General features: G+C 36.6%; 1 protein-coding gene across 5 annotated transcripts; it reads right to left on the reverse strand.

Annotated features, from left to right (window-relative positions):
• Window positions 1–6,779: 6,779 nt before the first annotated feature.
• Window positions 6,780–36,184, reverse strand: LOC105042140 (DEK domain-containing chromatin-associated protein 1). 5 transcript variants are annotated; one of them, XM_073242963.1, is made up of 7 exons: window positions 35,789–36,184; window positions 35,618–35,651; window positions 22,206–22,285; window positions 21,620–21,730; window positions 21,460–21,534; window positions 21,270–21,347; window positions 6,780–7,053 (listed from the first exon to the last, which is right to left on the reverse strand). In XM_073242963.1, the coding sequence occupies exons 1-7, from the start codon at window positions 36,026–36,028 to the stop codon at window positions 7,003–7,005; spliced, it is 669 nt and encodes a 222-aa protein (XP_073099064.1). In that variant the 5' UTR covers window positions 36,029–36,184; the 3' UTR covers window positions 6,780–7,002. The 5 variants fall into 5 exon arrangements, with proteins under 5 accessions (XP_073099064.1, XP_073099063.1, XP_073099062.1 ...); XM_073242962.1 differs by having other exon boundaries at window positions 6,781–7,053; window positions 21,454–21,534; XM_073242961.1 differs by lacking the exon at window positions 6,780–7,053 and adding an exon at window positions 11,470–11,757.
• Between the last annotated feature and the right edge of the window lie 35,905 nt (window positions 36,185–72,089).

Raw genomic sequence — 72,089 nt, forward strand, 5'->3', positions numbered from 1 at the left:
TTTAAAAACATAATTAGGAAAAGCATGATTTTCAAATCCTGGGGGTTGTTCTACATAAACTTCTTCAGCAATAGTATCCATTCAAAAATGCACCTTTTGACATCCATTTGAAATAATTTGAATTTCATAAAGCAAGCATCATGCAAGTACAAGTCTAATGGCCTCTAATTCTAGCAACAGGTGCAAAGGTCTCATCAAAATTAATTCTTTCTTCTTGATTATAACCTTTAGCAACCAATCTTGCTTTATTTCTTATTACATTTTCATGTTCATAAACCTAATTTGTTCCTAAAGACCCATTTTGTGCCAATTATTAATAATTTTTAGGTCTTGATACTAAAGTCCATACATTATTTCTTTCAAATTGATTAAGTTCCTCTTGCATTGCATTAATCCAATTATAAATCATTTTCAGCTTCTTCAATAGTTTTTGGTTCAAGATGAGATACAAAAGCACAATGATTAAATATATCTCTAAGTGAAGAACGAGTTTTTACCCCATGCATAGGATCACCAATAATTAGCTCCTTAGGGTGATTGTGAACATACCTCCCATTCTTTGGGTAGGTCTATTTGTACCTTGAGGTTGTTCTTGATGTTCTTCACCTCCCTCATCCTGTTTGTCTTCATGTTCCTTGTCATCTTGAACTGTTGAATCTTTCAGAGTGATCTCCTTCATTCCTTCTATAAGAGAATCTGCATCATCAACACCTTCATTCTTCCTTGAAGGAAGATCGTTAGATTCATCAAAGACAACATGTATGGACTCCTCTACTACTAAAGTTCTTTTGTTAAAAACTCTAAAAGCTTTACTAGTGGAGGAGTAACCAAGAAAGATTGCTTCATCTGATTTTGCATCAAATTTTCCAAGTCTTTCTTTACCATTATTTAACACAAAACATCGGACAACCAAAAATATGAAAATAAGCAATATTAGGTTTTCTTTCTTTCCAAAGCTCATAGGGGTTTTCTTTAAAATTTGCTAATCAAAGCACGATTTAAAATGTAACATGCTGTGTTGATTGCTTCCGCCCAAAAATATCTTGGAAGGTTGCTTTCACAAAGCATGGTACGGGCCATTTCTTCTAAGGTTCTGTTTTTCCTTTCTACTACCCCATTTTGTTGGGGTGTCCTAGGAGCAGAGAAGTTATGGCCAATTCCCTTTTCATCATAAAAGTTTTCAAAGTCTTGATTTTCAAATTCAGTTCCATGATCGCTTCGAATATTTTAAATTGAAAATCCTTTCTCATTAGTGACTTTTCGATAAAATTTAGTGAAAACATGAAAAGTTTCATCTTTGTGTGCTAAAAAGAAAACCAAGTAAAACGAGAGTAATCATCTATAATTACAAAATCATATCGTTTTCCTCCTAGACTAGTGGTTCTAGTAGGTCCAAATAAGTCCATATGCAAAAGCTCTAAAGGTCTAGAGGTTGAAACAATATTTTTGGATTTAAATGAAACTCTTGTTTGTTTCCCTAGTTGGCATGCATCACAAATTCTATCCTTTTCAAAATTCAGTTTTGGCAAACCAAGAACTAATTCTTTCTTAATTAATTTTGAAAGAGAATGCATGCTAATGTGTGCAAGTCTACGATGCCAAAGCCAACTAGTCTCATTAATTTTAGCATTCAAGGATACTAGGCATTGCATGTTTATTTTGGCTAAATCATTTAAATCTACCATATAAACATTACCATGTCTATGTCCAATAAATTTAATGCCATCATTAATAGGACTAGTTACAATGCAAACAGACGATTCAAAAACAACTTTATATCCTTTATCACAAAATTACTAATGCTTAGTAAATTATGCTTTAAACCATCTACTAACAAAACATTTTCAATGTATTGGAGGGAGTGATACCAATGTTACCTATACCGATGATCTTTCCTTTGCCATTGTCTCCAAAGGTGACCATCCCTCCATCCTTAGCATCAAGAGTGATGAATTGAGATTCATCACCAGTCATGTGTCTCGAGCATCCACTGTCAAGATACCATTTTCTGTTTCCTCCTTGGGATGCTAGACACACCTGCAAGCAAAAGTCAAGTTTTTTTTTAGGTACCCAAGCTTTCTTGGGTCCTTTTTGGTTAGTCATAATGGTTCCTTTTGGAACCATATTTTCTTTATAGTTGAGTTTGCAGACTTGTTAGAGAAGCAAGTGTATGACTTATGTCCTACTCTACCACATTTGAAGCAAGTAATATTAGAAGACTTGTTACTTAAAGAGTTTACATAAATATTTTTCAGATATTTTTGTTTCTTCAAGGGGTTATAGCCAAGTCCAGCCTTATCATACACGGCTTTTTGATTATCAAGAATCATATTGAGTTTATTTGAACTCAAGGTGAACTTTTCTACTATTGGTTTTAGCTTGGCAATTTCATTCTTTAAGCTTTGATTTCTTGAAGCAGGGTGGATTTTTCAATTGAAATGTTTTCAGTTTGTTTCAATAAAGATTGATTTTTCAATTTTAGATCTTTGTTCTTCATCCCTAGTTTCTTTAATTCATCAACTAAATCATAGAATGCTTCATGTAATTCTTCAAATGTAAAGTCACTAGGAGTTTCAGAAATTACCTCTTTTTCGTGTGCCATAAGGCACAGGTTGGCTTGTTCGGTTGAGTTTTCCTCGTCGGAGCTTGAGTCATCACACGCACTCCAAGTGGCCATCATGGCCTTCTTCTTGTACTTCTTGGGACCTTTCTTCAGCTGAGGGCATTCGGATTTGAAGTGTCCCGGCTTCTTGCATTCGTAGCAGATAAGGGGTTGGTCTTTCTCTTTTTCTTTGCTCTGTTCTCCTTTTGTGAATGGCCTCTTCCTCATCCCCTGTTTCCTTTTTCTCAAAAATTTTTTGAATCTTCGGGTAATGAGTGCCATCTCTTCATCCTGTTCTTCGTCTTCAATGTCATCAGTTTCTTCATCTGGTGGAGCTGTAGATTTAAGGGCAATTGTTCTTTTCTTTTTGACTTCTTCCTCTTGATGTTGCTTCATGCTCAGCTCATGAGTCATCAATGATCCAAGAAGCTCTTCCAAGGGTAGAATGTTCAAGTCCTTAGCTTCTTGAATGGCAGTCACTTTGGCTTCCCAAGTTCTTGGTAAGGACCTGAGAATCTTTCTTACAAGCTCACTGTTAGTATAGGACTTGCCAAGACTCTTTAAACCATTAATAATATCAGTAAAGCGAGTAAACATTCCAGTTATGGACTCATCATGCTCCATTTTAAACAATTCATATTTATGCACAAGCATGTTGATTTTAGACTCCTTTACTTGATTGGTTCCCTCATGGGTTACTTCTAACCTATCCCATATTTTTTTAGCAGATGAGCAAGTAGAAATGCGATTAAATTCATTAGCATCAAGAGCACAATAAAGAACATTCATTGCTTTAGCATTTAATTGGGCCATCTTCTTATCAACCTCATCCCATTCTTTCTCGGTTTTGGTTGATTCCTCACCATCTATAATTTTAGTGGGTGTGTGAGGACCGTTCACTATGATACTCCATATATCATAGTCGAGTGTTTGAATGAATATTTTCATCTGAGCTTTCCAATAGGTGTAATTAGACCCATTGAAAAGTGGAGGTCGGTTGGTGGATTGCCCCTCGGCTAGAGAAGTGCCGACATGAGTTGTCATAGATCTTTGGCTCTTTGATTGTTTAGATCAAAGAAGGGCTAAAGCACCGGGCTCTGATACCACTTGTTGTCCAGCTATGCAACCCAAGAGGGGGGGTGAATTGGGTTTCTAAAAATTTTAAGCTTAACTTATGACTTATGAGAAATGTTTGACAAAGCTAAATAGATAGAATGAGTAGAATTAATTCAAGGCTAATAGCAAAAGCAAGAATGCAAGAGAATAATGAAGAGATAAAGAAAAGCAATTAGACACACACCAAACAAAAGGATTTATAGTGGTTCGGTGCCAACCTTGCACCTACATCCACTCCCCAAGCTCCTACTTGAGAATTTCAATCCACTAATCTTGTATTCAACCCGAATACAAACGTCGGAAACTCCGACTCTAGCTATTCCAAGCTAGTCCACTTATTTTTCGGATACAAGCCAACCCAATACACTCCGATTCTAGGTTCGGATCAACCTTCCTTGTTTTGGAACCCCTCCAAAATAAAACCAATCACTCAAACTGAGTATAACAATTTATAGCACAAATAAGTACAAAGAAAGCTCCTTCAATGAGCGAATATAAATTTAAATACACTTTACTCAAGAGAAGAAACCCTTTTTGGATTTCCTCAAGGTGGATGGAGATTTGAATGTGTACTTGAGGAGTTGGTGAGCTTGGATTAAAGGCTTCTTGAAAGCTTTGAATGAGCTCTTGCTTAGGACTGAAAAGTTGGCTTGAAATCTCTTTTTCAAAATCTCTCTTCTTGAATCCTCTTTGATTCTCACCTTTTTGTTCCTTTTATAGCTTTAAGAAATAGAGGAAATCATTCTAGACTGGAAAAAGAGCCGTTAGACTGCATTAAATGAGCATTAAAAGTATTTAAAACGGGTTAAAAACTAGCCGTTGCGAAAAAATCCCGTCACAGGGGTCGACTCATGAGTCGACTCATGCCTGGGGGTCGACTCATGGGTCGACCTCTGTGGAAAATCGTCACAGAAGTGAACGGGATCCATGGTTCTGTAAAACTGGCAAAAAGACCCGCAGAGGTCGACTCATGAGTCGACTCATGCCTTGGGGGTCGACTCATGGGTCGACTCACAGGGTGTGCCAAGTCTGTGCCGGCCAGAAAATTCAGCGTGCCAGTCATCTCATGTGCCATGAGTCGACTCATGGGTCGACTCATGATTTTCAATCATGCATATCTTTCAAAATACAAGTCCAAAATCAATAAAATTTTCACCATTGGATCACAAATCTTTTGTTCTATCATTTGATACTATCAAATCAGAATTTTGGTAAAATTACAATTTTGCCCATGAAGAGCAATAAATCTTTTTCAAGTGAAAATCATTGGTACCCCTTCAACTGCTTTGTAATCATCAAAATCAATCTAAGGAGCAACAATTTTTTTCTTATTTTTTTAAATATTTTACTTTTTTATGTACATTTTTATTAATTTTTTTATTTTTTTGACATATTTTTTTTAAAAATTTAATTTGAAATGGGTAAAGTAATTTGAAATGATGGTTTTTATTTGAATTAAAATTTTTATTTTTATTTTTTTAAAATTAAAATTATAATTTTTATTTTTTCTCATTTCTTTTTATTTTTTTCTTTTTTTATGATATTTTTTATTTTTTAAATTTTTTAAGATTTCTTTTTGAGATATTTTTTTAAAAAATTAATTTTAAATGGATAAAATAATTTAAAATTATCTTTTTTATTTGAATTAAAATTAGAATTATTATTCTTTAAAATTCATTCAAAATTATAATTTTTATTTTTTTCTCATTTTTTTCTTCTTTTATGATATTTTTTTAAAAAAATTAATTTGAAAAGGAGATTGTAATTTGAAATGATGATTTTTATTTGAATTAAAATTAAAATTTTTATTTTCTTAAAATTTAAAATTATAATTTCTATTTCTTTTCAATTCTTTTTTTATGATATTTTTATTTTTTTTTACATCAATTTTTTTCAAATATTTTTTTAAAAAGATAATTTGAAATAGAGATACTAATTTTAAATGATAATTTTTATTTTTATCAAAATTATAATTTTTATTTTTAAAAAATTTAAAATTTTTATTTTTATTTTTTTTTATTTTTTATCTTTTTTCTCTTTTTTTTGAGAAAAAAATTAAAATCGCCAAATAATATGGTATTTTTAAAAATGCCATATTATTTGGTGATTTTATTATTTTTTTTTTTTTGGCATCGTCTACGTGAAAAATGGAGGGTGACGTAGCGATGATAAAATACTATTCAAAATGATGTTTTATCATTCTTATATGAATCTGATAAATATGTTAAAAATTAAGTTATTTATGTAAATAATTTTTTGTACATTAATTAGGAAAAGCACTCTGCTTTGACCTCTAAAAACTTTTGCCACAATCACATCGTGATTTGCAAATTTTCTTCTCTAAAAAGAAGTTTTTTTTTTCCACTAAAAAAGAGGATTCTTCATTCTTGAAAATCATGCTATGTATGGTTCGAAGATCATCATTGTAGATTTCCTTCCCTTAGTTTCATATCATATTAACTCAACGAATGCCCCCTTTCACTTGCCATCTACTTTGTCCTTATGGGCAACTTTTATACAATTGTAATGCTCATTCCTTGCCTCCCACCAGGGATGGCAACGGGTCAGGTACGGATTAGATAGATCATTTATCTATATCCTCCCATATTTACCTTAAATGAGATAGGGTAGGGGGGTTGAACAAATTAATCAGATAAAGCGACAAAAATTATTTTTATATTACCTCAAAAAGAGATTTTTGAAGAGTATGTGTGTGTGTGTATATATATCGAGGTGAATTTTATCATTATCCATTCTCGCCCCGGATCTACTGCAGGTCAGGCAAAACCCACCCATTAAGATCAGGTCAAGTCAGATGCTTGTTAGGGTGGAGTAAATTGCCATCTCTAGCTCACATGCTAAGGATGCACATTGGGCTTGACCAGCCCATAGCCCACTTAGCTCCTTTTTTAGATGGCCTAGTTCAAGATATCCCTAACAAGAAAAATTTAGCCCAAGTTGAATGGAAAGACCTTGGAGCAGCAATCTTGAAGCCCAGACGCATGATGCAATCCAGCCTAAATATGAGATAGCCACACATGATGCACTTATGTAGGAAACTCTACGGGCATGATAAAACATAGAGGTAGTGGCAGCAGAAAAGATTCAAGACAAATTCAAGACAAAAAAACTCACCAAGAAATCATGAACAGGCAGCTGTATCATTGGAGCCTGTCCACTTTTTAGGGAGAAAAAATATCCAGCATTAAATCCTATAAGGCAAAACTATTGTGAGATATTTCAAGGTTCAGATTCCATTGCTTTTCCAAAATAAATGCTTGATCCTAACTCTCCTGCACACATCCCGTCACCCAGTTTGCGCTACCTCTTGGCATCTGAAAAGAAGCAAACACAGGGAAAAGTGAGCTGACAACCCAGTAAGATACGTTACATCCCTAGTTGATCAATCCTATATGTACATATGTACGTACGTACGTATATAGGTACGTACATATATATACATATCAACATACATATATATACATATATACGTACATACTTATATACATACATACATATATATATATATATATATATATATATATATAAATAAATTTTTAGAAAGTACCAAATATCATAATAAATTATGATTAATTTCTATCATAATTTATTATGATATTTGGTACTTTTTGAATATATATATATATATATATATATATATATATATATAAACAAAATAACATTCAGAAAGTATCAAATATCATAATAGATTATGACAGAAACTAATAAAGTAATCATTCAGAAAGCCAATCCATAACTAGCCATATATATATATATATATAATATATATATATATATATATATATATATATATATATATATATATATATATATATATATATATTATATGTTGCGGCCAATCACCTCGTCGTCTGATCACCGGGGAACGTGCATCCGCAAAAACGAGAAGTCCACACTGACCGGAGGCGGCTCCGGCGGGGACCCTCCGACGGTCAAGTCAGAGAGGTGACTGGGCAACAGTGAAATGAAGACAGAGAGCTCGATCGAGGGAGAGAGGAGCGAGCCTGTGATTTTGGAGTCGAGAAGTGGGGGGAGCGGATCCCTTGCACTGTCGCCTTCCCCGATTTATATAGTGGAGCATGGTATGGCGCCGTCATTAATGGCGCAGACAAGTGAGGAATTGTCAACTCACTGTAGATTGTCAGAGTCGCCGTGAAAGTATCACGTCGCCGTGGGGCTGTCAAATCACCAGGGTTGACAACGCCCTCAGTGGGACAATGCCTCCAGATGGCCGTGCCGCATGTTGCTGTCAGAACTGACAAGGTCTGGCGGCTGTACGGCGATCAGAGGAGTCGACCGGCCCTAGATCGGTGGCCAGCTGAGTGGCGTCGGGCTCCACCGTTGGTCGGCGAGTTTTACGTGAGTCGGCCATCAGACCTCCCGGTTCAGTCGGTCGGGAAAGGTGCGCCCGACATATCCTTAGTCGGTCGTGAGCCGATGATTGGCCGGTGATGGCGTCAGTCGGTCGGTCCGACCGTCAATCGGTCGGTCGGTCCGATCGTCAATCGGTCGGTCGGTCCGACCGTCAATCGATCGGTTGGTCCCTCCGGCCATCGGTCGGTCGGTTGGTGGGTATTCTCCAACAATATATAAACAAAATGACGTTCAGAAAGTATCAAATATCATAATAGATTGTGACAGAAACTAATATGGTAATCATTCAGAAAGGCAATTCATAACCAGCCAACAAAGCTTTTAACAATTTAGAAATTTCACCTTTCAAAATGCTAGAATAAAGACTAGTTTTACATACATCTCATGGAGAAAATAATTTCTGAGAAGAGAAAGTCTTGCACCATCCAACCTTATTAAGCCACATAGTCATCAATTTTCAATATGCATTTAATACTTGTAGTTCTATTTTTTCCTTTAAAATTTTGAATGACAAAAATACCTCTCATCTTTTAAAAATATTATAACATCCTATGACCATATTATGACATCCTATAGTCAAATTATGATTTCGTACACAATAGTAAGTCATAATTTAACTACAGAATATTATGAAGAAGGATATTTTCATCATTTAAAAATTTTATAAATTTTTAATAAAGAAAATATCCTTCTCTTTATGACTTTCTGTTGTACAGAATGTCATAATATGGTCGCAGGATGTTATAATTTTTCAAAAGAAAAAAAATTTTCATCATTCAAATTTCAAACGAAAAAACAAAATTACATACATTAAATATGCATTGAAAAGTGGCAGTTACATGGCCCAATAAAATGGGTTGGTGTATTTTTACTGCACTGCATGTGGTGCACAAAGATTACTCTTCTAAGAAACTCTTAGTAAAAGTAATAATGAGTTTATGTCATCTTTCGATATTTGCAACTACAGCCATAAATGCCTCGTGGCAAGGCCTAAAATCGATTTACTTCTAAACACTATAGCATCCCATCAATCCACATCTACCAGCATTTCATCATGAATTAGTTGGATCCAAAAGAAGACTAGTTTCTGGCTATAACATGCCAACAATCAACATGTACCAATAATTGCCCACTGAAAGTCTAGAAGAAGACTGGACCAATAAAGATAACTAGCTCTAAAAGCACATAAAAAATATATCCCCTATCAACATGTTCCAATGATTGCCTCAACTAGTTAGGCTCAAAAGAAAGCTAGCTCCTGACTATAACATACCATAAATCAACATATGCCGATGATCGCTCATTGATGGTCCAAAAAGATACTAGATCCTGAACCCGAATAATTATCCTCAAATAAGAGAGCAAACATCATATCCATCTCAACCAATTTCCTCCTTCACGTGAAAGTATATTAATTTTATAGACAAGGTTTGATAACTTGTTAACTTATGATTTAATCTTGTCCAATTAAATCAACATGTATTTCGATGGATCAAAATTCAGTTCATGTCCAAATGAATTTTTTCATGCTTGATATAATATTTTAAAATTCATTTGAATGCAGAGTATATACAATATTTAATTTAAATACAAACACAAATAATTTTCATAATTTTAATTTCAAATATTTAGATTATTTTCCTATGCAGGTACGAAATTAAGTAATGTATATTTTAAATCTCTTCATATGGAATGCATGATAAAACACGGGTGTAGAGATAACTTACAAATCAAGATTGGTGTGGTCCAGAAACTCTTCCCGTTAGGGCTACACACGACCTAATACAAAATAATCAATTATTAATGGAAGGCTTCACTTGGCAGCAAAACCAACTTAGGGCTATATCACCTAGGATCCTTCCGAATAAGGATGGCATAGCTAGATTTGGACCTGGTGGTTCTTCCCCTGACTGGTGGTGTCCAGAACTAGTTCTACCTCCCTGTGTCTAGCCATCCTCCAATGATCCTTCCTATCTCCCTTGACCAAGAAATTTATTTTATGTTACTTTACCAGGATTGATGCTTACCTCGGGCTGAGGATTCTCTCCTCAACAAGGGGGCATCCTGTGCAAATCCTAATCTCACATCCCATGATCTATGAGACAAGGCGAAGCTCAGGGCTCACCACATGCAAGGAGAGGGAGAGAGGTGAGAGAGAGTGGAAGAGAGAATGAGGGAGAGGGGAAGGCCGATGGGCTCCCCTTGGCCACCAATGGACAATGTGGGAGGGCCCTAGACCGTCCACTTAAACCACAGAGAAGAAAGGGGGGGAATTAGAGGAGGAAGGGAGGACCAGAGGGAGAAGAATAGAGGGTCGAGGCCCTCGGCTGCTAGGTTGTGGCCCAACCACAGCCACCGCGAAGGAGTGGGGAGGCATAAGCAAAGGACAGCCTTCATGCCCTTCCCCTCTTCAAGGTTGGTCGGACAGGTGCCATGCCACCCTCGCTATCCCTCATGTACAAGGAAATGGGAAGAGGGTCGCAAGAAGAGCCGATCATGAGTCAAGCCTCGGCTTCAAACTATATTTATTTTTAGTCGGGCTTTGGGCAAGATCTATCTAGATTTTCTATGCCTAAGCCAGGCCCATGATCAGCCCTAGTAGCGATGCGTGCCCCTCTCCATGGCGCTGATGGGGTCCTGAGTTTGGCCCACTTAATGGGTCCAAGTCTGTGTACCCAGGTGCTGCACTGCGTACCCACTTATTGAAGACCCTATTTTTAGATGGAGACTGTGCATTACAGGATCATCTTGTTTCTGAACATTCTATTGAAAGTAATCATCTCCAATAGAGAAATGGATCTACATTAGTTTATTCAATGCAGCTTCGTACAGTTTAAGCATAAGATTAGATAAACTAAGACAAGAAGCATCTGAATCTAAGATGCTATAATTTTATTCGATACTTGCATAGTGTACACGCAGTCAAGTCAGTTACATAGTCTACAAGGTGGTCAAGTCAATAACTTAATAGTCTACAAGGCAGTCAAGTCAATAACTTAATATCTATCATTTAATCGATGAAAAGCATCATAACAAGAATGGACTCATGTTACCAGAATACAAGATTGAAGACTTAGAGTCAAATGGCAGCTCTTTACTATAACATCATGTTTAAAGAAAAGAAAATAAGAAAGTAAGAAAAGAAAAGGAAAAAAAATCAATTTCCTCTAATTAAATTAGTTAATTAGCAGCCATATACTTTGATAACGTTCAGCCAAATTATTTTTCAAGATCAAAATGTTATCACAAATGGAAAAAATATAATAACATCTGCTTCTATTCAAGAAAGCAAAACAAATAAAAGTTTATTTTGTATAAAACGTACCTTTTCCCCTGGTGGAAACATTTGATGCAGACTTAGCAGCCTTTTCACACTTGTCTTCTTGACCAGACTGGCTAGCTTTTTTCATCATTTTAGCCATCTTTTTTACCCTTCTTTTTGGGTTTGGAGTTTGAAGGCTGGCCACAATTGCTGTTATTAACTGCAGCACTCTTTTTTGATTTGATTTTGGTAATTTTTACAGAATTTGTTTTGACTGAGACAGTTTTCTAAACCGTAGATCCCCTTCTCATTGGCTCCTTCCAAGAGGACATTTTGCCTTTTTCTGCAGTCTGTCCATCCCGCGTAGATAATGTAGTCTTTTCTGAAACAGATTTGGAAGTGTCTTGATCAGATTTTATTACGCCCCAAACTCGAGACATAACATGACCATGCTATCGAGGGATGGACTCACGATAACATGAAACCAAAATTCATCTTCTTAAATATAATAACAGGTGTATCACAAATAAATGTAATAATAAAATTCAATTCAAATATTTAATTAAACCAAAACTGGTTCAGAGCATCTAAATCCAAAGATGAAATAATCCAAGTCTTAAAATTCATAATAACTACAATCCATAAACATAAACTGAATTCCTAGTGTAAAATTTCCAAACTTGCTTTGCTGATCCCCAAGCCTAGATTCCCTTTCCATCAGTCCTAGCCTTATTTCTCTGTACATGAAAAAAAAAATAAAAAGAATATGAGCTACACCAGCTCAGTAAGTAGACTTCCGCTTCCTTACCGGATCAAGCATAAGTTTTCTATGATAATACATCATTTAACAAATAACAATTATTGTAAAAATAAACATTTCATAGACCATATAATAAAACAAGTTATAAGCTCATCATGCATGCATAAATCATGTATATTTCACAATTATGAATCGTAAATCATTTTCATCATGTATTCATGTCATGTTTCAAAACATTGCTCACAGACATTCGTGCTAAGGTCACTATTATACCCGTGACAGGGCCATATTTCTTAATCGACAGAGTTCTTAATTCATGTGCCAACTTTATACCCGCTGGCAGGGCCATGTTTCGTATGGATACTAGCTCCGGATGTCGACCTTCCTGAAGGGATTCATTCATAGCTATCTAAGAGCCTTTGAAATCATTATATCTTTAAAGCATACATATACATAGATAAAAAAATAATGAAATTCATGCTTCATAATCATGCTATTTTCATAAGACATATTCATGAAATCAATGCTCATAATAAAACATGCTTTTTCATGTCACATATGCCGATTCTTATTTTATGAAAAATTATGATTTCATCAATAGCAATTCTTTGCATAAAAACATGATCATTTAAAAATAAATAAGGAGCACAGGATCTACTTACCTCGATTATCCTGGACCTTTTAATCTTCCTTAAAAGAATCGGACAGTCCTATTTAAAATATTAATTCATCAATAAATTTTATTTCATATATTTAATAAAATTTCATAATATAAAGAAATGACCGATATGATGATCTATCCAATAAATCTCTCCCTTCGGCTCTAAACCGATTTAAGGTCATAGGTCCCTAGAAGTGGAGAAGGTGGCTTAATAGGGGATTCATAGGGCTTCTTAGAGAGAGAAAGAGTCCAATTTTAGAGAGAGAAAGACTTTAGAGAGGGATGAGAGAAACTTCCTTTCATGTGTATTATTATTATTATATTTTATTATTATTATTATTATTATTATTATTATTATATAAATATATATTTTTCTTTTCTTTTCTTTTTATTATTATTATTATTATTATTATTATTATTATATAAATATATATATATATTTCTTTTCTTTTCTTTTTTCTTTTCCCTTTTTCTTTTCTTCTTTTCTTTTTCCTTTCCTTTTCTTTTTCCTTTTCTTTTTTTTTTTCCTTTTCTTCTCATGGCCTTCTTTGGCCGAAACAGGGGACCTAGAGGTCCCGTACCCTTTGACCGACTGTTCGTAGCCACCCCCGATCATGATGGTGGCCGACAGCGAGGGGAGAGCTTTTCGAATTTGGAGGGGCCAAGCCCGACGGTCGGTGGTGACCGTCGGTGCCGAAAAATCAGGGAAAAGAAGAGGCCGAACAGAGATTTTCTTTTCCGACAAAATCTGACGACACCTGTCACCGGCAATCGTGCCCACAGGCACGAAAAAGAAGGGAGAGAAGAGAGGAAGAAGAAGGAGGCCTTACCACAACCTCCGATGACCCCCACCGACGTGAAATCGCGGCGAGCATGAGTCGAGGGGCCGCGGCTTCAATCGAGAAAATCGGAGAGGAACTCCAGCGATCGTCGGTGATTGATGGGTCTACTCTTAGAGGAGAAGAGGGGGGTTCTTATAGAGCTTGTCCTAGGGTCTTTTAATGGCCCTAGGACTTCGATTCCTGATCGGAACCGGAGAAGAGGAAGACTCCGATCGGGAGTCTTCCTCCCTGTTTTTTTTTTTGTTTAATGGGCTTAGTGGGCTTTTGGCCCATCGGACCGAGTTATCACATTCTACCCCCCTTAAAAAAAAATTTCATCCTCGAAATTTAACATACCTTCATTTTCAAATAAGTTTGGATATCTCGTCTTCATATCATCTTCAAGCTCTCAAGTGGCCTCTCTCTCTTCATTATTACTCCAATGAATCTTTACATACGGAATGATACGCCGTCTTAGAACTTGCTCTTTTCGATCAATAATTCGGAGGAGAAATTCTTCATAGGTTAGATCTTCATGAACTTGCAATGGCTCATACTTTATCACACTGTTTGGATCAGGTACAAACTTTCTTAGTAGTAAAACATGAAAGACATTGTGCACTTTGGATAAATCTGATGGTAAGACTAGTTTGTAAACAACATCTCCTACTCGATTTAAAATTTCAAAAGGTCCAATATATCACGGATTCAGCTTGCCATGTCTCCCAAACCTCGTGACACCCTTAGTAGGTGATACTTTTAGAAAAACATGATCACCGATCTGAAATTCTAATTCTCTTCTTTTTCTATCTGCCCAACTCTTCTGTCTATCCTGTGCTGCCTTGAGTCGTTTCTTGATTAGATAAATTTTGTCTCTAGCATCTTGAACTAACTCGGGACCTATTAATTTCTTTTCACCTACTTCATCCCAATACAGAGAGGATCTACACTTTCTTCCATATAGGACTTCATAGGGTGCCATCCGGATACTAGAATGAAAACTGTTGTTATATGCAAATTCAATCAATATCACATGATTATCCCAATGTCCTCCGAAGTCAAAAGCACAAGCTCTTAACATATCCTCAAGAGTTTGAATTGTCCTTTCAGATTGGCCATCGATCTGGAGATGGAATGCAGTACAAAGCCTCAATTCTGTCCCCAAAGCATCTTGAAAATTTTTTCAAAATCTAGATACGAATCGTGGATCTCGATCAGACACAATACTTATTGGAACACCGTGCAAGTGTACAATTCCATCAATATACATCTGGGCTAACTTATCAAGTGGAGTGCCAACTCGAAAAGGTAGAAAGTGGGCTGATTTAGTAAGCCGATCAACAATCATCCACACTGCATCATTTTTTCTTGTTGTCCTTGGAAGTCCAGTAACGAAATCCATCGTGATATGCTCCCATTTCCATTCTGGTATCTCTAATGGCCTTAGCAAACCAGCAGGTCTTTGATGTTCGGCTTTCACTTGCTGGCATACCAAGCATTGAGATACAAACTGAGCTATCTCCTGCTTCATTCCATTCCACCAGAAGAATTGTTTTAAATCTCTATACATCTTTGTACTACCGGGATGAAAGGAGAAATGGAATTTATGAGCTTCTTCCAAAATTTTCTTTTTTAGTTCAGGATCTCCTAGTATACATAATCTGTTCCCAAAATAAAGAGTTCCATCTGTATGTAGCCTAAACTCAGTTCGTAGCCCTTTCTCCATGTCCTTCTTAAACTAACATAAATGAATATCACTTTGTTGGGCCGTTTTTATCTGTTCGATCAATGCTGGTTGTACCATTAAATTTGCTAACACATTCTTAACATCAGTACAAGTCACTTCAATTTGTAAATCTTCAAGATCCCTCAGAATTTGTTGCTGAAAGGATAGCAGAGTCATCACATTTGCTGAAGACTTCCTACTAAGTGCATCTGCCACCGCATTGGCTTTTCCAGGGTGATATTTAATATTTAGATCATAATCTTTTAATAGTTCAAGCCACCTTCTTTGCCTCATGTTCAGCTCTTTTTGAGTAAATAAGTATTTTAAGCTTTTATGATCAGTAAAGATTTCACATGATTCACCATATAAATAGTGTCGCCAAATCTTCAAAGCAAAAATAATAGCTGCCAACTCCAAATCATGTGTCGGATAATTCTGCTCATAGGCTTTTAGTTGTCGAGAAGCATAAGCTATGACCTTATCGTTCTACATCAACATACAACCTAATCCCTTCTTGGAAGCATCACTATAAATGACAAATCCTCCCTTATTAGATGGTAAAGTAAGAACTGGGGCAGATATCAATCGTTGCTTCAGATCTTAAAAATTCTGCTCACATTCACTGCTCCATTCAAATTTTATTCGTTTCTGAGTTAAGTGAGTCAGAGCAATTGCAATTTGAGAAAATCCCTCGACGAATCTTCTATAATAACCAGCCAAGCCTAAGAAGCTTCTAACTTCCGTCACATTAGTCGGACGAGGCCAATTCACCATGGCTTCTATCTTCTTTGGACCGACTGAGATTCCTTCCTTAGATATTACATGGCCGAGGAAGACAACACTATCCAACCAGAATTCACACTTGCTAAGCTTGGCGAAGAGCTTCTCTTTTTTCAAGGTCTGAAACACGATCCTCAAATGTCTCTCATGTTCCTCTATATTTTTAGAATACACTAGGATATCATCAATAAAAACAACAACAAATTGATCCAGATACGGCTTAAAAATCCTGTTCATCATATCCATAAAAGCAGCCGGTGCATTGGTTAGTCCAAAAGGCATTACTAAAAATTCATAATGGCCATACCTGGTTCTAAATACAGTCTTAGGTACATCTTCATCTCTAATTCTTAGTTGATGATAGCCTGATCGTAAGTCAATTTTGGAGAAACCTTGTGCACCCTGAAGTTGATCAAATAAGTCATCTATTCGAGGAAGAGGATATTTATTCTTTATGGTTATCTTGTTCAACTCCCGATAGTCAATGCATAAACGCATGCTTCCATCTTTCTTTTTCACAAATAACACAGGAGCTCCCCAAGGTGATGTACTTGGTCGGATAAATTTTTTATTCAAAAGTTCTTGCAGTTGATCCTTTAATTCTCGTAATTCTATGGGAGCCATCCGATAAGGAGGTTTTGAAATAAGTCCGGTTCCTGGGGTGATATCAATTTTAAATTCAACCTCACGCTCTGGGGGCAGTTCGGGTAGTTCATCTGGAAAAATATCAGAAAATTCTTTGACAATTGGGATATCATCCAACTTTATCTTTTCCTTCTCAACGTCTATTACATGGGTCAAAAATGCTTTGCATTCTTTTCTTAAAGCTTTTCTTGCGTTCATGATTGAGATAATACCCAAAGATTGTTTGGGTTCCGTATTATGAACTTTGCCTTGAAAGAAGAATTACGGTTCATCCGAAATTTGAAATACCACTCTTTTTCCAAAACAATCAATATGTGCATGGTATGAAGATAACCAGTTCATCCCAAGAATAACGTCAAAATCATACATATTTAGCTGAATCAAATCTGCTGCTAATTCTTTTTCTTCTATTTGGATTATGTAATTCTTAAAAATAATGTTAGCAACAACAATATTTTTAAAAGGTGTGCTAACATATAATGGTTCATTTAGTTTTTCAGACACACAATTCAAAAAAGTAGCAAACTTGAGAGATATAAAAGAGTGTGAAGAGCCAAAATCGAATAACACTCGAGCATGAATAGAATTGACTGGGATAATACCTGTCACCACTTGATCATTTGCATTGGCCTCCTGCTGGTTTAAAGTAAACACTCATGCATTTTCTTTTTGTTTTTGATCAACTGGTTTGTTAGGTCTAGAGTCATCTCTTTTCTTATTTGGGCAATCACGAGCCATATGTCCTTTCTCACCACATAAGAAGCATGCTCCTATCCTCTTGAGACAAGGTCCATTATGATTTTTTCCACAGTAGGAGCAGGATGAAGATTCTTTCTTCTTAGCAGAGTTATTATTTTTGAAATTTTTCTGCTGATCCTTTAGATTTTCTGCTGATCTCGATCTCTTCTTATCTCCTCTTTCTAGATCTGCTCTTTTCAATTCAGACTCCACTTTCAAAGCTCGCTCCAGTACGTCCTTGTAGTTATTGAAAATATGAGAAGACAAACGGGATCAAATTCCATATCTTAGATCTTGTTCGAATCTGTTAGCTTTACTCCTTTCGAATTCCATAAGCTGAGGGCAGAAGCGGCCTAGCTCATTAAATTTGTTAGCATATTCTAACACCGTCATATCATCCTTTTGCTTTAAGGATAGAAACTCATTTTCTTTTACCAATCTCATTGTCTCCGAAAAGTACTGATCATAAAATATCTCTTTGAATTCTTCCCAAGTGAGCTGATCATCATTGTTCCCATAGGCAGCTTTTATTGCAGTCCACCAAAACTCGGCATTTTCTTTTAACATAGGAACGGCTAATCGGACCTTCACATTCTCAGGATATTGCAGAGCATCAAACATCTTTTCCATCTCTCGAATCCATGTCTCTACAGCCATAGGATCAGATCCACCCTCAAATAAAGATGGGTTGAGCCTTCTGAATCTCTCGTAGTATGACCCCATAGATAATGTCGGTCGAGGAGCAGTCTGTGCCTGCTATTGGATAAGCTGAGCCACCACTTGACATACACCAGCAATGTCCGTCTGTGTGGCCGGTGCGTCAGGAGCCCACTCAACTGGTTGATTGTCAGCTTCCCCCGACGTCAATCTTGCTCCTCTTGCTCCTCTTATCCTAACAGCCATATTTGCCAAGGTCTCGCACTCCCTATCGCTCATCGCTTCCTATTCAAATGCCAACATTATTACATTATTTTATAACAGAGTTGCAGTACAGTTAATAATTTAAGTCAGAGTCTAACTATGCATAACCTAACTATCCACTGTTAGGTTTTAAGTTCTACCCTTGATTAAACCTATCACTCTGATACCATAAAATATCACGTCCCAAACTCGGGACATAACACGGCCATGCTACCGAGGGATAGACCCACGATAACACGAAGCCAAAATTCATCTTCTTAAATATAATAACAGGTGTATCACAAATAAATATAATAATAAAGTTCAATTCAAATATTTAATTAAACCAAAACTGGTTCAGAGCATCTAAATCCAAAGATGAAATAATCCAAGTCTTAAAATTCATAATGACTACAATCCATAAATGTAAACTAAATTCCTAATGCAAAATTTTCAAGCTTGCTTTGCTGATCCCCAAGCCTGGATTCCCTTTCCATCAGTCCTAGCCTTATTTCTCTGTACATGAAAAAGAAAATAAAAAGAATATGAGCTACACCAGCTCAGTAAGTAGACTTCTGCTTCCTTACCGGATCAAGCATAAGTTTTCTATGATAATGCATCATTTAACAAATAACAATTATTGTAAAAATAAATATTTCATAGAGCATATAATAAAACAAGTTATAAGCTCATCATGCATGTATAAATCATGTATATTTCATAATTATGAATCGTAAATCATTTTCATCATGTATTCATATCATGTTTCAAAACATTGCTCACAGACATTCGTGCTAAGGTCACTATTATACCCGTGACAGGATCATGTTTCTTAATCGACAGAATTCTTAATTCATGTGCCAACTTTATACCCGCTGGTAGGGCCATGTTTCGTATGAATGCTAGCTCCGGATGTCGACCTTCCCGAAGAGATTCATTCATAGCTATCTGAGAGCCTTTGAAATCATTATATCTTTAAAGCATACATATACATAGATGGAAAAATAATGAAATTTATGCTTCATAATCATGCTATTTTCATAAGAAATATTCATGAAATCAATGCTCATAATAAAACATGCTTTTTCATATCACATATGCCAATCTTTATTTTATGAAAAATTATGATTTCATCAATAACAATTCTTTGCATAAAAACATGATCATTTAAAAAATAAATAAGGAGCACAGGATCTACTTACCTCGATCGTCCTGGACCTTTTAATCTTCCTTAAAAGAATCAGACAGTCCTATTTAAAATATTAAATCATCAATAAATTTTATTTTATATATTTAATAAAATTTCATAATATAAAGAAATGACCGATATGATGATCTATCCAATAAATCTCTCCCTTCGGCTCTAAACCGATTTAAGGTCATAGGTCCCTAGGAGTGGAGAAGGTGGCCTAATAGGGGATTCATAGGGCTTCTTAGAGAGAAAAAATTTTTAGAGAGAGAAAGTAGAGAGAGAAAGAGTCCAATTCTAGAGAGAGAAAGACTTTAGAGAAGGATGAGAGAAACTTCCTTTCATGTGTATTATTATTATTATTATTATTATTATATTATTATTATTATTATTATTATATTATTATTATTATTATTATTATTATTATATAAATATATATTTTTCTTTTCTTTTCTTTTTATTATTATTATTATTATTATTATTATATAAATATATATTTTTCTTTTCTTTTCTTTTCTTTTTCCTTTTCTTCCCGTGGCCTTCTTTGGCCGAAACAGGGGACCTAGAGGTCCCCGTACCCTTTGACCGGCTGTTCGTAGCCACCCCTGATCATGACGGTGGTCGGCAGCGAGGGGAGAGCTTTTCGAATTTGGAGGGGCCAAGGCCAACGGTCGGTGGTGACCATCGATGCCGGAAAATCAGGAAAAAGAAGAGGCCGAATAGGGGTTTTCTTTTCCGACAAAATCCGACGACACCTGTCGTCGGCAATCGTGCCCACAGGCACGGGAAAGGAGGGAGAGAAGAGAGGAAGAGGAAGGAGGCCTTACCACAGCCTCCGATGACCCCCACCGGCGTGAAATCGCGGCAAGCACGAGTCGAGAGGCCGCGGCTTCAATCGGAAAAATTGGAGAGAAACTCCGGCGATCGTCGGTGATTGATGGGTCTACTCTTAGAGGAGAGGAGGGGGGTTCTTATAGAGCTCGTCCTAGGATCTTTTAATAGCCCTAGGACTCCGATTCCTGATCGGAACCGGGGAAGAAGAAGACTCCGATCGGGAGTCTTCCTCCCTTTTTTTTTTTTTTTTGTTTAATGGGCTTAGTGGGCTTTTGGCCCATCGGGCCAGGTTATCACAGATTTTATGGAAGAACCTCTTTTGGTGGGTAAAACCTGTTGGTTGATTCTGATTCCAGAACCCACTTCGGGGTGAAAGTTCTTCACTTCCTCACCAGGACTCTTTTTCTGTTTCCGGATATAAAAACAGTTCCTCTTGGAAATCAAAAGGCAGCAGTGAGAAAACGTAAAGAAACTGCTCCAGACAAGAGGCATCATCAGACTTATAAGAAAGGACTTATTGAAAATTTTAGATGTCGATGCCATTCATTCATGGAAAGAATGAACTCACTAGATAATTTTTTTAAAAAGGAAAAGGACGTGTACATGAATAGATGTACGGATATCACTATATCCACTGGATTCATGCACGTGTCTGCATGTCTGCATCATGCATGGCAACAATTTTGAGCATTGCTAGACAGAGCGGAGTTCAAATTCTCTAATTTTAAAAATGTGAGCTTGCAGTCTAGTGGAGTATGACAGCTTATAAATGCTTCTAGATTACATATAATGTTAAAAACTCTAGCAGGTGGGAGAGTAACACTTCACAAGGATGCGAACCTTATTTTTTGTATTAGGAAGTGTTTCTCCAGATGCCTTCTGACTAGACTCTTTGATCCTCTTGCATTTTCTGCCTCTCTGAAAGAAAAATCATCAAAATATTTCGCACAAGCATCATTTACCTAACAGTCTCATGCAAGTTAACCTCAACAAAGGCATCTCAATGTCAGAAAAAGCACAAAACCTCTACATTCTCAGTAAGTACATCTCTTCCGGTAACATGCGGAGATTCCAAAAATTCCAGTAATTTGGCTGAGATTTCTCCCTGGAAACACCATGCAGCTGAACAAATTGAAACATACAATGTACTTTTACCAAGGGAATGAGAGTATCATCTACTATTAACCAACCTTTTTTGTAGTGGCTTTTGCATCAGGGACGTTAAGCAACTCACATAAAACCAGCAATCTTTCTTTATTACACTTAGCAAGCCATTCTTTAACTTTTGCCCTCTCTTTTGCCTGCAGAGGAATTATAAAATTGACTAGTAAAAAGTGTGGTAGAAAACGATCTTATAATAACAATATTTCTGCAAATATGCTAGTGATATTATTTTCAATAAATCTACTCTATGTCTATACCAACCAGAAATCAGTTTAAAATTTCTTGTAGTTACCCCACAACTGCTGTTCATATGAGAAGGTAAAAACAAAAATAAATAGAATAAGCAATAATGCAATATCATCATCAAATGTTGACATTATCAAAGGAAGAACCCTGCAGTAGGTTAATTATGGTACCTTATTTTTAGCCCAAACAAAACCAGAAAACTGTAGAATGTTCTTCTTCCAAGAGGATGCCTGGAAACCAGTACCTTAACTATTGAACAATATGCAAGTGAAACATGGTACAGATCTAGTTTGCATCTAGACTATAACATCGGTCTGATATTTAATTTTAGTTCCAAGTAAAATAAAGTCAAAAAGGTAGCCTTACATTTGATTTTCTTCCATAAAGAATTGTGTGAAGAACTTGAATATTCTCATCATCCTTTCTTCCTAACAGCTTGAAGACCACTGGAAGTTAACATGATCAGAAGAAACCACAAAGTAATTGATTGTTTGCACTTTGCAACATGACTGAATGAGGTCATACACACATAAGGAAATGCACTAAATTACTAATATTGCAAAAAATATTTGCGCCCAAATTTCTCTGAATGTAAAAACTAGCTAAAATAATATTTAAAAAGAATAAAAAATCACTTCCCTCCTACCGATAAGGTTCAGGTCTGATTTAGGATCAATCATTAGCTAAAGTAAGAAACATATAACTTGCAATATTCCCCAACATAACAAAGTTTTACATTGGAAGATGAGAAAGCAAGTCACATATATCAAACAAAAAAAGGGATCCGATTAAGATTTAAGACATGCAGTAAATCCACCATAATGGATCAGCTGGAATAGGTGAACACATTTTCAGCAAAGTACTGAAAAAAAAAAAAGAATGCATCCAACCTATTTCCTTTCCTAGTTTGACCAATTAAGCTCTTAAGTATCTTAAGCAATCAACAAAACGAGAGTGGTCAGGTTGACCAGAGACGGTAAAGGAGCTTCAAGGATGACTGTCAAATAGGGGTTAATCCTGCAATGCTACAGAAGCTTGGCAAGAAACAAATCCCATAAGTCATGTCTGCATGTGACCCTCTGAATACTTTGGATGAGTGCAAAGAAACATATATGTGGCATCAAACCAAGAAACATGCTTGCTCACTTTGACGTGGAAAGCCTGGAAAAAAGAATCGATGATAAGCTTTCCCAACTTTTCCCTCATACCTTTGTCACACAATAGTCCCTTGTAATAGTGTGCAATTTCAAAATATTAATGAATCAATAACTAAAACATCTTTCACTGAAAGGGGGAAGAAAGGAAGCATGTTTCTTGATATCATCTTTGTGAATAGGACCTGGTATCTCAGTTAGTTTTGAATACATAGGTCTTGGATTTAGGCATGGTCCACACTACATTATTCCCAGGCAGCATAACAACTTGCAGAAACCAAAATTAGGTTACATCAGGAAACAGGCAAAGGCATATACAATAGCAAATGTTTGTTTGTTTTTTTTTTTTTTTTTGCCAAAAATAACTCATGGTGTCAAGGAATGCAAAATTTGATGAGAGAGATGATCTCATTTGGATACTGTAGAGTCGCTGGAACACTCATAAGAACTAAAAAACTCAAGGCTAGGAAATGATCCATTCAAGAATATCACAGAAGATGAAGTCCAGTTTTCCGAAATCAGAATGCTGATGAGAGATTAAAGATCAAATCAACCTGGAGAATAATGTTAACAGATGTAGGAATTGGAATGCAAAGAAGCAAATATTGATTTGTAGGGTCTGTACTCTGTACTTTCATCTTCGATTGGACTGCACTTATTCTTAGATAGCCACCAACTTTCCTATAAATTTCATAAATGGTAATTACATTAGTCACTTTATTTGCTAGTATATTGGCCTTATGACTCACAGGAAAACTCACTATGCATGTACAAAAATATAATTGTAAAAACTATGTTCCACATCTAGTTTTCATTATAGGAAAACTTGTTTGGCAGTTCCACATTTAATGGAAGTGAGATTTGCCATAATGTCAATAAAACTTGTGAAAGTAATGATTGTATCTCTTTTCATATATTTGATTCATGTTACAAGAGGCCCTATATATAGAGCAATAAAGATGTAGATACAATGAAGCATATAAATTAAATATTCTGTTATCTAATTTATCTTCTTCTAATTTATCTCTCGTGATTGATACATATTGATATATTTTCTAAACAAGATTATTCTCAACACTCCCCCTCAAGTTGGAGCATATATATGATGTATGCCTAGCTTGTGACAAATGTAATGTACCCGAGGACCCCTAAGTGCTTTGGTGAACAAATCTACCAGCTGATCCCTTGACCCAACAAATGCAGTCGCAATATCTTGTGACAGTACTTTTTCTCGAATAAAGTGGTAGTCAACTTCAATATGTTTAGTCCTTTCATGAAAAATGAGATTTGAGGCAATATGCATTGCTGCCTAATTATCACAAAATGATTTCATAAGTTGTAATTGTGTCATGCCCAATTATCCCAGCAGCTGCTTCAACCATATCAGCTCACAAATAATTAAGGCCATAGCTCTATGTTTAGCCTCTGCATTTGAACGGACCACAATATTCTACTTTTTACTCTTCTGGGAGATCAAGTTTCCTTCAAACAATACACAATATCCTATCATAGACCTTCTATCAGATGGTGAACCAGCCCAATCAGCATCAGTATAGCCAATTAGCTAAGCATGACAGCTGTCTTAATACAATAAGCCTCTTCCAGGTGCAGCCTTGACATATTTGATATTCGAGTTACTGCATCCCAGTGTACCTTGGTTAGAGAATCTAGAAATTGACTTATAACACTGGCAGCAAAGGAGATGTCTAATCTAATAATTGTGAGATAATTCAACTTACCAACCAATCTTCGATATCGCGCAGAATCTGAGAAAAGCTCCCCTTCTCTTGGTGCTAGTCTGACATTCAGATCCATATGAGTATCAATGGGTTTGGATTCAAGTAATCCAGTTTCCTCTGAAATATCCAATGCATACTTCCTCTAACATATATAGATACTATATTTAGATCTTGAAATCTCAATTCCGAGAAAATACTTCAGAGATCCCAAATCTTTGGTCTAAAACTGTGAATACAAATGAGTCTTAAGTTGAATAATACCAACTTCATCATCTCCAGTGATGACTATATCATCAACATAGACAATAAAAATATTCTGTCCCTTACAATATCTATAGAAAATAGAGTGATCTGATTGAGATCTCACTAGTCCAAAGTCCAAAACAATTGAACTAAAGTGGCTAAATCAGGCCTGAAGTGACTACTTTAAGCCATATAATGACTTTTTGAGATTACATACTTTGCTAGAGTACTCTCCGTAAGCAACAAATCTAAGAAGTTACTCCATATAGACATCCTTGAGATCTCTATGCAAAAGATATTCTTGATGTCTAGCTGATGCATAGTCCAGTGATGAATAGTAGCTAGAGAAAAAAGCAAACGAACTGAAACAATCTTAGCTATCAGAAAGAAGGTCTCACCAAAGTCTATCCCAAAAATTTGAGCATAGCCTTTCGCAACAAGTCGAGCCTTCAAATGATCAACCTTTCTACTAGGAGATACCTTCACTGTGTACACCCAATGACATCCGACTATAGTCTGACCAGATGGCAAAGACATCAGTTTCCAAGTACCATTAGCATATAAGACAGACATCTCTTCCATCATTGCTGTCCGCCAGCCAAGATGTGCCAATGCCTCTATGGTAGAGCAAGGAATAGAAACAAAATCTGAGGAAGAGAGAAGGGCTGTATAGGGAATAGATAAGCGATGATAGCTCAAGAAATTATAAATGGGATAAGGATTAGCAGTAGCACATCTACCTTTTCTATGTGCAATGGGTAGATCAAGTTCAAAAGGTGATAGTGATGGTGATGATTGATCGGAGGTGGAGGAAGCTATAGGTACAGAAGAGATCTTGGTAAGTCTCACTAGAGTGTCATGCACTTCTTCTGCTATAGTGATTTTTGCCTGAGATGCCTTTTGCCTGCGTTGATATGTGATAAGGTCACTCTGTCCTGCTTTCCTAAAAGAAAAACTTGAAAAGGGCATAAAAGTAAATATTTTTAGAAGAGGAAGGGACGCAACAGTAGTGGATAACTCAGATAATGATGTAGTAGAATTGGAGAAGGAGTAGATTCAAAAAAGATAAAATCGACACAAATAAAATATCGATAAAGTTCAGAAGAGTAGCAGCTATACCCTTTTTACCCTCGTAAATGTTCAAAAAAATTAAATTTAATAGAACGAGCAGATAACTTAGATGCACTGAGAGATAACTGATGAGCAAAGCATATACATCCAAAAACACATGGGGGTAATGAATACAAGGCATTCTCGGTCGCGGTCGGCCCGAGTCAAAAGCCAGGACGAGCTTCCTTCCAGCTGGCCGATCTTCTCCTGTGCAACCGACAGCTCCGCTCCAAGAGAGCTGATCTTGGAAGCCTGAGCCCAAGATCGGTCGCTGGCGCGCTTCTTATGTTCCTCGAGCTCCTTCTTAAAGTTCGCTTTCCTCCGGCTGTACTCCACGATCCCTTTCACATGGAGATTCCAAAAGTAGGTGGCCTCCGCAGTGGCCTCTGAGTGGCTCTCCCTCAGCCTACGAAGCTCGTCCTCCATCTCCCTCGACTTTTTTGTTAAATGACGGACTTTCTTCCTCAGATGTCGGATCGTAGACCTCAGCGGAACTCCCTGTGGCAAGGAAAGCACTTCGGCAGGACACTATTATCGGGAGATAAAAGCGTCAAGGCGCAGCTCATTGCAGAAAAAAAAAAAAAGAGAAAAAGAGAAAGGAGAAGAAAAGTTCCCCATAAGGGGGAGCCCAATTTTATTGATTGAATGCCTCTTAACGACAAAAGGAAAAAGGAAAATCGCAGTGAAAGAAGAATACAAAGTCAGAGGTCTCAGACCTCCGAAGCAGGAGTTGGGGAGCCCGGTGTTCTTGGAAGGGGGGCTGTGGTGGCAGCGGCAGTAGTAGAGGGCCCGGCTTCATCTTCAGACGTCTCGTCCAAGAAGCTGAAGTCGAGCTCGAAAAATTTTTTGACCATCTTCTCTTGGCAGAGCTCGAATCCTTTGATGAATGCATCTTGGCCGAACTTGACGTTCAGGTCCCTCATTTCAGCAGAGGCCTTGAACTCCTCCACCGCTTGGACCCTGGCCTCCGAGATCAGAACCGGAATCTGCTCCGTCAGATTTGCGACCTCGGCCTCCGCCTTCCTCACCATCTCCTCCGAGGCCTGCTTTTCTTTCTCAAGGACCTCTTGGAGGTTGGCTACCTCGGCAGCCTTTTCCTTGAGATGGGCGGCCTCGGTCCGGCGGCCCTCCTCCGCCTGGATAGCATCCCTCCTCGTCTTGTTCGTCGCCTCGATGTTGGCGAGAAGCTGGTGCCCGATCTGCAAGGACGGCCAGGAGGTCAGAATGAAAGTTGAGAAGTTAATTGAATGAAGGAGCGAGGGGAAGGAGGAAAGTGAATCTGCTTACCTCGAGAAAGGATCCTAGAGAGTCTCAAACCCGCTGTTTGGGATCGACGCGAATGATCCTCTGGACGACTTCGGACAGGACGCACCCGTCGACCAGTCGCTTTATCAGGCCCCTGTCATTAAAGAGATTCTCCACCGGCTCTTCCTCGGAGCCGTGGGATTCTTCGATGGCGGCTCGACGGCCGCTGACCCTGCGGGCCACCGTCTTCTTTCTCCTCCCCCTCTCAACCCTGGCACCTCCTCGAAGCGGGCCCCCGAAGCGGGAACCTCGGCAGGAGAACTCCTTGAAGAGGCTCAGGGAACCGGGGGCTCGGCGTCTGAAGGAACATCGACCGTGAGGGCCGCCTGGGCAGGCGTGGCCGAGCTCGTCTCCTCCGTTCTGGCCTTCTTCGCAGACCCGGAGGCCGCAGCGCCTTTTCTTTTGTGAACCTTGAGGCTCCTGGCAAGCATCCGTGCTGCTTCGACGTCCATTCCTAAAAAAAAAATAATAATAAAATAATAAAAAAAAGAAGAAGAGAGAAAAAAGAGATCAGCAACGGAGTGAAAAAAGGAAGAGGTGACGCGCAGTAAAAAAAAAACAAAGAGAAAAAAAGGGGGGGAAGAGAAGAAGAAGAGAAGAAGAAGAGAAGAAGAAAAGAAGAAGAAAGGAAAGATGGAATACTCGCAGGATCCAGGGGACTCAAGCCGATGTTGAACAGAAATTGCTGCTTCAGAAGGTTGGGAAGGGAAGGAGTTGGATAACTAAGAAGCTTCCGGGCAGCCTGAAGGTCGTCCCCCCAGGCTGGGAGCCCGGCGGACAGAGTCCCTCAGGGAGCCCTAAGGGGGCAATCCCAGCTTTAAGATCGGACATTGGACGTAGAGGTACTTTTCCTTCCAGTTATGGATAGAAGAGGGAGCACCTTTCAGCAACCCCTTCTTGCCGAACTGGGGAGAGAAGTACCACCAGTCCTTTGCCGAGGGGTGGCGCTTGAAGGTGTAAAAATACCTAAACAAAGGAAGAGATGGCTGAACTTCGACTACGTGGCAAAGGAAGAGGAACCCTATCAAAAATCTAAAGGAGTTCAGCGCGACTAAAGCTAAAGAAATGTCTAGAAAACGAAAAAGAGGGACGACGAAGGATGGAAGCGGGAGCCGGAGTCCAGCACGAAAGGCCTCCTGGTACAGGCAGAAACGGCCAGGTGGGGGGTGCTAGTCCGATCGGCGGGATCAGAAAGCTCCAGCTCGTACTCCAGAGAAATTCCATACTGAACCTTTATCAGTAGAAGTTCATCCGGAGTCAGAGAACAGGGAATGGCGTCCAGCGCAAAAATCGGACGAGGTCCAGCCCTAGATATGGGTTCGTCTACGGTATGAGGGTTCTGAGGGACTGAGGCAGACGAATCTCGGAACCATTAGAGACGGAGGTGCCAGAAGACATTTCAAGTAAGAACCCTAAAAATCCCAGAGAGATCAGGCGAAATAAAAGGCGAAAGGTTCGTGGGGGACCAAACAAGTAGAATGCGGCAGAAGAAAAATGAAGAAGAAGGAGCACCTAGATGGCAAGAGAAGGAACGAAAGTTCTGGAACTAACCTAAGTCACTCCGAAGGATGCAGAAGTGCAGGGACAGGGATGACTCGAAGAACACTTAGGGCCAAAACGGACACCAAGGAAGGTCAGAGCTCTCGGAGAGAAGGCGAGCAACAACAGGACTTTCAGGCAGAACGAAACTCCTGGAGGCAGAAGGGCGGGTTTAAATAGACCCTGGGATCCGGCGCTATAATGATCGCGGATCTCCCCAGGCCGACCCATGTTCGTCACGTGTCCCACTCGCCACAGTAGGCGGCTAAAAGCGGCTGACAGCTGGCATGGCCATTATTGCACCGTACCTAGAGCAATGCTCCAGCGAAAATTCCGAAAAGTCTCTTCAGATCGCCCGAATTTGAAAAGACTCTGGCACGCGCACATTAAATGTCAGGATTTCTGAGGACGGTCGTGCGCAGAATTCAAGGGGGCAACTTCGGCTGTAAAAACTTCTCTATACTTCCTTCATTCGAAGCTCGAACTCGAAAGTGGGGGACTGGTGTTGGGTATAAAATATCCCCCCCAGCCGAAGTTCGGGTCGGGAGTGACTCTCCCGAGACTCTGCCGGCGTCCGACCTTGGGTGACATATTTCCGAACCTCTCTGGTGGTTGAGCTTCCGCAACATTCCCAAGTTCTGCTGACGGATAAACTCCCACAGCTTTTTCCGCAAGTGTCGATCAGGTTCCCCCGACGGACGAACCCCTGCCGCATCTCCCGGATTTCTCCAACGATGAGCTTCTTCAGTCGTCTAACAGGCTACTCCAAATGCTCTCGGGACTCTACTGTCGGCCGACCTCCTACAAGGGTCGACCATTCTCTGGACCTCTTCCAGATTTTTTTCCAACAGGATTCAATCGACTCCAATCCGAATTTCTTCCAGAACTTCGTCAGTTCGTAGTGGCCGAACTTTTCCAACAGCAGATCTCCACGACGGACGAACTCCATCCAAGTTTCTACGGCGGTCGACCGCCTTCTGGACTTCGTCCGAGCTCCTACGGGAGCCGGACTCCAGCCCTGAGCTCCTATTGCAGGTAGGCCCCATCCGAATTCTGACAAGGGTCGGACTCCGAGCCCCCACTACAAGCGGTTTACTTCGAACTTCTACTACAAGCGGTCTACTTCGAATCTTTACTACGAGCGGTCCACGTCAGATTTCTACTGTAAGCCTCAACCTGAGCTTCTATTATGAATGAATTCCCTCCGAACTTCTATTGCAGGCAGGCTTCGGTCGAGCTTCCTCTACAAATGATCCCCATCCGGACTTCTACGGGAATCGGACTCCGACCGAACTTCTGTAGCGGACAGATTTCGGACGAACTCCTACGACACACGGACTCCAACAGCCAGACCCCTCCAGCGGGTGAACCTCTCCAGCACCATCCGACATCCACTACCGGTCGACCTTCTGTCGGATTCTGCATGAAACCGAACTTCATCCACAGAAAGCCCCTGACCGAGCTTTTACAGCAGATGACCTTCGCCTGCAACACTAGTGCCCAAGGCACCCAACGGTAGAAGGCTCGCCAGCAACATCCGAGCTCCTCTTAGACGGAGAACCACCTCTCTCCACCAGACACCCCAACCGAGCTTCGGCCGATAGGCCTGGACTCCCTGGCAGGCCACAGTAATGGCCACGACCCTGCTCCACTTCTTGTAACAGATCCCACGCGGCTCCATCATGCTCTGGCGAGTCACGACAACGGACATCACCCCACTCTCCACAACAGGCTCCATGTGGCAGGCCTCGATGATGGCCACGACTCCACTCCACTACTCTCCGTAACAAACTCCTCATAGCCCCGAACGGCCCACTACCAGGCGGCTACAGACATCGCTGTCAATCTGTTACGCCTTCCGTCTATAAAAAGGGACCCCCAGATACGTTATTCCTTAAGCTCTAATCTCTATCTCAAAACTCTGCTAAAAAATTTCGTTCGAGCACTCCATTCTTGTTGAGGCAGAGAACTGACTTGAGCGTCGGAGGGTCTTGCCGGAGCACCTCCAACTCCGGTTTAAACTTTCTTTGCAGGTCCCGGCGGCGATCGCGACTCCCTTGACTCCAGCTTCTCCGACGCCGGCAGATTTTTGCACCAACAACTCTCTTCCAAGGTCGAAAAAAATACCTTGGCAGGCCACCCCAAGAATATAGCTCTCACACGCTTACTCACAAATCCTAGAAATCCATCAAAAGGGAGGAAAGAGAGAATAAAGAGAAGAAAATGGAAAAATAGTTTCCATGACAGAATCTCCATTAATCAATAAGTATCTCAAGGTTGATTACAAGAGGAGCCCTAGTGGGGGCATTTATAAGTAGTACAGAGGAACTCTTTCTTCAACTTTCCAATATGGAATTTCAAGTCCTATTCTAACTCGAAGAATTTTAACTAATAGCTTTCCTAATAACATCAAAAGTTCTCAGAAAAAATTATGAAAAATCAAAACTCTCTATAATTAACTAACATCAACTTTCCTAATTAAGAACTAATCATCAAAAACTGATCTTATATCCTGCGACCCATGCATAAGGGACCCACAACCCATGCGGCCGAGATTCGCAAACCATGCTATATCACATACATCCAATTCAACCTATACAGACTTAGTCATTCATAGATACTCCGGCATCAATATGCAATGATATGGCAAACCTTGCCTTGAGGATTATCCAAATAGTAAGGGCCTATTTGGATGGTTGGGCCCAAAAAATTTTCTCCTCATGGGATTCAGGCCAGCCAACTCAAAAGGTGATCCTGGATATTTGTAAAATAGGCCTGGTTCGGCTTATAATTCTATATTTTTAGTGGTTGGGCATTTTTTTCTTCTTATGGAATTCAGGTCAGCCCCACTCAAAAGGTGGTCCTGGATGGTTGTAAAATAGGCCTGGTCCAGCTTATAATTCTATATTTTTGAGGGTTGGGCCATGAATCATATAAGATTTTGGGCCCAACTATCCAAATGGGCCCTAAAATGGACCACAAGCCCCTCCTATGATTTGGAATTAGGAAGTTCTAAATACCTCTATTCTTAATTAGATATAAAGATTCATACTTGCTATCTTCCAGCTACCACCAAAAGATGGTGGATTATGAAGGCACTGCCATGACTATATAAACATCAAATACATTCAACAAAAATTGTGGCTGACCATGTTCACAAAAGCTAAACTTTAATTTTTTTTGGAGAATCTAGGAAAGCTCATCCTAAAAGTAATCTAAGTTTTTATAGCTTAAGTAGCTTGAAGATATGGAAAATTTTAAAGTTCTAACTTATTGTTTACTTTGCACTAGCTAACGATGCAAATAGAATAAGCAAGCTTCCATCAAAAATAAAGGGGAAGCAGAAGACAAGATTAAGACCATAAAAACATGCACCAAAAATTATAAGCAAGGTATATATAAATATTCAGAGTGAAACTGTAGAGCCTCAGAAACATGTTGGAGAATTCTACTTTGACTACTCTAATTTTAAGTTGCAAGTATAGCCACATTTGAAACTGTATTTATGTTGCAATGCAGTTTGCCATGCAAAGGAAAGAAAAGATAAGTAATGTGATACACAAAGAGAACTAGGAAGTTTCAAAATTCCTTCCTAAAAGAAGAAGACATTACTGGGTCAGGGAAGAAAACTTGAAATGTAATATTAAAAATAAAGACATGCTAAGATAATTAGTAAGTGCTAAAACTAAATACTTTCTATGACATCCTTCAAACTATCACTTCTCATTGCACCGTAGCACCAGCATTAATTCAGTGACATATGCATTGTTTACTCTTTTGTTTCAAGGAAGACTCATATAAGCTATAATTTTGTTGCCACTATTGAAGGTCAAGCAAAGGACACAATTGCCACAAACACCTGAATCACAATTACTGACTCCTGTAAGTAGATAGCCAACCTACCAAATAGAGGCCCTAGGTAAACATCTCAAAACATCATCAGCAAGAATTTTCTTCCTCACCCTCCAAATACACAATGAAAAAATAATGGTATCACCAATCCCTCTTCAACCAATGGCAGGCTGTGGTGCAATCATAAGATTGCTCCATTGTGACCCAAATGTCATGGATTCAAAACATAGAAATAACATCTCTGCATATAGGGATAAGGCTGCATACATTTGACCCTCCCCAAATCCTGCAGTGGCAAGAAACTCATGCATTGGGATGCCCATTCTTATCGGTAACCTCTTCGACCATCCAAGCAGAACATGCACTTAACACTCTTTAATTCCTCCCTCCTAGATCATCAAACAAAAAACTTTGTTAGGAATCTTATTTTTATTCAGCTTCAATGTTCTTATATTTGCATATAATTTTTTTTAACAAAAAAGTGCTCCACAAAGAAGGGGGTAGGTCTTCAATTAGCATATATCTAAAATGCTCCACATATCCATAAAATAGATAATCTACCAGTATTTCATTATCCATGTTCCACACAAAATCCTCCCGAAGTAATAATTGCACTTGGATATATCTTTGCTGATCAGCCACGCTGCACAAACACTCAAATAATAATTCCACTCAGGACATCCATCAAATAAACCCCATCAGTCACACTATCAAAACTCCGGAAGAATTTCTAGGAAGGATAAAGCATCTTATCCCACAACCATAAGCTACCATAGACCTTGTTTTTCATCAGTGTCCTGATTCTCATTTGTTTCCAGATTTATAGCAATTCAATGAGAACATCTTTCAGATTCTCCTGAAAGCAGGATCCCAGTTACCTCAAATAGATTTCAAGCCCAGATAATTTTTCCAACCAGTTAAATGCTATATTTGATGATTCAAGCCCACACTAGACTACAAGTTTTACTGGTGCACGTTGCTAAGTATCTCAAAGGGAGCAGTTCTATGTAATAAACAACTCAGAGTTCAGATCCTCTACAGCACGTATTTTACACCAAAGAAGGCAGTATAGCCCTAGATAACCACCAAGTTATCCATCTTAGGGATAGACGGCTGTCACTTATCACAAGAATATAAAGGGTCAGTTGGCTGCCAAACATGGTACGTAACAAGGAGATGGATGATGGTAGCAGCTATCCAGGGCTATACAGCCTTTCCATGGTGCAAAACATGCACCTTTATCCCAAGTGAATTGCCTCATTTTCAGTGACAATCCATAACATCTTGGATTCTTTTTTTACTGGATTGGTTTTTTCATTGAATCAGCTAAAAGCACCCCATAGCAAACTATTAGGCCCATTCTTTGATGGATAAATATTATGAAAAGGTTGGACAATTTTTTTATTGACCAACTTACCGATATTTTTATGCTTCTCTAGCTGAATAAATTATTTTTCCATGGATAACATTTACCTATGAAATGCGGGAAAGGTCTTACCCACCTAGGAGGTGGGTAAGTTATTTTCCCATTAGCCAAAAAAATAATCTTCTTGTTTCATTCCTAATATATCCCTAACCCTATAATAATAAGATGATTATATTATAAATGATATTATTCTCAGATAGTAATATTGTATTATTTTAATATAATATATTGTTATAGTAATACAATATTATGATATAATATCTTATTATTATAATATAATATTAATATCTTATATTATTATAATAATAAATATAATATAATATGGTAATATATTATTTTAATATATATTAATATTATACACTATTATAATATATTTTTATATATAATATAGCTTGTTATCTAAATTATATCATATTATATACAACATATAATATATATATTTTATGAAAGTATATTATATAATATTTTATATTATAATATACATAATATAATATATTATACTATATTATTATATATAATATTATATATATAATAAAAAAATTTATGAAAAATATGGATAGATCTTAGTAACTTATTCAGGAAACTAGTAATACAAAAAAATATAGGTAATAGATTCCCGCATCATTTTCCAATGCATAAAAAAGCATGAATAAATTATTTTTCTGTCTAGGTAAGTTCTTTACCCCCAAAAGAACGGGCCTTAGATCTAAATCCTAAATCACGTCTTACTATCTTTATGCTAATAGACCAATTCAGTCAGAGTTTTAGAAGCAAGCAGTGAGAATAAGTTCATGAACAAAACAGGGATTCAGTATCATGGTACAGAGTAGCACAAGAAAAGGGAGCAAGAAAGAAAAATAAACTATGAAACCATTAATGAGGCCTGGAAATGGATATAACTTCATTTATGTGGCGAACACTGCTTGTAAAAGATAGACGCTGGTTACTGATTGAGAAGACTTGAGTCGAAAGATAAAAAATGATTTGATATGATCTTTAACAACTAAAAATGAATTGATATAATCTTCAGAATAGAGGATAAAAATTGAATATTAAAAAGGCGTAGAATTTGTAAGAGAAACAAACCAAAAGCATTCGGAGACCAATAATTTTAGAAGATTTCGGACAAGATGGAACAGAAATTGCCAATAGAGACGATTTAAGTCTTTCCTGCAGATAAGCAGCGAGTTGATGTCGCCTTTAATGATAAAAGACGAAACACAATCTCTGAATGTATTCAAGAACTGAGAACAAGCACTGAATAGTAAAGAAGCAGAGAAATTGATTTAGAAAACAAAAGAAACTCCAGGAATCTGAAAAGGTTTCCGACAAGAAGAAGAGTATGCCTCAAGGGACACTACAAAAGGCAATGAATGGAAAGAGAGGTAGATCGGAAGGTAGGGTTGGTACCATTTGGGATGTCCTGCAGCTTAGTTCCGGGGCCCTGAAACCCACAAGAAGCTTCAGTAACATAGTCCCCGAATCAAGAAACTCTCAAAGAAAAGAAACACAATCTCCATCAATTCAAGAGCCCCAGAGCCAAGAAATAGATCATCAACAAGAAATCGGCTCAAGATTTACCTGTTCAATAGAAAATGCCATCGATTCCCCGACCTTCCGCGGCTGCGGCGCCCCCGCCACGAACCTATCCACGGGCTTTCTCTCCCTCACGGGCCTAGCCACCAATGCCACTTCCTCCCTTGATGCCGATCTTGTCTTCCGCTGCTCCGCGGTCTTGACCACGCTCTCGGCGTTCCCCAACCCCGAGGCTTTGGCCTCGCCTCTACGTTTCCTCTTCCGTCCTCCCAGCGCCTCCGCCATTAACTTCTCTCCTCGATCCTTGGCTTCTAGAGTTTGAGAGAGAAGACAAAGGGGAAGAAACCCTAGATTCTTGACAGAGAAACCGTAGGTTTTTTATCGCAGAGAGGGGGTTGGGGTTCAAGGGAGAGCTCAGAGAGAGAGGAGAGAGCGAGCAGATCCCAGGGGGCGGGCGGATTCCACTTTGGCTTTTATAGGCGCCCGCGGTTTAAAATTCTTTTGGTGGCGGATCCTCTCCCTGTGGCAAAGTGCGTGTGGCCTTCGCTGTGGCGAAGTTTAATTGGCTACTGACATGGGGTCCACGGGTAACATGTGGGTAAGGCATGAGGTCCGCGTGGATTCTAGAGCTGTGTCCGCATGGGCCAAATATGACACCCCGAGAATGAACCCGGTGTGCTGTAAATAAGACAGAAAATGGATCAAATATTAATATATTTATATTTATATTTATTTTATTTAATAAAAATAGATATAAATACAGATGTTAGTTAAATATAAAAGTATATATTTATATTTATTTTAAATTAATATGAATATAAATCAAATATCAAAAATATAGATATAAGTCAGATAAATAAATTTTATAAGTATAAAATCAAAGATATTTATAAATAGATAATAAATCAATTTAATAGTATACTAATATAATTATTTAATTTTTAAAAAAAATTTATAAGTACTGTATAAAATTAAATAAGATTATAGATAAAATTGAATAATTAGATTTAAATTAATAGTTGTTTATCCATATTCATATCCATTTTTCTTCGATTAATATGAATACGGATATGAATATTAGTCGGATCTCTAATTTTTATTTATATTCAAGTATGAAAATGGATCTGGATAGGATCTACTTTCACCTCTAAACTCTCAATTTTAGGAATAAAATAATATTTTAACCCAAACTAGTGTATATCAGCTAGCAGGAATCAAACCTAAGTACTAGTTTACAACCTTCTAATAGCATGCCAAAGACTCGTTCGGTTCACAAGAAGAATTTTTTCTCATCGAAGTATCTTTTTCAAAAGTTGATGTTCGGATGTATGATGCTTGAAAAAGTAATTTTTGTATGCTTGATTACTATAAAAAAATGACATATTTCAAAATGACTTATATTTGGTGGAACATTTATTTTTCTAAAAAATTTATATAAAATATCTATCATGTCCTTAATAAAAGAAAATATCTTATCCACTATATCTAAGAGCTTTAAAAAAAAATTTAGAAAAAAATTATCCCAATTTCCAACCAATGGAGTATTAGTCTCATGTCCTATATAGTTTTCTTTTCTATTCCAATTGAAAAGTTATTTTTCTATCTCTCTTTTTGAAAACTCTAATCAAGTACGAGATATTTCTCCATTTCTTTGTTACCACATTTACCTCCTCCTCTTCCCGTGAATCAAATAAGTCATTGGTTATTTTGCCATGAACAATGTTAAATTTGATGGATGATTTGGATATATCAATTATGATCTGGACCGTTTGATCAATGAATTACATTAGAGGGTGGAATAATATCAATACTATGATAGGTTGCAGCTTCTCGTTGCTTTGCTTGTTCAGCTACAACCCCTTAAACTGATAAGCTGCTATATAACATTATAATGCCAACTTTACAGCCTCGCTAACATGAAAAAACCATGTCAGCAGTTATGATCTATGTGTTACATACTTATGATCCAAACTATTTGATCAGTCTATTAGAATGATAAATAATGCTAGAGCTACTCACAGTGTGGCCTCGTGCATGGACAACTTTAGTCCCCTCTTTGCAGGTGATTTTGGCTCTCTTTATATACTCCACTAGGGTCATTGTTTGAAACTTATGTAGCCTACATCGGAGATGCTACTTTTCAATCAGGTAGTAACATAAGAATTAACACAATGCACTAAAGAATTGTGAACTCAAAGAGATGCCCTACTATAAAGATGATATATAAACAATTGAGAAAAACTGAATAAATATGTCGTTAAAGAAGGATATAAAGTTAGGCATGTCTGCCGCAAATCTATGCTATCATGTTTAAATATTCATGCCAAAGACAAATATTATAACGAGTTTACATATATCTATTGAAGTCATGACTCATGGCCTTGGCTTAAAATACTCTTTATGATAGAAATGAAAACCACATAACACTAGTCAGTTTCCATGAGAGTAATTATATATCGCTTAGCATATTCGATGACCATGTATTTGTCCTAATTTCATGAACAATCCAGAGAGTAAACTTTAAATAATGCAGATGAGAAAGGCTTGGTCCTATCTTCAAAGCAAAACAATGAAGGAACAATTTTTCTAAGTGAAAAAATAATGATCAGCAAGATACTAGCCAGATCTCGAAGTAAGAAATAAGAAAATTAATTTTAAAAACTAGAGGGCTAAAGGAAGTTAGCTCTAACAAAGGGATACATGATAGTTTTATCATCTCACAATTAAAAAGATTTCATCATTGCCAAGAATTCCATTAGCTAATACCCTTGAAGCATGTTGTAATCGGAGGCTCGTTAACTAGCTTTGCCATTGTCTCCGGAAAATATCAAAAAGCCTACATAGAATCCACCTTGCAAGGAGGAAAAAAAAAAGGAGCAGAATCGCACTTGAAGAAACAAGCTTTTATTATTGATCATATAAAAATAGAGGTACATTGGGGTATTTATAGACTCTAGGCCTTCTTATAATGATAAAGATGAGTAGGAACCCTCAAAACTAGACTAAAGCTCGAACACGACATCAAAAAACTGTTGTAACAAGTAATCTCCTCCTTAAGGGCATTCCATAAGCAAAAAATAGATATTCTAGTAGGTCTCTAGCCATCCAATTTAATCTGATGATATAATAACTATCTTTAGATATTTTAACTTGACTAGGTGTTGAACTATGATGACTTTGGGATTTCTAGGGCTTAATTGGAACCTTATTACATCTGAAAAAAAAAATAGATGGTATAATAACTGACATCCAATATTTAACAGTATAAAATCTTGCATTAGACACTGTCTTAGACTGCATTGACACTACTTTATTATTTTGCCTATAGCTTCCCCATATAAGCCCTGAACGTAGTAATTCAAATGGTGTTTGAATGCTTACCCGATATAGATGTAATGATAAAGTATTCGAGCTTCAAATTTAAAAAATAAAATTAAAATTCTAAATTAAATCCTAATTTATAAGTTTTTAGTCCAAATGAATCTCTGACTGCTTTACCGGTTAGTTCGTAGTATAGTCGATATGAGGACATCAATTTTTCATAGTCTAAGGTCTTTTGAGAAATAGTAGACTAATGAAAAAAGTCTCCTAAATTCTATAAAAGGAGGAGAGTTCTCTTTGTTCTTTTTTTCTTCGAAATGTATCCATCTCTCCTTTATAGTTTTTTTTCTTTTGCTTTTAAATAGGGTTGGGTAGTTATTGAAAATAACCATCCAAAACTGTCATTGCATTATGGCTAGATTAGGTCCTGTATACCAACATCTTCCACTTGCACATGATGCACACAACTCATCTCCATCCATATTTCTCATCTATTTATACTAGGCAAATAGGCCATATGACCAGCATATATTCAAAAGCTTACTTGTCATGCACCTGCTAGGAATACATAATAATTCATTGCTAAGAGATCAACATACTTGCTATACCCCAAACTAATTGTTATGTCGATTATAAAATCTCCGATTCCACTATTAACAATAGCATTAGAAGCATATTTGATCTCTTTCACTATCATATATTCATAATTATGTCCTTCTCCCTCATGGATGATACAACTAGTCGATCGATGAATACAAATATGGATGTAGAACAAAAATATATTCTTCCTTTCTTACTCAAGTCTTTCCATTTCAATTCGGCTACTTTCTTAGACATACCCCCCTAAACCAAATCACACATGGTCATTAGGGACACTAAAGTGGCAAATATTGAAATAAAATTTTAAGAAACAATCAAAAATCCTTTAGGATAACAATAGAGATTATCGAACCTCAAGCGTCTCACACAATGAGGAAGTAGAGATCCATTCTTCACTTTCCTTATTAGTCACATAGCAAAACATGGTATGAATTACATGCTCCAACGTTTACTCTTTGCCTAGAATATATATCATTTTTCAAAAGAAACATCATGCAGACTTAAGTTCAGACACACTTCGATGCCTAATCTAAATTCTCCAAGTTAGTATACTCTTATACTACTATTCAGAATTCATGTTTGTCTTCTAAACAAAATACATTGGATGGTGGGGACATTCATCTTAATTAAATATATAATAATGATCTTATCTTAATTTTCTTATCAAGGCAACATACGTTTTAAGCTAAAATCAATATCTCTTAGGATTTTCATGCTTAAAAGTCTCATCTCTGCATGCTCATAGGCATTAGAGCTGATTGCTCATATGAGAGGACTAATCTTTGTCTGTTTAATATATTTTACTTTATATGCATTAAATAAAATTTTGTGCATAATACTCATGTATGTATAATTATCAATGGGCATTAAAAAAAATAAATAAGATGATCATTTAATGACATGAATATTACACTTAATACGACTATACTTCCAAAGATATATAATAAATATTTATCCATAAGTTTCACATCACAGTCTACAAAGTCCCAACAATTTCTTATGTTTCATGTACACAACTCTGACTATTGGCTTGATGAGTGGATCTGCCACCATTTGATGTGTGAAAATATACCATATAGTCACTTTTATTTGTGCTATAATGTCTTTCATAAAATTGTACTTGGTATCAGTATGGTTCTATAGTGATATTTGAAATCTTTTATATGGGATATTCTACTTGGCTATCACAGTGCACTGTCACTGATCCCTTATCATCACCTGGCATTCCTAAATGTGATAAAAATCTTCTCAACCAAATAGCTTCTTGCACTACTGCTGAATAAGCCACAAGTTCGGCTTCTATTATAGATAAGGCTACATAAATTTATTTCTTGCTACTCCATGATATGACATCGTTATTTAGCAAGAACATATATTCAAATGTCAATTCATGTTTCATCTATATGTGATACCCTAATCCCTATTCAGCTCAACCACAAGGAATATAGCCCAAAAAGTTCAGGCGCAAATTTTAAAACATGAAAAAAATAAAAGGAAGAAAAAAAAAAGAAAACAAAGAGAATGAATGAGAGGAAGAAGACTCTTATCGTCTTCTTCCTATCCCAATAAAGAATCCAAATCCAAGCCAAAGAACCTAACCACTCTATAAATAAGGTGCTCCTCCCTTCCTCAGCTTCCTATCATCAGAAATTCCTCTTCTCCTTTTTATCTCCTAATTTCCTCATTTGTTGTTCTCAATTTGAAGGCATTGTACCGACAGATTTATGATTCAAAGATCCTTAAGAACCTAGGTAATCCTTTAAGAAACTTCCTTTTTGATTTCTTCATGAAAAGCTGAGCCTTCGAACCTCTGTTTTCTTTGATTTTTGGTCAGTTTTCCTTCATTTTTGATGGCAACCATTGCCATCGATTGTTGGTCGATGATCCACCGATCATGCCATCATAGCCTACATCCATGACCATGACCATTATTGGGGAGAAGATTGTTAGATGTATGTTCTAGAAGCCAATCGGACTGACATATTAATTCTTTTTAGGACATAATTTCATACTTGACCAAATTAATTAGGACAGTTAATTTTTATTTATGTAGGGTATGTATCTATGAATCGTTTAAAAAATTAATAAGATGATAAGACATATTCTCAAGAGTTAAAAATTTAAGGCATGTATTATTGATAGTTAATTTTTAAATTATTTTTGATTGATGGATCATCATAGGGATGGTAATTAATTCGATTAGATTAGTGCACAGATCACTTTCTTTTTGATAGACGAGTCTCAAGTCTACTGCATGAGGATACTGAAGTGAGAGTGTATGTATTTGTTAGAGAATAAAGGTACTAAGCATGATCAACATGAAAAATCACTTAGATGTCTACTCACTCGTCAGTAACTTTCTCGATGCTATAGTGGTGTGATTACTTCTTTGACCTATCGTGTCTCGACTATTTACAATGAGGTTACTATAGTTTGACTGTACAAACACTTGATCTCCTAGCCATTCGGATCCTTACGGTGTATGTTGACTATAGTAAATTCATTGTAGGAGTAGAATATATACTTAGATGAAATCTATCAATCTTAATAGATGAGGAGAAGTTCTATATGATTTATGAGACTGAGTTCAAAAGATCTTGATTAGGACAGTATGAATCATAAAAAAAAATTTCTATGAGATTTCACAAATAAATTCGAATCGAATAAATCTTACATATGACAGATGAAGAGATTTGATGAGCTTTTCATGACCTCTATCTTGTCAGAACTCACAATAGAAGAACTGAATCCCACAGTAACTATACCTAGAGGTTCATTTCTTTTGTTCTGCTAGGTTGCCACTACATGCTACTAGACGTCACTGATGGATTATAGGATCAATAAAAATTATTTTGATGATCTATAATTCTCGATTGGTGAGTTGGAATGTTCCAATCCATTGAAAGGGTTTCAATAATATTTCGATGGAGATCAAAATATATCTCACTATCAGACAAAATAGAATCTATGGGATCACATATAAAAGAGATCCTGACCGATTAGATTATCAAATAGTGATTTTGAATCATGAAAAAAGATTCAATTATTAATTTGATTGATGATTGGACTTATATGTAAAAATTACATGGAAGACTTGCTAAGAGTTAGTGAGTTGTAGGAGGACTTAATTATAATTATTGTTAATTATTTGATTTGATCAAATAATAGAGTTGAGTGATCTTAGTCAAATTAAATTTAGATTTGATTTGATTAGATTTAATTTGAGTTTAAATCACATTGGATTTCATTGGTCTAAAGGGTTTAGACTAACTCAATAAGTACTTGACTTATTATGAAACCTAAACCAATTTAGATTTAAATTCAAACCAAATTGAGACCTTATCTGTAGGAGGAATTTAACCTACAGAAGGACTTTTCCAATACCTCACACCTCACAAGAAAGCTATGGTGATTTTTGGCATGAGAAAAGGAGGTGCACATAGGTGGGCAGCAATATCATGGAAGAGTCCTAACTTTCATGGACTCTAGAAACCCAAACTAATTCCTATTTGAAAAAGGATAAGATGTGGGTGCCTCATACCAATCTCAACATTAGAAACATCAGATATGTGCATGAGAAAGGCTTTGTGGTGCAAAAAAATAGGTAGAACATACAACCCAAGGCTGGGACATGCGACCCAAGGATGCCTCACCCTTCCTCTCTCTTTCTCTCTTCCTAACATCCATGAGATGGATGCCTAGTCTCTCTTCCTCTTTGGTCCAAGGGTTAGACGCCTTCTTCATCTCTTTCTTCTTCATATTCAATCCAAGAGTTGGATGAAAAAGAAAGAAGAGAGATTTGATCTCTCAACTTCCTCTTCTTTAGATCTTCTCCCATTTCTCTTAAAAAAAGAAATGGAGAAGAAAAAATTAGATTAGATCTAATTTCTTTCTCTTATGACAGATGTATTTGGTTCTCTTAAGAAGAGAATCAAAAAAGATAATTAATTCGATAATCCAAGAAGCGATCTCTGTAAAGGAGCTAGTACCCTGATGAGATCGGAATCTCCTAATCAAATCTATCTCATATGGATACTTGTAGAGACTGGACGCTTGTACAGCTTCAACGAACTTTGAAGACATCCGCAGATCATCAAATCATGACTTCAAATGGACCTTAAAGATATCTATAAATTAATGGATCGTGGTAAAGATCTATCTACCTAAAGGTAAAGATCATATCTCTATTTTAGCATAGATTTCAATCTTATATATTATGATGATGTTTTGATTTGATTGAGATATGATTTCTACGCATGCTTGATTAGATTAGATCTAATGAACATCTTTCTAATATAAAGTTGTCTTGACATAATAGTGAATGTTATGTTACATGATTGTCCTAGAACGATGTTACTTATTTTGAAAATTATTTTAAATTTTTTTATACTGTATTTTAATTTTTAAAATTTCTGCATGCATCCCTATCACCATGTGATGGTGATTCCTAACAGTGATACCAAAGTCATCTTATAATTGCAAGATTAAGATCTAGATTTTAGATCTAAAAATTATTTTTAGGTATGAAAAATTTGAATTTTAATCATTCATGAAAAAGATTTTAAATCTGAAAATCTATTTTAGATCTGAAATTATGAATGATTATGAAAGAAGATGGATTTCGAGATCTAAAAATTTATTTTTAAATCTAAAAATCTGAATAGTTGAAATTCATGCGATGAATTTTACGATCTGAAAATCTATTTTCAAATCTAAAATTCAAATTGACTGATGTTTATGCAATGATTATTAAGATCTGAAAATCTATTTTTAGATCTGAAAAATATGATTTCTTATGTTCATGCATCTAAAATTCTGCATCTAATTTTCATATGATCTGAATTTAATTAGATCTGAGTTTTATCTTTATTATATGTTCATGTATGAGATGATATTCATAGATAGAGATTAATCTTGACGTGATCAATGATGGTATGGATGTTTTTCAAATTTTAAAAATTTGATTAAATATTAGATAGAATTTTATACGTCAACTCAAATCATCTTGAAACAAGATTATCCTGACATAAGGGTGAAAGCCCTTATGTTGCAAGGTTATCGTAGGATGAAAAAGGTTTGATGAAAAATCATAAGACATCTAGCATGAACATAAGGACTATACAATAGTTATGCCCATATTTTTCATGGATACATATAGTGATCTCCATGAATCATTACAAACCTTTGGTGTAAGGTTGTAACATAAATACACACCAAATTGGTTTACAATTTTGCAATATGTGATGGTAGAGACCAATGGACTAAACCAATTTGGAACCAATTGATCAATTGGTGTCTAAGACAAGTAATAGATTGATGGTTATTTAATTAGGATTGTTGCTTATGCATGGAGAGCCTCCCATCAATTTTGAACTTATCTGATCAATTTGGTCGATTAAATTTCTTTTGGATGCCTAATGGTGAGTTCACTACACATGTTGCAATTGCGTCTTGATTTTCGATCTTGATGAATCAAGTCAGGATCTCTCAAGTAGATCCATGATAATTATGAATTTACATTGGATATAAATAAATAATTAGATCAATGAGATCTAAATTAAAATCTTCTCACACAATATTAAGTCTAACGATCTTCCACCATTGTAGATATGCGGATGTGCTATTGATGTTGATTACTCTCAGTTGGTCATAGTGGTTCAGTTATACCAGAAACATGCAATCACTTTATTAGTAAAAAATTACTCTGGGGTAGAGATGGGGTTGGACCCAACATCTGTCAGGTGAGGCATCCAATGATGATTTTGCACTCATCGATAAACGGTGGATCTGACTTAACTAAAGAGTATGGCTAATAAGTATTAGGTAAGCCCACATGACTTAGAGATCGAATCACTATAACATACTTAGAGAAGTATTGGACAAGAGTTGTCTACTCATCGGTATGCATGTTATCAATATCTGTCAGATGATGTATACTTACATCGATGGGACCATAATATCCATTTGAAATCTTAATACGAAGGGCTTTCGTTTCTCTACTTGAGGAGTGTAAGAGATTTAAAAAAATAGTAAGAGACAAATTTATTTTTAAAGATTCTAGAATAAATTTTATAAATCAAGTACGAATATCTAACTAGAATCTCTACACTCTGATAGGACAAAAATCGACTTCAAATCTTTTAGCTCACATATTAGAAACTAATTGACTAACTGAATAACTTATAAAGACTGACTCAAGAATCTAAAATAGTTTTAGATTTCGAAAAGTTAAGCTAATTCATGATTAGGATATACGAATATTACCGAATCATCCAACAATTGATCAAAATGTTAGATGTATGTCCTAGAAGTCAATATGGCTGATACATTGTAATAACTCTAAAATATAATTTTATACTTAATACATTGATTTGATCAATAAAAAGATAAATTTATTTTTCATTCAAGTGTTATGTATTCTTGAATCATCCATAGAAATAATTTTTGATACATATTCTCAAAGTGTTGAGAATTAGAAGCATGTATTTAATTTCTAAATATTCTCGATCATAGGATCATCATGAAGATGGTGATTGATCTAGATAGACTGACGTACAGATCATTTTCTTCGAGATAGATGAATCTTTGATCTACAGTGTAGAGATACTGGATGACGACTGCGGATAGTTGTTAGAAAATAACTAGTACTAAGCATGATCATACGAGAAATCACTTAAATTTTTATTCAATCGACAGTGATTGTCTCGATGCTGTAATTATGTGAATGATCTTTTGATCTAAGATTGTACTACTGCTCGCAGTGAGACTGCTAGAGTTTGACTGACACATAAATATGGATCTTAATGAGTCCTTATAGTAGATGTTGGTGATAGTTGGTCCACTGTAGGAGTAAGATGCATATCAAGATGGGATCTATCAATCTTGATAGAAAGGAGTAATCCTATTAAATTTAAAAAATTAAGTTCAAAAATCTATAGTCATAGTAGTGTCATTGATGGAAAAGAGTTTTCATAGAAATCACATTTGGATTTGAGCTAATCGAATCTATCATATGACTGATGTTGAGATTTGATGATGTATCTATGACCTGCCATCAAGTTGGGACTCACGATAGAGAGACTGAATCACACATTAACTACACTTAAAGATTTATTTTAGTTCTATTAGGTTGCCACTATATCTACTAGGTATCACTGTTGGATTGTGAGAGCTCACTAAGATTATTCTAGATTGACAATCTTTGATGAGTTAGAGTGAAATTATTCCGATCCATTGAAAAGAGTTTCAATGATGCTTTGATAGAGATTATTGTATATCTCACTATCAGATAGAATTGAACCTATGGGGTCACACAACAAAGGGATTAGGCTTAAAATTAGCTATTGAGCTTATGAAGTGTCAATTGAGTTTAGAAAAATCTGATTAGATTCAAGATAACCTTGCTAGCACATGGTTGGATTCAATTTCTCTTTCTGTTTAGATTTTTTATTTAATAAGATAATTTAAACTTAATTATCTACTAATAAACTACATGAATAAAATTAATTTGACTCCAATTATTTGGTGTCTAAGATTTTAGATCATATGAATTAAGGGTGCAAGTTTCTTATTAATTTTTTTGATAGTTATTATGGGGCACCACCTTGATTGGATCAAGTTGGGTGTGTTCTATAATTAGAGGACCTTTTAATTTGATATAGGGCATCCCTTAGGTGTAAAAGAGGGTATATTTAATTGGGTGCAAGGGCTCCAAAAGTTGGCACCTAATAGGATTCCTAATATAAGTTAAATAACTTAAATTATTAAGAAATCTAATGCAAGTAGGACCTGTATTATGAGATCGAATAGGATTCAATCCTCATGTCTATTTAAAGGGACCTCCCGTAAGATTCCTAGAGCATCCAAACCAGCAGCCCCATGCCACCCTTGGAGACCCCCATGCCCTCTCTTCCTCTCTCCCTCTCTTCTCCCTTGGCATCCCACATGCCCCCATATCTTGGGCATCCTCCCTTCTCCCCCACGCCAAGGCTGGTTGGGCATCCCTCCTTTGCTGGTTTTCAGAGTTTGATAGCAGCACAAAGCAAGAAAAAAAGATAAGAAAAGAAGAAAAGAAGAAGATCAAGAAAAGAGATCAAGTGTTGATCGTGATCCAAACTTCGTTTAGATTCAGTAGGCTGAATTTTCTTAGAAAAAAAAAATTAATTTGAAGAAGACTATTCCAGACTAATCTCGAGTGGATACCCGTAGAGATCGGATACTTGTGTGGTTAGAAAAAAATCTCTTCTCTTTCAGATCCAAATTTGAAGAAAAAAATTGCAAAACAGATATGCGATTTGATCACAATCTAAATTTCAGCATATGTCAATTTCAGCACATGAACTAGATTCTTGTGGTTTTATATTTTTATGCATATATGATTCAGACTAAGAGTATTTTAATCTTGTATTTTACTATGGTGTTTAGAAAATAAAATTTTAAAACACACATGTATGCCCCTAATCTCGAATTCCAACAGTGGTATCAGAGTTATGGGTTTCATATTGCTGAAATTGTCATACATGTTTTGAAAAAGATTTTAAAATTTGATTTTTTCTTGATACAAGAGATATATAGATGAATCTTTGAATTTGATATTTTATTTTAGGTTTGATTTTAGAATATATAGTTGATATGTCAAAGCATGCATAGATCTGAATTTTGATCTAGAATTATTTCTAGTTTATGTTCACATGATATGTAGATGCATGCATGAACTTAAAATTTTATATGACTTAATTTATAATTCATATATGAGATATGTGATTGCATGTTTAGGTCATAAGATTATTTTTGATATGATCCATGATTAGTATATGAGATATATGATATCATATAGTAGATTTAAATTTTATTTAGATCTGAATTTTACATGCATATATGTGATATATGTTTGTATGTTAAATTTAAAAATTATTTTTATAATTTAAAATTTATTTTTATGTAAAAAATTTAGATCTGAAATTTAATTTTAGGATCTGAAATTTATATTTGTGCATAAGGATTTTGATTATGAAAAAAATCATAAGTTAGGTTATATAATAGGATGGCATGTAAAATTTTTGATTTAAGTCATATGGATCTAATTCAATTAAGTAATTGATCAAATCGAGTTAAATATTGATTAAACTCAGATCAATTAAGTTAAATAATCATACAATTATTATTGATCAAATTGATTGACTCCCATATGTAGAATCGATTAACCTAAGGACCTAATTCAGCTTGTTGGTTTGAGCCCGATTCTTTTGAGTTAACCTATTTAGATCAATTGACTTATTAGTGTCTAAGGTAAGTAATTGAGACATAATTATTTAATCAACTTCATTCATTTATCTGATCAATTTTTTGATATCTAAAGAGAGCAACGGGGGGACCCCCACCGATTTCAACTTATCTAACCAATTTGAAAGATTGGATCTTAAATTGGATTGCTTAGTGGTTTGGTTTAGCCCACGTCAATTAGATCGATCATATGATGACTGATTAGATGAGACCTAAATCTAAATCTCTCCATAAATATTAAGTTCATAGGTCTTCCACCATTGTAGATATGCGGACGTACTACTAGCGTTGATTGTTCTCGACTGATCACAGTAGTTCAGTTGCATCGAGAACACACAACCACTCTATTAGCAAAGAGTTACTCCAGGATAAAGATGGGATTGGGCTCAATAATTGTTAGGTGAGAGATCCAATGACGGCCTTGCATCTACTTGTGAACGGTGGATCGGACTTAACTAAGAAGTATAGGCAATAACTGTTAGGTGAGCCCATATGACTCAAAGATCAAGTCGCTGCAATATGCTTAGAGAAGCATCTAGACAAAGAGTTACCTATGCATCGGTGTACATGTTATCAATAACTGTTAGGTGAGATGCATGGCATCGGTGGGACTGCAACACCCACTAGGAATCTTTTATTGTATTAAAATTTTCATTTCCATCCCGAGGAGTGGAGGGATCCGATAAATTAGTGGGAGTTATTGTTTGTATCTTAAAGTCTCTAGAAAAAATATAACAATCAAGTACAGAAGTCTAACTTGAATCTTTACTCTCGTAATTAAACAATGTCAGCCTCAAATTCTCTAGCCCGCATCTTTGAAACCAATCGTTTGACCGGTATAAATTACAAAGACTGGCTCAGAAATCACAGGATTATCCTTACTTCTAAAAAACTAAGTCATGTACTCGACCAAAAACTCATAGTATTACCAACCATCCTACTGCTGAGCAAAATATTATTTTTGAGAAGTGGACGGATGAAGACAGTCAAGTTAAGTATTATATGCTGGCATTTATGTCAAACGAGTTGCAAAGCCAGTATAAGCATATGTCTACTATCAGGGCTTTGATCACTCACCTACAAGAGTTGTATGGTGAGCAAAACCATACAGCACGCTTCGAGGTATCCAAAAAGCTCTTCAATCTAAAGATGCATGAAGGGTAGCCAGTTCATAAGCACTGCATGACAGTGATGAAGGATATTGAGGAGCTTGGGAAGCTCGAATTTGAAATACAAAAAGAATTATAGATGGATCTGATTCTTTAATCCCTTATAAGTTTTTATAGTCAATTTATTGTAAATTTTCTTATGAACAAGCTCGATTGCACTATATCCAAACTGATCAATATGTTAGTCACTACGAAGAAAACCTTGAAGAGTTCAAGGATACTGTTCTCACTGTGGAGTAGACTTCTTCTAAGAGAAAGTCTACTGAGAAGAAGAAGGTTAAATCCATCAAGAAGCAGAAGAAGGAGAACAGGCCAAAGAAGGAAGTTCCTAATAAGGTCGAAGTAAAGAAAAAATGCTGAAGGCCACTGGAGAAGGAATTGTCCAAAATATCTAGAGAGCCTAAAGATCAAAAAGGGTGATAAATCTTCTAAAGGTATGCTCGTAATTGAATCTAACATTACAGTTTCTTCTACTTCTAGTTGGGTATTAGACTCTGGCTTGAGTGCTCATATATGTACTTCAATCTAGGATCTGACAGAAAATAGGAGGTTGAGAGAAGGTGATATAATCCTTTGGGTCGACAATGGAGCAAAAATTACTGTAGAGGTCATTGGTACTTATCCTCTTCGATTACTGTCTAATGTTAGATTAAATTTAAAAAACTATTATTATATTCCTGTAGCTAGTCAGAATTTAATTTTCATGTCTGTACTATCACAGAAAGATTTTAAAATTACTTTCAATAAAGACTTTTATTTTATTTATTTATGAAATAAATTGGTTGCATGAGGTCTTTTAATTGACAGTCTTTATCACTTATATGTTGATGTGAATGTAAACTTAAATGAGCAAATAGTAAGTATCGTAGACCAAAAGAGATCCAAAGATGAAATTAATCAGAAGTACTTATGACACTATAGAATAGGCCATATTGGAGAGGACAGAATAAATAGAGTGAAAAAAGATGGGATCCTTGACTCTCTTAACCTAGAGTCATATCCAGCTTGCGAATCTTGTCTTCGAGAAAAAATAATCAAGTTATCCTTTGTAGGATATGAGAAAGGGCCACTGAGTTACTTGCCTTAGTACACACCGACATGTGTGGGCTATTTGATATGTAAATTAGGGATGGTTATACCTACTTCATTATCTTTATCGATTATCTGTCTAGATACGGATATGTGTATCTGATGAAACACAAGTCTAAGACCTTTGAAAGGTTCAAAAAATTCAGATATGAAGTAGAAAAATAAACTGACAAACTCATTAAGGTTCTTCAATCTGATCGAGGAGATAAATACCTTAGTCAAGCATTTCTGAAATATCTTAAGGACAACGGTATAGTCTTTTAGTGGATGCCTCCTAGAATACTTCAGCTCAATGGGATATCCGAAAAAAAGAATAGGATCCTATTGGATATAGTCAGATCCATGATGAGCTTCACTGATCTATCCTTATATCTTTGAAGACACGTCTTATTAACTATAATGCATCTATTAAATAGGGTTCCATCAAAATTCATTCCTACCACACCGTATGAGATATGTTCAGTAAGAAGTCGAGTTAGGTTATCTTAAGATTTGGGGATGTCCGGCCTATGTCAAGAGATAGATGACGGATAAATTAGAGGATAGATCTATAATAGCTTGTTTTACAAGGTATCCTAAAGAATCCATAGGATACTACTTCTACTTTCTACAAGATCACAATGTGATTGTGAATCGAAACGCCATATTCCTAGAAAAATAGTTTATCCAGGATAGTGGCAGTGGGAGGTTAGTTGAGCTCGAAGAGAATATCTCAGAACAGCAAAGAGCTATAGATCCTCAAAAACTCGTTGTCCATGAGCCAGTAGTAGATGTTCCTCAACCACCTCGTAGATCTAGTAGGATCTTCCGACCTCCTAAAAAGTGCATGGATATGCTTACGGAGGAAGTAAAGAAAATATTCTTTATAGGAGATAGGGGTCATGGTGATGATCTTAATACCTTTGACGAGGTGATGCCTGATATCGATTTTAAAAAAATAATTAGATACGATAAAATCAAAAATTGACTTAATGCACTCGAACCAAATCTAAATCTTAGTGGATCTACTTGAGGGTATTGTACCCATTGGGTGTAAATGGATCAACAAAAAAAAGATAGGTACCGATGGTAAGGTAGAGACCTATAAAGCTAGGCTTGTGGCTAAAGATTATAGTCAGCGTGAGGATATTGACTATCAGAAATCTTCTCATCCAGAGTCATGCTAAAATCCATCTGTATTTTGCTTACTGTTGTAGCTTACTATGATTATGAAATCTGACAGATGGATGTGAAAACTGTCTTCCTGAATGGATATCTTAAAGAAAATATCTATATGAAGCAGCCAATGAATTTCACATCTGGTGATGGTGATCACAGAGTCTGCAAGCTGCAAAGATCTATATACGGATTAAAGCAAGCTTCTCGAAGTTGGAACCATCATTTTGATGAAGCGATTAAATCATTTGATTTCATCAAAAATAAAAAAAAAATCATGTATATATAAAAGGGTCAATAACATTCTTTGTATTGTACGTGGATGATATTCTCCTTATTGAAAATGATATTTTCATGTTGACCACGGTCAAAAGATGGTTGTCTAAAGAATTTTTCATGAAAAACCTAAGGGAAGCATCCTATATTCTCGAAATAAAGATCTATAGGGATAAACCTAAACGGATGCTAGACCTATTACAAAAGCTGTACATAAAGAAAGTACTGAAGAGGTTTAGCATAAAAAATTCCAAAAAATAATTTTTACCTCGTAGACATGGTATTAATCTTTTCAAGATAATGTGTTCGACCATATTTGAGAAAATACAGTGTATGAGTAGGATTTTTTATGCCTCAACCACAGGGAGCCTCATGTATGTCATGCTATATTTTTGACCTGATATTGTCTTTGCTGTGAGTGTAACGAGTAGGTATCAGTTGAATCCAGATGAAGAGTATTGGATAGCTGTGAAAACATCCTCAAATACTTAAGAAGGACTAAGGATTTGTTCTTGGGCTACGGAAGAGATTCTGAGTTACGAGTCGAGGGGTATACTGACTCAAACTTAATGTCTGATCCTAATAATAGAAAGTCTATATCAGGATATATGATTGTTTACAATGATGGCACAGTTAGCTGGAAGAGTTTCAAATAACCCATCATAGTGGATTCAACCACAGAGGCTGAGTATGTCGCTGCTTCACATACTACAAAGGAAGGCTTCTAGTTCAAGAAGTTCATTGTGGAACTTGAGGTTATGACATCAGATGCCATATCACTCTACTATAACAACAATGGAGCCACAGCACTTGCTGAGCCGAAGTCTTATCAGAAATCGAAGCACATCGAGTGACGTATTCACATCATACACAACTACCTCGAAAAAAAATATGTCAAGGTGTGAAGAGTAGACTCCGCGGATAACATGACAGACCAGTTGACTAAGCAGTTGAGACAACCAAAAATAAAAGTCCACCTTGAGAAGATGGGACTTAGATTTATGGCCAATTGACTTTAATTCAAATGGGAGATTGTTAGATGTATGTTCTAGAAGTCAATATAACTGACATATTGTAATAACTTTAGGACATAATTTTATACTTAATACATTGATTTGATCAATAAAAGAATAAATTTATTTTTCATTCAAGTGTGATGTATCCTTGAATCATTCATGGAATTAATTTTCGATATATATTCTCAAAGTATTGAGAATTAGAGACATGTATTTAATTTTTAAATACTTTCGATCATAGGATCATCATGAGGATGGTGATCGATCCGGATAGATTGGTGCACAGATTATTTTTTTCAAGATAGATGAGTCTCTGGTCTACAATGTAGAGATACTGGATGATGAGTGTGGATAGTTGTTAGAGAACAACTAGTACTGAGCGTGACCATACGAGAGATTACTTAGATTTCTATTCAATCATCAGTAATTGTCTCGATGCTATAATTATGTGAATGATTTTTTGATCTGAGATTATGTTGCTACTCGCAGTGAGAATGCTGGAGTTTGACTGATATATAAATATGGATCTCAATGAGTCATTGTAGTGAATGTTGATGATAGTTGATCCACTGTAAGAGTAGGGTGCACATCAAGATGGGATCTATCAATCTTGATAGAGAGTAGTCATATGGAATTTAAAAGGCTAAGTCCAAAAATCTATGGCCATAGTAATGTGATTGATGAAAAAAAATTTCATAGGAATTACATTTGGACTTGAGCTAATCGAATATATCATATGACTGATGTTGAGGTTTGACGATTTATCCATGACCTGCCATCAAGTTGGGACTCACGATAGAGGGATTGAATCATACGTTAACTACACCTAGAGATTCATTTCAGTTTTACTGAGTTGCCACTACATACTCCTGGATGTCACTGGTGGATTGTGAGAGCTCACTAGGATTGTTCTGCATCGACAATCTTTGATGAGTTAGAGTAGAATTATTCTGATCTATTGAAAAGAGTTTCAATGATACTTTGATAAAGATCATTGTATACCTTACTACTAGATAGAATTGAATCTATGAGATCACACAACAAAAGGATTAGGCCTGAAATTAGCTATTGAGCTTATGAAGTATCAATTGAGTTTAGAGAAATCCGATTGGGTCAAGGTAATCTTGCTAGCACATAGTTGGATCCAATTTTTTTTCGTTTAAATTTTTTATTTGATAAGATAATTCAAACTTAATTATCTATTAATAACCTACATGAATAAGATTCATTTGACTCCAATTGTTGGGTATCTAAGATTTTGGATCATATGAATTAAGGGTGTAAGTCCCTTACTAATTTCTTTGTTAGTTATTATGGGGCGCCACCTTAATTGGATCAAGTTAGGCATGTCCTATGATTAGAGAGCCTTTTAATCTGATATGGGGCATCCCTTGGGTGCAAAAGAGGGTGTGTTTAATTAGGTGCAAGGGCTTCAAGAGTTGGCACCTAATAGGATTTCTAATGTAAGTTAAATAACTTAAGTTATTGGGAAACCTAATGCATGTAGAACTTGGATTATGAGATTGAATAGGATTCAATCATCATGTCTATTTAAAGGGATCTCTCCTAAGATCCCTAGAGCACCCAAACCAGCAGCCCCATGCCACCCTTGGAGACCCCCACGTCTTCTCTTCCTCTCTCCCTCTCTTCTCCCTTGACGTCCCACACGCCCCCACATCTTGGGTGTCCTCTCTTCTCCCCCATGCCAAGGCTGGTTGGGCATCCCTCCTTTGCTAGTTTTCAGAGTTTGGTAGTATCACAAAACAAAGGAAAAAGATAAGAGAAGAAGAGAAGAAGAAGATCAAGGAAAGAGATCAAATGTTAATCGCAATCTAGATTTCGTTCAGATACAGCAGGCTGAATTTTTTTAGAGAAAAAAAATTAATTTGAAGAGGACTGTTCTAGACTGATCCTGAGTGGATACTCATAGAAACTGAAAACTTATGTAGCTAGAAGAAAATCTCTTCTCTTCCAGATCCAGATTTAAAGAAAAAGATTGTGAAACAGGTATGTAATTTGATCACAATTTGAATTTCAGCATATGTCAATTTCAGTACATGAACTAGATCTTTGTGATGTTATATTTTGATGTATGCATAATTCAGATTAAAAATATTTTAATCTTATATTCTGCTATGGTGTTTAGAAAATAAAGTTTTGAAACACACATGCATGCTCCTAACCTCGAATTCCAACATAAAAAAAAAATCAATTCATGATCATTGTTTGACAATAATTAAGGACTTGGATGAGCTTGAGAAGCTCGACCATGCATAAGAAATTACAAATGGATTTGATCCTATAATCCCTTACTAGCTCATATGGATAGTTTATAGTAAACTACCACATGAATTAGATCAACTGCATCTTGGTTAAATTATTAAACATGTTGGTGACTACCGACGGAACCTTGAAAAGTTCAATGGATATGGTTTTTCCTGTAGAGCGGGCTTCTACTTTCAAGAGAAAGTCTACTTGAGAGAAGAAGTCCGTAAAGAAACATAAATTCGATAGCAAGTCAAAAAGCAAGCTCCTAAGAAGGTTGCTAAGTTCTGTAATTTTGACAGTCATTAAGAGGAACTTCTTGTATACCTGATGAACCAAAAGAAAAGAAAGGGAACATGCCTTCAGAAAGTATGTTGGATCTGCTTGATAATGGTATCTCAGTAGATAGTGAACGCTATAGGATCTGAAAGATTTAGAGATGATATAAATATATGTGCTACCTCAGATTTGATAATATTGGAGAAGACAAATAAATAAAATGGAACGATATGAGCTTTTAGGCTCATCGACTTTTGAGTTGTCTCTAAATTATTGATTCTAACTTCAAAAAAAATGATCAAACTATCCTTTGTAGGATACAGAGTAAGGACCACTGAGATATTTACCCTGATATATACAAATATGTATAGCTCATTTGGTGTGCAAGCCAGGGTTGGTTATGAAGGGAAGGGAAACATTTCCCTGCGGGATGTCCAGGTTGCATCTAAAAATTTTTTAATATTCTACTTATTTAATGATCAAATTCGTACCTAAAATATAGTGAAATCAAAGATTAAATTTCAAATTATCTGATATAAACATTCACAAAGGTCTGGATGTGCAGACCCTCTACTTCTTATGCACGTCAGATGCCGGAGGAAAGTAGGATGAACTCCAATCCAATTGGCTTAGCAACTCAATCAATTGAGGGATGAGATGTGCTAGTGTGACACCTCACACTAGCAGGTGGGACACCCAAAGAGACCCCATGCCCAAAGGAAGAGGGGCGGCAACAAGGAGAGAGGCCAAAGGGAAGATAGGACCTCTCTCTCTTCTCACACCTCTCTCTCTCTCTTTTTTCTTCTCTCAATCTGATTTGTTTGCTATGCTATTGCTATTCATCCATAGGTAGAGACCCTATCTATTTATAGATGATTTTCATGATCTAATGAGATTAAGACTCCTAATTCAAATCTGACTTGAATTGGTTCAATACTCATGAAAGAAGGATTCCTATATGAGATATAATTATCATCACATATGCCAATCAACTTGCTCCCAATCTCTCACCCACTTGGGATGCCCCAAATAAGCACTAAACTAGGTTTTGGTCATGCTTCATGAGGGGGTATTCTCAATGCAAGTAGGAATACTCATATCTCATCCAAAACAGGTCTGATTTGAATCCGATTCGAAGCTGGTTCGAAATAATTTCGAAAGGCTACTAATCTCAAACTCTTTAGGACTTTTGTACCAAGTCTAACTTAGATTTTGAATCCGTTTAAGTTCAATTAATTTAGATATAATCTGAAATTAATTAGTACTTAAATCCAATCTTTCATATGTTCTATGAATCATAGATCAAAAACTGTTCATCTCCGAGATCGAACCTGAACCTCATGTGTAGTGTTAGCTAGACATAGTCAACTCTTCAATTCTGTTTGACCCATAACTTAATTCTCAATCAAGTTAGCTTATATGTTTAATCAAGTCAAGTACTTTCAAATTGGACATATAAACATAGATCAATTTCTTCCTATTTCGTCTGACTTATATGCGTGACTCCATAGGTTCAAACACTAAGCCGTAGCACAGGAACCAATTTCTATACTAATCGAGATACCATCTAGCAATAATTTCTGATGTCTAGATAGGTCAAATTATCATAAAAAAATATTTTAAAATTCATACACATGATTATTGTGTAATTCATCTTTTTGATCCTGGATGCTCTAGGACGATCTCAGGTTAATTATCAACCGAGATTGCTTCATCCGTATTGTATTTCAACCTTTCAAATCCATCTCATAGATTATTCTGGTCAGGACTTTACTAAATTGAAATACAGTGATACATCAACTCTAATAATTTAGAGGGGTCAATCCCATCTTGATCCATACACAGACTTCGCAAGTACTTGATTGTACCCAGTAGCCTTCCGTCACTACATTAGAAATCTAGGTAGTCTGGCACCAAAGCATAGTAAGTTACTTGCAAGTCACTATAGTAATCTCAAGTCTGAAGGTTCTCCTTTCCATCGATCTTCTGAAGCTCGACATCATCTCGATTCATGATCTCTCGCACCAGGTGATAGAGGCGCAGAACATGCTTGGTGCGATGGTGCGACTTGGATTCTTTCACTTGAGCTATGGCACTGGAGCTGTCACAGTACAGCAAGATAGGACCATCAACGAAAGATATAACTTCCAACTCGATGATAAACTTTTGCAACCACACCACCTCCTTTGCAGCATCTGATGCAGCAATGTATTCCGCTTTGCATATAAAATCGATCATAGTATGTTTCTTGGAACTCTTTCAGCAAACAGCTCCTCCATTCAGGATAAATACGTAGCCGACATACTTCTGCTGTCATCATAATCTGACTGAAAATTAAAATTAGTATATCTCAAAAGTTTCAGATCAGTCTCTATAGATAAGCCATTGATCTTTAGTATTTCTCAAATACTTGAAAATTACTTTTGCAATCTTCCAATGTTTTCCACCCAAATCTGACTTGTACCTACTCACTACTCCTAGTGAATAGGCTACATCCGATCTCGTACATGTCACAGCATACATGATAGATCCCACTGTCGAAGCATATGATATTCTACTCATGTGCTCTCTCTCCTCAGGAGTTGTCGGACAATCCTTCTTGGAAAGAGTAATTTCATGGCCTATCAGAAGATAGTCTTTCTTGAAATTATCCATGTTGAACCGCTTCAACAAGGTATCAATGTACGTGGATCGGGACAATCCAAACAATCTTTTGGATCTATCCCTATAGATCTTCATCCCTAGGATGTAGGATGCTTTTTTCAAATCTTTCATGGAGAACTGTGATGATAACCACAGCTTCATACTCTGTAAAGTCGAGATGTCATTTTTTAGTAACAGTATGTCATCCATATACAACACAAAAAAAATGACCATAGAATCAAAAGTCTACTTGTAGACGCAAGGCTCTTCTCCATTCTAATGAAGTCATACATTTTAATCACTTTATCAAAACACATATTTCAACTCCTCAATACTTGCTTAAGTCCACAAATAAATCTTTTCAGCTTACATACTTTCGACTCGTCTGTGGATGTGAACCCTTCAGATTGTGTCATATACACCTCTTCTTCCAATTCTCCGTTAAGAAAAGCGATTTTGATATCTATCTGCTAGATCTCATAATCTAAGTGTGCAGCGATAGCAAGCATAATTTGGATGGACTTGAGCATTGCCACAAGAGATAACGTCTCATCATAGTCAATACCAAAATACTGATGGTAACCTTTGGCAACTAGACAGGCTTTATAGATCTCTACCTTCCTGTCCGCTCCTCTTTTTCTCTTGAAAATCTATTTACACCATATAAGTTTTATCCCTTCAGATGGATTAACTAGTGTCCATACACTATTGATCTTCATAGACTCCATCTCAGACTTCATAGCCTCAAGCCATTTTTTAGAGTCGGACCTTTGCATGGCCTCTATATAGGTGATCGGATCATCATCGTTCTCATCAAGTTCAATAGGATCACCGTCTTGGATCAAGAAACTGTAGTATCTGTCCGACAGATGTGGTACTCTACCAGATGTCCTTAATGGTGCCTCTACCGGTTCCAGATTTGATTCACCAATTGAATCCAATTATGTATGTGTCGATCCTTCCATCTCATGAACTTCATCAAGTTTAATTTTACAGGCATTAGCTCCTTCACCAAAAAACTCTTTTTTCAAAAAGATTGTCCAGCCGCTAACAAACACCTTTTATTCTGCAGTGAGGTAGAAGTAGTACCCTTTAATTTTCTTTGAGTACCCTACAAACAAGCATCTATCGAACTTCAGTCCAAGCTTATTATCTTTAAATGCTTGACATAAGCTGGATACCCTTAGACCCTAAGGTGTGAGAGCACTAGCTTACACCCAGTCCATATCTCATATAGAGTTTTATCGACAGATTTACTGGAAACTTTATTCAAAATGTAGCAGACAGTCTCTAGAGCATATCATCAAAAGGAGATTGACAGACTGAAAAAGCTCATCATAGATCAGATCATGTCTAACAAGGTTCGATTCCTCCTCTCGGACACACCATTATGTTGTGGTGTTCCAGGAGGAGTCCATTGTGAGAGAATTTCATTCTCTTTCAGATATGTCAGAAACTTATTGGTGAGGTATTCACCTCTTCGGTCTGATCAAAGGATCTTAATACTCTTTTCAGTTTGTTTCTCTACTTTAGCATGAAATCGTTTGAATATTTTAAATGATTCTGACTTATGCTTCATAAGATAGATATACTCATATCTCGATAGGTCATCTGTAAACGTAATGAAGTAGTAGTATCCTTCTCTGACACTTATGTTCATAGGCCCGTATATATCGGTATGTATTAGACCTAGGACATCGCTGGCTCTCTCACCTTTTCTTTTAAAAGGTGACTTAGTCATCTTACTAAATAGACAGGACTCATAGGTAGGCAATGATTCACAATCATCTATCTCAAGGATACATTCTTTGATCAACCTATCAATCCTATTCTTGTTCACATGACCAAGCCTACAATGCTAAAGGTAGGATTCACTGACATCATCTATTTTGAGATATTTACTAGGTGTGTACACTACACTAACAGGCCGTGATATTGTGTATATACCATATTTCAATTGTCCATGCATAATTGTAGTATCATTCATAATGATATCACAAAAATCATCCTTTATTATAAATTTATAATCAAATTTGACCAAAAAGCCTACAGAGATGACATTCATCATAAAGGAGAGATAATAATGACAATCATCCAACATGACACTACTAGACTCGAAGACAAGCTACAAAATTCTCAAGGCCAAAATTGGAACAAAGCTTCTATCTCCAACATTAAGGAACTGCTCGCCCTCTCAAAATTTTCTACTTACCTGTAGTCTCTGTAATGAATTGTATACATTAATAAGACTTCCGATATCCAATACCCAAGTAGTAGTATCATAAATAGAGAAATTATAAGGTGTTATCATATAAATACTTTGTGAAGCAACCACTTGTCTCTTTCTCTTGTTCTTAGGCCTGTTTGGATCCAGGGCGGCTATATAAGCAGGATAATTCTTTTTTCAATGACCTAACTTTTTACAGAAGAAGCACTCTGCCTGTCTCTTATCAATTTTTGATATTTTACTCTACTTGGGATCGATGGCACAAGATTTTTGCACCTTTTTCTTCTTTCCTCTCCTAAAGGATCAACACCCTGCAGATGAACCTCCCACTAGATTCACTGGCTCTTTCTGAAGCTGGTGATCCTTCTCAAAAGTTTACTGCAGGCTTCATCATTATATAATGACTGAGAAAGGATAGGTAGGATTTCGATAGTGAATTGAGGATAGTATCCTTGCCTAACTGTTCATGCAACGAAAAGTCAAGTTTGCTAAGGTGTTCAATCCGCTCAATCATATACAATACATGATCGGTAACTGAAGCCTCCTCTCGCATACGGGCATTGAATATTGCACAAGAAGTTTTATGTCTCTCCGCATCCTCGGGGGTATCGAAGGACTCATTTAACATTTGAACCATATCCTCAGGCTGTGCATCCTCGAATTTATGACTAAATTTGTCGTTCATAGCTGTCCTCACCACGCAATATACAGTTGTGCGGTCATTGAGCCACTTCATACAAGTATCTCTCATAGCACGAGGAGTATTGACTACAGGTTCTTTAAGTGCCTGATCCGTAAGGACATATAAAATCCTTTCATGCTCCAACACAATCTTCAACTTTCGATACCAGCTATCGAACGTGGGTCCGATGAGTTTGTCACTGTCTAACAGCGAATGGAGAGATAGTGTATTGGCCATAACTGAAAGAAGAAAATACTAGCCTATTAGTATATGAATTATTTTTAATCTTGAAGATATGGACTTTAGTCTAAAAGTCCTTCCACTATTTTTAACGAATTGATAGCCTCTATCTCCAACTCGAGAAATTATATTAATTTTTTAGTGGGTACTATAATCCACACGGACTGCATTCGGGCCTGACTGTGGCTTGGCCAACTCTAGTGCATCCAGGAGTAGGTTCATAACCAATTATTTCTCCAAACAACTTCTAGCAATGGGTTCTGCCTCAGGTGTCCCTTCAGCAAGCATGTGGCACCTCCACTGAAAATTCTGATTAGGTCCAACCATTAACATGACACACCAAGTATACCCAACAAACGGATGTCCAGACTCAAGTATGGCTCGACTAACCTGAGCATTGATCTAAAGGTACATCATGATGGTCATATGATGAATGATAATTTCAATATGTAATAGACACCAAGCGTGTGGCACCTCTGATACCTATTTGAAATATTGGACTCATTATCATACACCTTAATGGGAGGCAATGATCAAGTTATCTTATAACTTTATCACTTTATGGATCTAATAATTTATAAGATTTGATTTAATTGATCTAAGAATAAGAGAAAAAGTCAATCTGCAAGCTGCAAATCCTCTCACTAACTTCACCAAGTCATATAAAGGATTAAGCATAAACAAGTCTAAAGATACTTAAATCAGTCACACTGATTCACCTTAATGGCATGGGTCTGCACGAATCAACTAGTGATCTAATCAAAACATAATCTACCATATTGGTCAGGTAAGTAAGATCAGCGAGAGGGATCTGCCTTTAACTCACCATAGACGCATCTAGGTAAATAGCTCTCAATTAAAAACTACTTGATCGAATCTGCCAAACTTATCTTAGACACCAACTGGTTAATTAGTTTCGATTGGGTACACCAGAAGATTTGGGCTCAACCATAGAGCCATAATCATAGTCCATTTATTAGGGTCAAACACATGAACTTGATCAAACTTCAACTATTGAGATTGATTTAGAGAAATACTGACCTAATCTAATTCAATATTTTATAGATTTAACTAATTTCTCTACTTGGTCCATATATATTTTTAATCCTAGATCTAACCCATTAGAAGGATCCGATTCATGCTAACCCATTGCCCATCATATTATATAGTGTCTTAATGATCTTTAATTCTCAAATCTAGATCATTCAAACTTAATTCAAAATTAAATGTGTGAAACGTGTGTTTCAGTTTGTAGAAATATTCTACAAGGGTTTCAGGTGAAGCATACCATATGTTTCAACATATAAAAATAATTTTAATAATATATTTAATAATTAAACATACATAGGTATGATCTAAACTTTATTCATACATCTCATATATCATGACAACTTTTAGATCAATATCAATTACATCATATACAACATGTAATTCAAATCTAAAATAATTTTATATCTGAATTTTATCCTATTGTAATGAATCATAAATTATTTTAGATCTAATCTAAATATATATATGATCAAAATAATACATAAAAATATGTTCACTTTTCTTCTTCATGAATCTAGATCACAACGACACTCCTACACGTCATAAGAGAACCCATCGAATAGGCAAAAGAGAGATTAATCTCTTCAATCTCTTATGATCGGACGGTCTGATGATCTCATCAATCCGAGTACTAGGCTACTAGAATTTAAAATCTAATTTCATATATAATTACATCAATATGCAATTATTGACAAAACTATTTTGTGTTACGAATATATCCTTGATCTTATCAATCATATTCTTCATCTAATCTAATTAGATTTGATGCATCATATATATCATATCAAATCTGAAACATATCTTATACTGATTATAAAATATCAATTTCAAATTTTATATGAAATAAAAAATTAATTAGATACAAATATGAATGCATAAAGAATTAATTTCTGATAAAATCTGTTTTCACGCAGTGCTGAATTATGATAGGATTCAGATTTAAATATCCATCAAAATAGATTCAATTTAAATCTAAAATAAATCTCACTTTATAAAAAAAATAATATTATTAAAATTTTATTAAAATAGATTTTAATTTATATTATTTTTTTTATAAAAAATTCAACAATAGCAGAATTCTATTATAACAGATTTATAATAACCTCAATCAACCATTGATTAGGCACCTCTAATCCAATCAAAATTAGATCAAAAATTTTATGTAAATAGAGTTAAATGAGATTTAATATTTTATAAAAAATTTTAATTATATCTCATATAAATAATCTCAAAAAATTTTATTTTACATGCATATATTTCAGGCCTACTTTGATACCAATTGAAGAGAAGGAAAACAATTTCCCTCCGGGATGCTCAAATTGCATCTAAATTTTTTTTAATATTCTACTAATTTAATGATCAAATTCTTATATGAAATACAGTAGAATCAGAGATCAAATCCTAAATTATCTGATATAAACCTTCACTGAGGCCTAGATGTGCAGACCCTCTACTTCGCATACACGTCAAATATCGCAGAAAAGCAGGATGAACTCCAATCCAATTGGCTTAGCAACTAAATCAGTTAAGGGATGAGATGTGCTAGTGTGATACCTCATACTAGCAGGTGGGACACCCAAAGAGACCCCATGCTCAAAAGAAGAGGGACAGCAATAAGGGGAGAGGCCAAAGAGAAGATAGGACCTCTCTCTCTTCTCATGCCTCTCTCTCTCTTTTCTCTTCTCTCAATCAGATTTGTTTGCTATGCTATTGCTATTCATCCATAGGTAGAGACCCTCTTTATTTATAGATGATTCTCATGATCCAATGAGATTAGGACTCCTAATTCAAATCTGATTTGAATTGATCCAATACTCATGAAAGAAGGATCATATATGAGATATAATTATCATCACATATGAAAATCAATTTGCTCCCAATCTCTCATCCACTTGGGATGCCCCAAATAAGCACCAAACCAAATTTTAGTCATACTTCATGAGGGGGTATTTTCAGTGCAAGTAGGAATACTCATATCTCATCCAAAACAGATTTGATTCGAATCTAATTCGAAGCTGGTTCGAAACAACTTCAAAAGACTGTCAATCCCAAACTCTTTAGAATTTTTGTACCAAGTCTAACTTAGATTTTAGACCCATTTAAGTTTAATTAATTTAGATCTAATCTGAAATTAATTAATACTTAAATCCAATCTTTCATATGTTTCATGAATCATAGATCAGAAATTGTTCATCCCTGGGATCAAACCTGAACCTCATGTGTAGTGCTAGCTAGACATAGTCAATTTTTCAATCCCGTTTGATCCATAACTTAATTTTCAATCAAGTTAGCTTATATATTCAATCAAATCAATTACTTTTAAATTGGACATATAAACATAAGTCAATTCCTTTCTACTTTGTCTGACTTATGTACGTGACTCCATAGGTTCAAACACTAAGCCGGTGATACAGGAATCAATTTCTGCACTAATGGAGATACCATCTAGCAATGATTTTCGATGTTCAGATAGATCGAATTATCGTAAAAAAATATTTTAGAAATCATACACATGGTTATCGCATAATTCATCTTTTTGACCCTGGATGCTCTAGGATAGTCTCAGGTTAACTGTTAACTGAGATTGCTTCATCCGTATTGTATTTTAATCTTTCAAATCTATCTCATAGATTGTCCTGATCAAGATTTTACTAACTTGAAATACAGTGATATATCAACTCTAATAATCCAGAGGGGTCAATCCCATTTTCATCCATACATAGACTTCGCAAGTACTTGACTGTACCCAGTAGCTTTCCGTCGCTGCATTAAAAATTTAGGTAGTCCGGCACCAAAGCACAGTGAGTTGCTTGCAAGTCACTATAGTGATCTCAGGTCTGAAGGATACTTATACCTATATATTTCGCGAGCAGCTCTTGACAGCAGAATGCTCAGCAGGTGAGTCACTTGTTCAATAATGATGTACCCCTACATCTCACCTGTATGCCATATCAGTATCACCACAGTCTTTAGTTAAGAGGATAATCAACCCATATGGCACACAACGACCTCCACTTGATAAACGTCATTATCTCGTAATGACGTATCATTTGGTCGCAAATATACTTAAGAACTATATGATAAATCCTTTCTTTATCGTATACTAGCATAGTTTTAGGGACTTCATCATAGTACAAGAGTTCGAGGAAGATGTCACTTTGTGATGAAAAATATCAGAATAACTATTATTCAATTGATCAATAATTCATATACAAGAATGAACTCAATCATCATACGATTGATTTTAGGACACAATTCTCAATAGGTTAAACTTCATTACTTTTAACTTTTCTCAATATAGGTATATGTGTGAGACATAATATGAAATCTTTGAAAAATTCAAAGAATTTAGATATGAGGTAAAGAAGCATATTAAAAATCTCTTAAGATTCTTCGATGATATCGAGGAGGAGTATATCTTAGTGGAAGTTTCTAACCCATCTTAAGAAAAATGGCACAGTTTTATAATGGAATCTTCCTAGTGCACCTCAATTCAATAGGATATCGGAGAGGAGAAAAGAGATCCAATTTGATATGATCCAATCCATGATGAGCATCACTGAGTCTTCCTTTGTTTCTTTGGGGATAAGCTTAGCTTTCTATAATTTACATACTGAATAGGTCTCTCTAAATTTATTCTTATCATGTCATACGAGAATTGGCATGATGAGGATGTTCGGCCTATATCAAACGACATCAAGTGGATAAATTAGAGGATAGATCTATGAGAGCTTATTTCTAAGGTATCCTAAAGAGTTTAGAGACATCATTTTTACTTTTCAGAGGATCACAATATGATAGTAACCCGACATGTTATTGTCTTGGATAAATAATTTATCCAAGATAAAAATAGTAAGAGAAAAATTGAGCTCAAAGAGAAAGTCTCTAAAAAGCAATGAGTCATAGAACCTGTAGAGTCTGTTTATATTGCATCAGTACATGTAGTTCCTCCTTCACCTCATAGAATCTCCCATCTTTTGATAGATGCTTGCATATTCTAATAAAGGATGTTAAGAAAATGTGCCTCATGGGAGATAGGGAACATTGAGATCATCCCAGAACTTTTAGACATTAATTTCGAGAAGTAGTTGAATGCAATCGAGTCAAAATTGACTTGATGCATTCTAATCAAGTTTGACTCTTAGTGGATCCACCAGCAGGCATAGTACCTATTGGATTCAAATGGATCTACAAAAAGAAGAGATATAAAGGTAGAGACCTTTAAAGCAAATATCTCAAAATTGGATTACTCAATGTATCAAATTGTTTGATATCATTAAGAAAGAGGAGGAAACATGTGTTTATAAGAAGATCAATGGGAGTATTGTTATGATCCTCGTATTGTACGTGGATGACATTCTTCTGATCAGACATGTTGTTCTCATATTGATTTTGGTTAGAATATGGTTGTCTAAAAAAATTCTCCATAGAAGATCTTTAGGAAACATCCTATATAGATCTATGAGATAGATCTAAAAAGGATGCTAGTTTTACAGAAAATATATATAGAAGAGGTGTTGAAGAGGTTCAGCATGAAAAATTTCAAAAAAAAATTTAAATTAATTAATCTCTCCAAGGAGATGTATGGGTCACATCTCTAGAGATATAATATGTGAGCTAGATCCCCTATGCTTCAGTTAGTGGGAGCCTTTTATATACCATACTATGTACATGACCTGATATATCTTTGCTGTGAGTCACAAGCAAATATTAGTCGAATCTAGGTTAAGAGCACTAAACAGTTATCAAGAACATTCTTAGCTACTCGAGAAGAACTAAAGATTTCTTTTTTATCTTTGAGGAGAATCAAAGTTGAGAGTAAAAGGATACACTATATTAAACTTTATGTCTGATATTGATGATAGAGAGTCTACATCTAAAAAGGTATTTTTTTATGCAATGAAGATTTGATAAATTAGAAGACTTCCAAAAAATCGATCATTATAGATTTCATAGAAGCCATATATGTTGCTAGTTATGAGGTAACTATTGGTGGATGTCTGGCCAGGACACCATCTTTCAAGATCTTTTCGATACTGCACGATGCAGCAGAAAGAAAGAAAAAATAAAATAAAAAATAATCAAATACGTAGATCAATCAAAAAAGAGCTCGCCTCCAAGGGGCATGCAAACTTCACTATGAGAAAAAGAAATATTACAAGAGGAGATCTCACCATCAACCCTCGTACACCCAATTTTTCTCTCACAGGAAGTTCTTCCTCACAAAAGCTTTCTTGCTAAAAAGACTCCCCTAAAGCAACTTCTGTCCACTATTCAGAAGCCACCCTGGAGCCTCTGCTCGTGCTTCTTTTAGCGCATCTGCTCCCTTCCTCTCACTCTTTGGGTTCTCTGTGGTGAAAAATCGAGCCACTCACCCCACCTGTTCATGTATCAGGCCTTTTAAAGGCTTAAAAATCCAGTTAGAACAGAAAACAGACTCCTAAGAGCACCCAAACAAGCCTCCTAACCATTGGATCTCGATCAGAAACAACTAGGACTGTCGGATCGCGATCGATCCATGGAACAGTGCTGTGGACCATGAGAAATACATGGAAAATGCCTACGCGATCGACTGTGCACCGCTCGATCCATGGTGGACTGGGCAATGGGCTCCCAACGCAGTGCGCTGGGCCTGGGCCATCCCGCATGCTAACGCGCCGGGGCCCGGGCCGCACCTTGTGCGCTCGGGCCTGGGCCACATCCTGCGTGCCCGACCTGCATGCTGCGACAACTTGGGCCTCATGCAGCCATGCCGTCGCCACTCAATCGGCCCGCCGCCAACCGTCGACAGCCCTCCACCACTGCAGATTTCGTGCCGACTTCTCTCACGCATATCTTAGCCATCTGGACTCCATTTGAGATGATCTTGATCTCGTTGGATACTATTTCTTATCATGAACCTTGCTATGGGCTCAATATAGATCGAATCTTGAAGCACAAATCCTAACAATCTCCATCTCGATTTCAATATTCGACCTTCTCCTAACTCCGAGAGCTTTTGGATCTCCTCATCTCCATACTGTGGGACAATCGCCTACTGATCATGGATGGACAAACATGAGAGTCGAGCCAGATCGATCGATCCCATCTCCATCATATGTTGTGCTCCTCCTGATCTGAGATCTGCTCGAAACATCATTCTACGGTAATAAGAATTTCACCTTACGATATCGCTTTTCATTCTCCTGAGTCTCCTGTCTCGTGTCCGATCCACCTCCCCCTAGAGCTCCACCTAACTCTGGGCTCCTTCTGACTTTTGAAGCTCTACCTCACATTGGACTCTCCGTCAGGTAATAATGTTCTCTCCTCCTCTTCTTCCCCTTCAGAACAATCCCATCACCGCGTAGCACCTTCAGAATTTCTCCACCAGCTACCATTCTGTAGCCTCTCGAATCTACTCTACTCAGTGAGATAAATTTTCATCTGAAATCAGGTGTGTATCAGATTTTCCTCAATCTCCTCACTGTACCATCATGTATCTTCTAACTGGCCATCCCGATGCTTTTGATCGCACAGCTTGATCCATCCGATAAATAAACAGTACCCTCATTATTCTTCAGAGAGTCAAACTGCTCCTCTTTGTAACATACATGATAGATGCATGCAGAATCAAAAATTTATCATTAGAAAGAAGTAAATACCTCATCAGATATCTCCATGACATCTTTCTCTGAATAACTACTGGCCGTTGCTACAGTAGCTATCATTCGATCTTTGAGTTGAGAGCAATCTCTAGCTAGACGTCCTGACTCATCACACCGGTAACATCTGATCATGCTCAAGTACCTTCAGACCTTAGACCGTCCTCATCGTGATCTCCTGTCACTCCGTCTACCACCTCCTACTCCTTCAGAAATCATCAAAGCTAAGCTACCGCCACCTAAGCTCGAAGCTGGATTCTCCCTCTTGAGAACCTCATTCTAGAGTATTGTCATGGTGACCTCATCCATCTTGATGGTGCTCTTCCTCACTAAAAGAGCAGTCACCAAAGATTCATACGAAGGTGGAAGCGATGCTAATAAAATCAGCATCTCGATCTTCTCTTCAATATTCTCACCAATGCTGAGGAGGTCGGAGAGGATCTTCTAAAAGTGATTTAGATACTTCTGCATGCTCTGTCCCTCAGCCATCCGCAGCTAGTAAAACTGCCTTCATAGGACAAGAGTGTTGGTGAAAGATTTTGCCATGTACAACTCCTCGAGCTTCAACAATAGCACCATCGGAGAAGTCTCTCTAAGCACATGAATTACCATCTCATCTGCTAGGTACATGCGGATGGTACTCACCGCCTGCATCTGTAGCCATTTTCAATCCCGCACCTCTATGGTGGTCGGCTTCTTCTCGTACAAGAGAGCATCAATCAATCTTTATTGGATGAGCATATCCTTCATCCTTGCCTGCCACAAGGAGAAATTATTCTTTCCATCAAACTTGTTGATTTTCATCTTGATTGATCTTATCTTTTCCATCTTCAATCTTGCTCACCACCATTGTAATTTATGTCTTTGTACCTCCTCACTCTGATATCACTTATTGGTGGATGTTTGGCTAGGACACCACCTCCCAGGATCTTTTCGATACCACACGATGCAGCAGAAAGAAAGAAGAAATAAAATAAAAAATAATCAAATACGTGGATCGGCCCAAAAAGGACTTGTCTCCATGGGGCATGCAAACTTCACTATGAGAAAAAAAAATATTACAAGAGGAGATCTCACCCTCAACCCTCGCACACCTAATTTCTCCCTCATAGAAAGTTCTCCCTCACAAAAGCTCTCTCTAGGAAGACCCCTCTGAACCCCTGAAGTGACTGCTGTCCGCTGTCCAGAAGCCTTCTTGGAGCCTCTGCTCATGCTTCTGTTAGTGCATCTGCTCCCTTCCTCTCTCTCTCTCTGGGTTCTTTGCAATGAAAAATCGAGCCACTCACCCCACCTGTTCACGTATCAGGCCTTTTAAAGGCTTAAAAATCCAGTTAGAACAGGAAACAGACTCCTAAGAGCACCCAAACAAGCCTCCTGACCATTGGATCTCGATCGAAAGCAACCAGGGCCATCGGATTGCGATCGATCCATAGAACAGTGTTGTGGATCGTGAGAAACACGTGTGAAATGCCCATGCGGTCCATGTGGTCGGCTGTGCACCGCCTGGTCTATGGTGGACTGGGCAACGGGCTCCCAGCGCAGCACGACTGAGCCTGGGCCGGCCCGCGCACTCGCGCGCCTGGACCTGGGCCGTGCCCCGTGCGTCCAGGCTTGGGCCGTGTGCGGGGCCATGCCCTGCGCATTGTCGCACCTAGGCCGCATGCGGCTGCACCACCATCGACTGCCGACGGTCCTCCACCACTTCAGATTTCGTGCCGACTTCTCTCACATGTATCTTGGCCATTCGGACTCCATTTAAGGTGATCTTAATCTTGTTGGACTTCATTTTTCATCATGGACCTTACTGTGGGTACAATATGGATCGAATCTCGAGACATCAAATTCTAACAGTAACTGGAGAAGCCTTTTGGTTAAAAAAGATTTGTTACATAACTGGGTGTAATGTCATGAGATAGCATAATATTGTACTGTGATAACATAGGTGCCATTGCTTTAGCTAAGGAGCCTAAATCTCATTAAAATTCTTAATATGTAAGAGCGATAATTATTCGCGACTATCTCAAAAAGTAAGACTTTGACAATCAGAGTACATCTCACGAAAATATGGCAGATCCACTAACTAAACCATCTTGCCAGCAGAGAACCAAAAGCACATCTTGAGAAAATGAAGCTTAGGTATATGGTAGATTGGCTTCGATATAAGTCAGAGATTGTTAGATATATGTCCTAGAAGCCAATCGGACTGATACATTAATTTTTTTTAAAATATAATTTTATACTTGATCAAATTAATTAGGATAGTTAACTTTCATTCATGTAGGATATGTATCTATAAATCATTCAAAGAATTAATAAGATGATGATACATATTCTTAAGAGTTAATAATTTGAGGCTTATGTCATTGATGATTAATTTTTAAATTACTCTCGATCGATAAATCATCATGGAG

This window comes from Elaeis guineensis, chromosome 9 (genome assembly GCF_000442705.2).
Source record: "Elaeis guineensis isolate ETL-2024a chromosome 9, EG11, whole genome shotgun sequence".
Classification (NCBI taxonomy): Eukaryota; Viridiplantae; Streptophyta; class Magnoliopsida; order Arecales; family Arecaceae; genus Elaeis; species Elaeis guineensis.

Bases quoted from the DNA above. Each gene is read 5' to 3' on its own strand.
- LOC105042140 (XM_073242960.1), bottom strand. From the start codon at position 36,028: ATGGCGGAGGCGCTGGGAGGACGGAAGAGGAAACGTAGAGGCGAGGCC. The intron at 22,286-35,617 runs GTACCAACCCTA...GTTAACTTCCAG, and splicing joins GCTGCAGGACATCCCAAATG to TGGTCTTCAAGCTGTTAGGA. The intron at 21,348-21,453 runs GTTTTGTGCTTT...TTTTTCTTTCAG, and splicing joins TACTTACTGAGAATGTAGAG to AGAGGCAGAAAATGCAAGAG.